Below are 72,089 nucleotides of genomic sequence, written 5' to 3'. Positions count from 1 at the left end.
TGAGGATGACACTCAACTCATTTTCAGGCTCCCTTCTGCCACCTCTTCTTCTCTCGTCTTTGACTGTCTGTCTGCTATCTGCCTTAATGCCAATAATACCGAGATTCTCCTCATCAGCACACCTGCTCCATCCTTTCCTGTCACTCTCTGGCCGGCCTCTCTTGGCCCTCTTCCTGCTCCCACTTGTAAGGCTAAAAACCTTGGTCATCTTCGGCTCCACACTCTCCTCACATCTCTGACATCTCTAAGAAGTCACACTACCAGCTGCACCTCCTCAGAGGTATTCTTCATTTCCTCTCCTTCCCCCAGAAGCTTACTGTATCCAGAGCTCTGGTTCTCTCTAGGCTGAACTACTGAAACAGCCTCTTTCTAAATCTGCCTGCCTCTACTCTCCACCCTCTGCAACTCATCCAAAACAGGACTACGATACCTGTCCTTGGCCTCAAGCCTGGGGGTTCAAAACCCTCTGCATTGTCCAAAAGTCCTTCTGGGGCCTGGTGCCTCAATACCTTCAACTCTCTCTTCCTAAATATCTACCTTCTCGAGCTCTTCGCTCATCCGCCTCCAACTCCCTCATAGTCAGTCACTTCTCCAAGCTACCAATTTGTGGTAGATCTTTCTTCTGCTGGGGCCTCCCTATGGAACAGCCTCTCTGAAACTTGAAGAGAACCATCTCCAGTTCCGGAACCAACTCAAGACCTTCTTCTTTGCTTCTGCTTTCTCTCCTCTGCTCCCCTGCTGATGATCTGGCTGAAACTGAATCTGTACTAGTTTACCTGGCTACCATTTGATCTTGGGCCCAGGTCCTCTCTCCGCCTGGCAACCCTTGCACTCTGACTGTTTCTGTATCCCCACAGCACCCTACCAGGAGTCTTGACACCCGGTGTCTGCCCTTAACCTTGCACTTGCCACACTTCTTATTTTTTTTCTTTATTTATCTTTATTTTTTACTTTTTTTAACAGTTATCTTATGTACTGCACAGCCGTCTCCCCTTCCCCCGCACTTCTCCCCTTGGCCCCTCCCCTGCACTTGCGTGATCTCAATGTCACCTGGCCTAGTAACCTCACTGGTTCTGTCTTTCTTCTGTTCCCCCTCCCTTGCCTCGTCGTGCCTTGAAACACTTGTGTATAGGCACCTTATAAATGCCATATGATATATCATATCATCAGACCAGGACACCCTGACATTTTGGCTGGAGTTTGTCACACCTAACGCCCCAGAAAGTCTTATTTCGGAGGTGTCCAGGTTAAAATATTTATGTGATCATCTTCAATCTGCTAGTGGTGTTGACACATCACCTGAACTTGGCAAGCCAGACCTGGCAGACCATGCAGATGCCTCTTATAGGCACTTTTTGACCATAGGTATAGATTTTCAGGGATGGTGCCGACCTGATCCACCATTCAAACAAGATGACCTGACAGACATTGTCGACAAAGGTCCACAGAAGCATCCCATTCTCCCATTTCATGTCGCACTTCAAAAAAGGGTTATGGCAAATTGGGAGGTTCTTGGATCAAGTGCAGCAGTGATAGGAATCTCACCAAAACGAAAAGTACTGGCCCTCAAGTAGTGACCCTAGCTATTTGTCAAAGCACCCAACACTAGAGAGCCTGGTAGTTCAGGCAGCAATGTCTACTTCCAAACAGGCTGCTTACCCAACCATCCCACCAGACAGGGATGATGAGCGTTTCGATGCTTGGGCTAGGTATTTTCTGCTGGGAGCATTGCTCCCAAGTCTGCAAAAGCCACTTGTGTCTTAGCAAAATTGACATTCACCATGTGGGACTGTGTACTTATGGCGGCTGACCATATTCCCGAAGGGGAAGAGAGAGACAGCTTCCTGAATATTGTAAGAGATGGTAAGGAGGCTATTTGTGAGTCTCTACAATCAGGAATGGACTTGGCTGATAGCATCAGCACAGCCATGGCGGCAAGCCCATAAATACGCAGGTTTGCATGGTTGAGGAAGTCTGTTTTTTCACTGGACGTGCAATCCAGATTCCTCAACATGCCCTTTGATGGCACTCAGCTGTTTGGCAGCAAGGCTGACAAAAGCCTAGAGAAGCTGCAGACCTCAAAGGCGGCAGCCAAATCCATTGGTGCTGCCATCAGACAGCCGCAACTATCTCACCCCAGTGGATCTTCTTGGAGGGGTAAGTCATTTCACTTCTACTGAGTTGGAAGAGCGAGAAGACTGGTTAGTCAAAGGGGCCAAAGAGAATTCCCTTATGGTAGACGAGGGAGAGTTGCAAAGTCTGCCCAAGCAGCGACTACTTTACCATCAGCCGCTGCTTCAGCTGCCTCAAAACCTCTCTGACGCCTTAACCCACAAGTTCCCGTGGGAGGCAGACTCTCACTGCATCTGCAAGAATGGCAGAGTATCACTTCAGGTACGTGGGCGTTGGAAACATTAGCCCTGGGTTACTGCCTCCCTGTTTTAAAAAAAGGCCTCAGGACCAACCACCGGGGAGCCACTAATTCAAAGTTCAGTTCCATATACGTTCCTTGCGAAGGAAATTTCTAGCCTAGAGAAAGGTGCTATAGAACCATTACCTGTAACGGAGAAGAACAAAGGGTAGTACTCTCCCTATTTCTTAATCCCCAAGAAGGACAGAGGATTGAGACCCGTGTTGGACTTGAGATGCTTCAACAAGGTCCTCAGGATGGGCAATTTCAAGATGGTCACACTTGCTCAGATCCTTCAGGCCCTCCAGCTCTAGGATTGGATGGTGTCATTGGACCTTCAGGATGCTTACTTTCATGTGTCTATCCATCACAAGCACAGAAAGTACCTGCAATTTGCTGTTGGTGGTTCTCATTATCAGTTTCAAGTTGTGCTATTTGGGCTGACCTACGCCCGAGGGTTTTCACTAAGCTGATTGTGGTGTGGCAGCGAGTCTCAGGAGAGGAGGAGATTTACATCTACCCCTACATGGACAATTGGCTGATCAGGGCACGTTCTCCTGAAAAGACCCTAGAAAATCTCAGCATAACCTGCCATTCTCTCTGCAGGCCGGACTTCTCCCTCAATTACAAGAAGTCCTGCATAATGCCATCTCAGACTCCAGTTCATCGGAGCGGCCTCGGGTGCATCCTTGGGAAAAGCCTCACCACCCGTGGTGAGGGCTCAGCACATTCTGCAGATGGTCACCAAATTCCAGAGTGCCCAACATCTTCCGACCTTTGACATTTTGAGGTTGCTTGGCCTTGTGGCATCCTGCATTTTCCTGGTGCCACAGGCTCACCTGAGATTGAGATCCCTCCAATGGGCTCTCAGGACACAGTGGTCTCAATTCTCGCACAGAATGATGGACCTCCTTCAGGTCCCAAACAGGGTTGCGCAAGATTTCTTGTGGTGGGCCTGTGAGGACAATATTCTGAAGGGAGAACATTTTTGGCACCCATGAACAGAGATAACGGTTGTTACGGACGCCTCACTCACGGGGTGGGCAGACCATGCTAACGATCTGACAGTCAGCGGTTTTTGGTCTCCATCGGAGTCCAAACTACACATCAACTTTTTGGAGCGGAAGGCGATCAGATTAGGGCTGAAGGCCTTTCTGCCCTCTGTACAGTGAAAGAATGTCCTAATAATGACGTACAACATGGTGGCCATGTACTACCTAAACAAAAGAGGTGATGTAGGGTCACTACCACTGTGTAAAAAGGCAATGCAGATCTGGTTCTGAGCAATTCAAGAAGGAATCTCCATATCAGCAGTTCACCTAGCCGTAGAGGAGAACACAGTGGCTCCCACGAGTGGGAACGAGCTTGGGAAGTGCTTCAAGAGATCGTCACACTTTGGGGAACCCCTCACACTGGTTCTGTTCGCGATCAATGTCAACCAGACGTGCAGACTTATCTGCTCCATGGAATTTCCCAGAAGAGGAGCTCTAGGAGACGTGTTCGTGGTGCACTGGAAGTTTCCACTGCTGTACGTGTTTTCTCCAGGCTCCATCATTCCTCACGTGACATGGAGGTTGACAAAGTTTGCGAAATCCATGATCCTAATTGCCCTGGATTGGGCCAGGAGGACGTGGTACCTGGACCTTCTGGACATGTCCATCTGCCCTCCAATGCGTCTTCCTCAAAGAGTACCTTCTCTCGTGATAGGAGGGTCAGGGTTCTCCATCCAGAGGTCATGACACTCAACTTTCACGCATGGTTTTTGAGAGGTTGAGATATAAAGATTGAGACCTCCCGGATGATTTAATGGAGATTTTGCTTTTGGCCAGAAGGCCAGCAACAAAATCCTTGTACCGCTGCTGTTGGAATACATTCTGCAGCTGGTGTAAGGAAAAGGAGGTGAACCCTTTTCAATCGAATACACCTATGGTGTTATCTTTTTTGTTACATTTAGAAAATTTGGGGCTCCGGATTGGAACAATAAAAGGTTATTTGGCAGCATTTTCAATTTTCAAGCGCACATCGGAAGAGGCATCTTCTTTCAAGATGATGTTAATCATTCAATTACTTAAAGGGCTCACTAACGTGTTTCCTCCTACACCTTTTCAAGTACCGATTTGGGATCTTAATCTTGTGATGACCTTTCTGATGTGTGCTCCCTTTCAGCCACTCCATTCATGTCCACTCAGACTAACTTTCAAAAGCATTCTGTTAGTTGTGTTGACATCAGTCCGCAGGGAGAATGAGTTGCAGGCGGTTTATGGGCATTGCATCAAATTCCTTACATCTAAATGCATTTGCATCACATTTTTTCCGTCTAAAAAAATTGCATTGGATACATTCTTTTCTTTTTTGGAGGGGTGGGGGGGACTCCCAAACCCCTGTTTTTTACCCTTTAAAATCCTCCCGAACAAAAATGAACCCTTTACCCCCCAAAAACATGCATTCGATGCACATTATTAGGTGTAACAAATTTGATGGAATGTCATTAGATGCAATGGCATTAGATGCAATGACCAGATACCGTTGCGGGCCTTATCTAGCAAGCCTTCATTTACTATTTATTACAAGGACAAGGTTGTCCGTTGGGTTAAACCTTATGTTTTTCCGATAATTGTATCCGATTTTCATTTATTCTAGAAAATCATGCTTCCTACATTCTATCCGCCTCCTCATTCTGGCAAGGAAAGGCTACATAGGCTTGATCCCAGAAGGGCTTTGAGCTTTTACAATTCATGAATGGTGAAAATACATCAACAGCTTTTCATTGGGTACACTGGACACAAACTAGGTTTTCCAGTTACAGAACTTTGTCCAGATGAATAATTCTTGCTATTACAGAATGCTACAGTTTGGCCGGGAAGGCCTGAGGGCTTGTTTCACAAGGGGCATGGCAACATCTTCTGCTCTGCATAGACTTATGCTTATAAAAGACGTGTGCAGCAGCCACTTGGTCTATCATGCACACATTTACTAAACATTACTGTCTGTCAGGATTCATCCTCTACCCAGGAAGGAGGATTTGGGAAAGCTGTCCTACATTCAATCCATGATAAATCAAGTTTTAAAATTCTTACTCCCTTTTCCAAAACCTAACACTGCTTTGGGGTCAATCAAAAGATGAGGAATACGTGGGAGGACACAATCCATTTGAAGTTACTTACCCCTGGTAACGATTAGATGTTCCTCCCCCGTACTTTTCCTCACCCCTCCAAACCTACCCCAGTGTAGAATTTCTAGGCATTACACTTTATGCTCTTCCAGAGCTTGGTTCTGTCTGTGATTCATTGATGCTAGTATTTCTGCAGGAGGAAGATGAAAAACCGAACAGAAGCTAATGGTGCTGTGCGTGCTATATATACCGGCAATGATGTTGATTATAAGATGTAAGCTCTTGAGGGACATCTAGTCGACTGCATCAATGCACAGCACCCTCTGATGAAATACTTTTGATGAAGCAGCTGAAGCTGGAAGGGAAGATATCAAAAGATGTGGAATACATGTGAGGAACATTCAACAGAAAGAACGTTACCAGGACTAAGCAGCTTGTTTTTCTCACACATGCATCCAGTTATATAGTCAATTATCTATTGAGTTCCGAATAACATTAGGGCTTCTAATTTCACTTTGGCAGCTTGTCGGTTTATATATCAACACTTATCCATCAGAACATTACCAAACTATACATGGAATTTGCACATGATATGTAGAGCTTTGACTCTATAAAACCCTGTTATTGGGGAAAGCAGTGATCTGTTACGTTGAAAAATGACATTTACATATTTATATCATTAGGTTTCTATTTGTTCCCCCACTAATGTAAGTGGGAGGGATTGGGGGGGTCGGGGGTGGGGGGGATTTCTAGTGCATATAATTGAAAGAGTGCCATTCTGATTTGCATCCGAATTTGTCAGGTTTGGGTTCGGAAATCAATGTTATCAATTTAAAATACACAGACTATTTCGACTCACCTACCTGTTGATTTCTAAAATCAGTCCTGGGTGGAAGATTTTAGGAGCCCACCCTGGTTATGGTAAACAGGTAGTTTATACAAATTTAGTCAAAACCCAATCAAGGTATCTTGGGAGAGCAGTCAAGGCTTAATCTTAGGAGTGAGTCAGTGGTGTAGGGTGATTTCATGCAGAATAACACAATAATTCAGCTGAAATGATATGTAAGAATAGTTATTAGGAACACACTAGCTGGTACTATTATCACGGAAAATCATATCAAACAAATATATACACTGACCCGTCGGTTCACTTACAATGCATCTGTCAAAGTCAGGTAAGTGTTCAAATGCAGTTAAAGTGAATAGAACCAACACAATTCCCTTTCCTTTAAGAGGTCAAACCTGAACATGTATGGGGCATAGTGCTCAAAAGTTACAGGTTTCGAGATGGGTTCCTCCAGGAAAGGTATTCTCTAAAATGGATTTGTAGTGGAGATTTTAAACAGTTAAAAACAATTTAAAAGTGGAATAAGTATTTGTCCAAAGACTGGCAAGTGCTCCTCTTTCAGTCACAAGGCTAGCATACTTGACCCGGATTCGACGACCAAAGGTAAATAAAGAGGGAGTTGGGAGAACATAGGTCACACTGAACTGCGGGTCGCTGGGGACAATATATGTGGGGTGCCCGGTTCGAGTGCTTCTTCTAGTCTAACTTCAAGATGCAACATCAAAGGAGGAACAATGCAGACTTTTTGAAGTGCAGACCTCTTCAGCCAGAAGTTCAGCAGGGGAGAAGATGGGAGAAAGCAGAGGCAAAGAGGAAGGTTTTGAGTTGCTTCCGGAACTGAGATGGTTCTCCTTGAGTTTCAGGGAGGTTGTTCCAGAAGGAGGCCCCAGCCGAATAAAGAGATCTACCACCAACTCATTGCTTGGAGAAGCGACTGACCCTGAGGGAGTTCGAGGAGGATGAATGAAGAGCTAGAGAAGGAAGATATTTAGTAAGAGGGAGTTGAAGGTATTGAGGCCCCAGGCCCCAGAAGGCCTTGTAGACAATGCAGAGTGTTTTGAACTTCTTCCTCGCAGCCAAGGGTCGTCTCACGATAGCCAGGTCCAAGGCGCAGGAGCGAGGCAATACCAACCACCCCCACTGTGGTCACAGATCCCGCAAGTCAAAGTTTACACAGACTTCCTTGACCAGAGCAGGGAAGGAGGGTTAGGGTCTCGATGTTTGGATCGGTAGGGGGAAGTTAGGAAAACGGGATTGAGGATGAGGTAGAGGATGTGGTTAGGACGGGGGAATTTAGGGAAGGGTTGTTTGTTGCATGCTTTTGTTCAGGTGTCCTTGGCACAAGTTAGCTGTTCTTTCACATAAGCACCATATTGCACATAAGTTTTCCCCTCACTAGCTAATCCTACGTCATTACATTTGTAAATAGATCAGACAATACAACATGGCATGCAGACTTAGCTCTGGTCTTTAGTGTCCTGTCTGTGGTAGGGCGGTCAAGTCCTATGGCACGTCCGTGGAGTTCACAGAGCTGGTCCAAGCTAAAATAAATGACAAATATTAGTGTTTACCCTCAGAGTTTGTAAGCATTCATACTCATGCCACACTCAGATACATACAACAAATTACACATGGCGTTCTTCCATCAGGGCGCGGTACCGCGCGTGGATGGTTGCGCCAGAAATAAGTAAACTTGCACCAGAGTCCACAGTGGGCTACAAGTGGTCTTTTCCTCAGACCCTTGCCGGCGTAACCGTTTTTTCCTCTAATTTCTCACGAGCGGTCTTTCCCCATACCCTCGCAGGCACACGCGTGCTAGGAAGTATGGTGCCACTAGTGTTTTTGCCTCATGAGCCTTTTTCCAGGTGGCAGAGACACCCCAAAGGCTATGCGGAGCTTTGAACATGTTAATTCCCCAGCCAAATGTTAGCCGTGCACTACAGCGCCAAAGATACACCCACTTAACATGGAGGTGCAGAGGCTGTGGTTGAGTGAGTGATGGCCCCCTGCACTTTCCCCAGGTTCCCCTTATGTACAGAAATAGGCAGGCACTTATCTTGCAAAGGCGAGGGGCCGAGCTGCTGCTCCAGTGGGGCTGGGCCCCTCGCGTGTGATTTTCCAGGAGCTCCGGTGCACACGTCCCCCTGCTGTGAAGTCTCAAGCGCAAGCCCCGTGCCTTGGGCTCTGCGCATGTGCGTTGGTGTGCCACGCCCGGCCTGGCTCCTGATTGGTCCGGATTGGCCAGGAGCATGCTGGGATTTGAAGTTACACAACGCTGTCTGCTTGGCAATGTAGTTTTTTAGTGCTGCTTTCCTGCACATAGGGCAAAGCAGTCTTTTATATGGCTGCAATCTCTTAAAGTGTTTGTACTGTAGGCCCAGACACAACAACCCCCACAACACCCTTATGGTGTCTTGTCTTTGTCCTTGCCTACCCTTATCCCTGACAGCACTCCCCCACCCCCTCCCCACGGAAGGCAGGTGCCCCAGGTTATTCGGGGTAATTCCTGTGAAAAGCGTGCAACAATCTTGGGGCATGAACATATTGTGAGGGCTCCCATGAGCGCTCTTCAGGGCCATACCCCACCCAGTCCACGAGGTAATATACTTGGCCATCTTTATTTTGTTTAGAATTCAAAATTGCTTTAACCTCGTACTCAGGTTCCCCACGAACTAACACGGGAGGTGGTTTTCTGGTAACTACTCCACGTGGGGCAGGTTTTAGAAGGGACATGTGGAAGGTGGGGTGAATTTTCATTTGGGATGGTAAAGTCAATTGGACTGCAACAGGGTTAATGATCTTCGCTATTGGAAATGGGCCCAAATAACGAGGTTGCATTTTTCTGGGTCCATCTAACTGAATATTACGGGTAGATAGCCATACCTTGTCACCCACACAGTAGAGTGGACTAGCTTGACGATGTTGGTCAGCATAGTGCTTATGTGTGTCTTTTGCTTTCATGGGATTACCTCGCACCTCCTTCCAAACTTGATCTACACCAATTCATTGCCCAGTTAATGTAGGCAATTCTGGTTCTGAGGATGGAATAGCCATGGGAAGAATTTGTGGGTGCAGCCCATAGAGGCAATACAAGGGAGACTTCTTTGTGGATGCGTGTATGACATTGTTGTATGCTAATTCAGCTAACTAAGTGTGTTGAACCCCAGTTGTTTCTCTGCTTGTAGCGAAACAACGTAGGTATTGCTCAAGGCTCTGGTTTACACGTTTGTTTGTTTGTTTGTTCGTTCGTTCGTTCGTTCGGTCTGGCTGTCAGTTTCGGGATGCTAGCCGGATGATAGGCGGACTTGCATTCCTAAGATTTTACAGAATTCACGCCAGAATGGTGAGATGAATTGTGGGCCTATATCTGTGACAACACGATAGGGGAGACCATGAAGGCGGATTGCATTCTGTAAAATCAATTCTGCGATTGGGCTGGCGGTCGGGACTCCCTTGCAGGGGATGAAGTGGGTCATTTTTGAGAAGGTATCCACAACTACTAGTATAGAGGTGTAACCTTGTATCTCGAGGAGGTCTACGATAAGATCCATGGTGATGGTATGCCATGGTACCACGGGGTTGGTAAAGGCCAGAGGAGCCCAGCAGGTTTTTGGTGACTAGCCTTAGTTCGAGCACAAACTCACATTCCAGAACATACTGCTGGACATCTTGTCGCCACTTTGGCCACCAAAAATGCCTGGCTACCAACTCCTGTGTTTTTGACCTTCCTGGGTGTCCCGCTAAAAATGAGTCATGACACCATGACATAGCCTTTTCCCGAAGTTGTCTCATGGGTAAATACAAATCTAGTCCATGGTAGGGGAGTCCTGCAATGATTGCATTCTGAGGGTCTTGCTTACACCATTGATGCATTTCCTGCATAGTAAAACCTTTCTGAATAGTTTAAAAAAAAATCAGAAGTAACGCCTATTATACGAGCTGAGGGAATTATTGGCTGGGGTATAACTCCAGCCTCTCGCACTGCTGACTCGGGATATTGTGACAAAATGTCAGCCTTTCGGTTATTGGCTCAAGGTCTATATGTAATAATAAAATCGAATTCCGCGAAATATGGGGCCATCGTAACTGGCGTGGACTTAGTGTCTTGGCGGTCTTTATAAATTGGAGGTTACGGTGGTCCATTATTACCGTTATGGTATGACGTGCCCCCATCAAGTAATGCCGCCCTTCGCCGAATGCTGCCTTTATTGCCAATAGTTCCCGATCGGCTATCATGTAGTTCATTTCATCTGGGAGTAGTTTCCTCGAATAATAGGGCACTGGGTGTAACAGGCCCGTTTGGGGGTCTCGTTGGGATAGGACGGCACCCAGAGCATAGCTAGACGCGTCTGTTTCCACCACAAATGCTTTGGACAAATCTGGTTGTTTTAGTACCGGCGCATCGTTGAAGGCTTTCTTGAGCCGTTGGAATCCCTGTTCGGCTGAGGAATCCCAAATAAATGGGCAGCCTTTGCGAAGAAGCTACGTGATTGGAGTGACCAATGCTGAGAAGTTCTTAACGAAGCGTCTGTAAAAATTTGCGAACCCCAGAAAAGATTGTATCTATTTTACGTTGGTGGGAGATACCCAATCCAGAATCGCCTGCACCTTTTTACGAGCCAGTCGGGGTTAAGAAGTATCTTAAAAATTCCACGTGGTACGGTGGAACTGGCACTTTTCCAGTTTTGCATAAAGATGGTGTTCCCGTAACTTTTGCTAAACTGCACGTACATGTTGGACGTGTTCCTGGAGATTGTGGGAATAAATGAGGATGTCGTCGATGTAAACATCGGCACACATGTCAAAATATTCTCAAATGACCTCATCCAGGAAGTGTTGGAAGGCAGCAGGGGCGTTACAAAGACCGAATGGCATAACCTGATATTCAAACAGTCTGAATTTAGTTCGGGAGGTGGTTTTCCATTCGTCTCTCTCACGCACCCGCACTAGGTGGTATGCGCCTCGAAGATCCAATTTAGTATAGATAGCCACATCCCTGACTTGGTCAAGGAGAACTGGGATTAGGGGAAGCGGATAACGTTTTTTTAATAGTTATCCGGTTCACCCCGTGGTAATCTATGCAAGTCCGGAGCTCCCCAGACTTCTTCGGTACGAAGAACAGATGTGACGACACTGGTGAATTGGAGTGTCGAATGAGGCCACTCTGCAAATTAGATATAATATAGTCTTGAAGGTGATTATTTTCAGCTTCCATCAAGGCATAAATGCGACTACATGGTAGAGTTGCCCCTGGCTCCAGATCTATTTGGCAATCAAAAGGCTGATGTGGAGGTAAAGATTCTGCAGCCTGTTTGTTAAAAATATCCACAAAGTCGGCATACTCTTGCGGTAGATCTTCAGGATGTACTTCTGGTTGGTTGTTAACACTAATAGAGCATGAGGCGGGTGAAACGCCTCGCAGACAATGATCTTGACATTGTGGTGAGTTTAGATTAACCAACCGTGTGGTCCATTGAATTTGAAGGTCATGCTTCTTTAACCATGGCAATCCCCGATTAGCCCAAATTGCGGGGCGGAAATTATGTCAAAGGCAATGTCCTCCTTATGCCAAGCTCCACACTGTAAGGTCACCAAACAGGTGCTATGTGTTATAGGTCCAGAGCAGAGGGGTATACCATCGACTGCACGTACTGGTTCTGACTTCGGTTTGCGTTGTATGGGAATTCTTAATGTAACCACATACTGGGCATCTATGAATTTTCCAGTTGCACCCGAGTCCACTAACATTGTAACCTGTTTTCGATGTTTCAAGAATTCTTAACCGTCTAGGCTGACGTGCATGGCAAAATTGGAATATCCTGCAATTGGGGCCCTGCTACTTGTTAGGCTCGACCAGATGACCCCCACTACCGACGAGCCGAGGCGTTTCCCTGGGTTTTAGGCTTCGTGGGGCATTCGCAGACAAAATGTCCAGCTTTTCCACAGTACATACAGACGCTGTCGTTCCTTCTCTGTTCCTTTCTTCCTTGATTAGGGGACCGCGAATTGAACCTATTTGCATTGGTTCGTCTCCCTCAGATTTGTCTGCCACCCCTTGAGATCCCTTGTACTGTTCTAGTCAGGGTACGGATCGTGAGTCCCCCCTTCTCGTATCACCCCGTCTTTCAGCCATGCGATGATCCAGCCATAAGGCCAAGTCAATCATATCTGAACTCTCACATGGCTGTGGGTCAACCTGGGCAATAAGATCCTTGATCTCATCTCGTAACCCCGGATAGAATAGGGACATTCTCATTTCTTGGGGCCAGTCGGCCTCAGCTACCAACCGATTGAACTGCGTGGCGTAAGTCACCAATTCCTTGTTGCCTTGTTTCAGGCTTAATAACTCCCGATCCTTACAAAGGGTGGCCGCTCGCCAATTAAACATTTTCTCGAATTCTCCCAAAAACCCATCCCAATTATATAGGATGGCATGATCCTTTTGGACTAAGGGGTTTGCCCATGCAGCCGCATCCCCCGTGAGGTACGATATGACAAAGGCCTTTGTAAGCGATATTCAATCAACACTACAGCTAAGTCAATGCTTAGTCTGGGATGCTGAGGAAAACCCTTATTGATGTATTTTTATATCCAGTTCAGTACTCTGGATGACAACCCTTGTATAACACCCCCTCTTAGAATCCCCCTGACCCCACTGAGCCGAGAAGTAGGCTTGTTTTGCAAATTAAAAGGTTTATTTGAAAATGTAAACAATATATATATATATATCACACTTCTATAAATAAATTGATAATGGATATTACACTTGTGAATATGAGCAGTAGTCAGCAAGAGGTAACTTATGAATAGGGACAGAAGAATAAAGTGGGAAAGAATGCTTTATATGGTTCAAGGAAACGCAAGGTGGAATAAAATGCAGTACAGAAATAGCTTGTTATGATTTTAGCAAAAGGTAATATGATCACTTTTTCTTTTGACAATTCACTCCCCCCCTATGCAATACAAGAAATGGAAGGAGAGCACACAGTCTTCAAGAATCCCAACAAATCACACTTTATAATGCCATACACAGTTCCAGTTCTCCCAGCAAGCTTAGGGAAACCAGGGATGAGTTTTAAACACAGGCAAATTACTTTAATGTGGTTTGCAAGGAAGTGAAAAGGTGCTAAAATTGCTTTTAATTCCCTCTAGAGGTTCAGGGTATGTGATGGCTACTTTATATTAGTTCAGGCTCACTTTAACAATACTCTATGAATGATTAGCAGATTGCAAACGAATTTTAGCAAAGAGAATCAAAAAGCTGCTGATTTCTACAGATGAAGAAATCGGGCCAAATCGCGGTAAATTTCGCGAGTGCGTGTCTCACGATTACGGAAAAAGTATAGGGAGTAGGAAGTCGATTCTAGCCTAGATTCTATGCTTTCAGATGAAAGTTAAATCTCGTTCCTAGCACAAACGGTTCCGGAGATACGGATGATTTAATAAAGGTAGATTTTCAGATTTAAAGTAAAACTCAAGATGACAGTTGACAGCTCGCAGCTTTAGAATGACAGATGACAGGATTACTAGGCGGCAGTTCTACTTAGGTTAAAATAGTTTGGATTAGATTATTTTTACTAAGAGATTGGGTTCTGCACAGTTCTGGCGGATACTCACTCCTAATTTTGAAATGAATGGGCCTCGTCACGGATCTGGTCAACTGGACTGGACTGGGCGGTTCTGCTCACAGCGTCTGGGTGAGCTCTGCTCTGCTGGTCTAGCCTCTCTGGATACGGCGGGTCAATCAGGCACCAGTTCTGCTCACAGCGATCTGGGTCTGGTCTGCGGTTCCGGCAACAGTTCTTGGCAAAGAATTCAAACAGCTCGCCCGGCTGTTGAATAGTTTGGTTAGGTTTGCTGGATTCTGAAGGCCTGCTGAGGATACTTCTGCTTGCAGTGGGCCTTCTAGGTTCAAAGTTCTGTAGTCTATGTTTAGCTTGGAAGTCTAAGTGTTGGATCTCTGGATGTGAAGTCGTCGGTCAGCATGCTCCGCAGCAAATGGAATTGACTGTCCCTACCTGTCCCAGCAGTCTCTTTTTATGTGTTTTGGAAGTGTGTGTGTGCGTGACATAACTGAGCCTGCCCCTCTCTTGATTTGATAGGTCAATAGATTCTTTGGTCCCTGATTTGGGAAGCGATGGTGTGTCAGAGTGATGTCATTTTTATGACCTGCAGAAATGACACTCCCCTGGTCAATGTGCACACAAATCTATTCCTGATCCAAATACATATTTCCCAGGTACACAGTTGTTTGACATCACATACACACATCATATATTACTAAAGATAGTCCGTGTCCCGACCCTGGCGTTTCTAGGAGCTTGCATTCAAAAATGGCAACTTATTTTCGATTTTAGTGGGTTGTGCCATATGGGATTTTCATCAAAAATTATACAAAGGTACATTTCCCTTCCACATATATCCCAGTAACTTTCCATGTCTCTAGCTTACATACATTGTCTACAATATTCATAATTAGCGGGGTTTTGCCCCAGAACATGGTACAAATTGGAGTTTGGACTCAAATCGTGAGGGCATTTTTCAAACTAAGACTCTCAAAGTTGTACATTCCTGTCATTTGGTTACAATAAATTATCACTGTTTCTATAAAGTATATATTTGTTGCAATTCAACTCCCCAAAGTGTTTGGGTCCGCCTCCAGGAGTCTGGGTGGGTCAGTGATCACGTCTCTCCTTGCTGGCAGAGGGCTGTTGACAGGAAACACTCAAAATTAGCATACCCCATTCAACAGAAAGAACCTTTTGTGTGGGCTCCAGCAGGCTGCCTGGAAGTCTCTCCTTAATCAATCAAAAGGGTCATGTGATATCCTGCCTCCGGGTGTGGGAATCTCTGAGGTGTTAAGGTTTCCCAGCCTCTTGGCCTCTGGGAATAGCAGGTGGCTAAGGTTTCCAATTAACCAACAAGCTCTGAAGTCCCTGCCCCTCTTGCAACTCCTAAATACAGTTTCCCTGTCAGAGTTTAGACCGCTAGCGCCACCTTGGGGAATTTGCCGGTACTGCATCCATTTTTGAGTTGTCTTGAATGACTGCATTTCAATAGAGTGGTCTTTTGCTTGATAGTACAGGACCCTTGCTTAACATTGTTTTGATGGCATCCTTACAGTAGAGTGGTGATGTGGAACCCCCCACAAGAAGGTTGTATCTTTGGAGTGGTCTCGTGCCAACTGCGCAGTTCTCCTATTCTGGCGTGATTGTGGGCGGCGATAGCTCATCCCCACATCCACCCAGTCTATTGATTTAGTTTGTTCTGGGATAGAATAATGGGCGGTGCCAGCTCATCCCCACATCTACCCAGTTTATTGATTCAACATGGGTCAAAACCCTTGACACCGTTCATGACTGAAAAGACCGAAAGGCTGTAGTCTTTGTTAGGAAATGGAGACTGCCCTGGGTTATGAACTTAGAAAACGTTTGTGGATCTCCTGCATACCGCTCTGGGGGTGCAAGAGGGATGATGGTTTCTGGACTCACATATACCTGTACCGGGGTGGATGTTTGGGCTGCTAAACTACGCATTTGTGCGGACAAGGTGGCGTAGTCCTGTCTGGATGCAGCCACTTCCCCTTGTAGGTCCTGCAGAGCTTTAGCAATCTCTTCCATGACTTCAATGGGGGTTGGTTACACCGCTCAGGCTCCTGAATAATTTGTGGGCTTATGCTTCTGTCACGATATCCAGGTCCAAGTGACGCAATACCAACCACCCCCACTGTGGTCACGGAGCCCGCAAGTCAAATCTTACATGGACTTCCTTGACCAGAGCAGGGAAGGAGGTTTAGGGTCTCGATGTTTGGATAGGTAGGGGAAAGATAGGAAAACCGGATTGAGGATGAGGTAGAGGTTGTGGTTAGGACGGGGGAATTTAGGGAAGGGTTGTTTGTTGCACGCTTTTGTTCAGGTGTCCTTGGCACAAGTTAGCTGTTCTTTCACATAAGCACCATATTGCACATAAGTTTTCCCCTCACTAGCTAATCATACGTCATTACATTTGTACATAGATCAGACAGTACAACATGGCATGCAGACTTAGCTCTGATCTTTAGTGTCCTGTCTGTGGTAGGGCGGTCAAGTCCTATGGCACGTCCGTGGAGTTCACACAGCTGGTCCAAGCTAAAAGAAAGGATAATATTAGTGTTTGCCCTCAGAGTTTGTAAGCATTCATACTCATGCCAACTCGCATACATTCAACACATTACACATGGCGTTCTTCCATCAGGGCGCGGTACCGCGCGTGGATGGTTGCGCCAGAAAAAAGTAAAAAATACACCAGAGTCCACAATGTGCTACAAGTGGTCTTTTCCTCAGACCCTTGCCGGTGTAACGGTTTTTTCCTCTAATTTCTCCCGAGCTGTCTTTCCCCCGACCCTCGCAGGCACACGTGTGCTTGGAAGTATGGTGCCACTAGTGTCTTGCCTCATGAGCCCTTTTCCAGGTTTCCAGGAGGCAGAGACACCCCAAAGGTTATGCAGAGCTTTGAACACGTTAATTCCCCAGCCAAATGTTAGCCGCGCACTACAGCGCCAAAGATACGCCCACTTATTTTAACTCGGAGGTGCAGGGGCTGGGGATGGGTGAGTGATGGCCCCCTGCACTTTCCCCAGGTTCCCCTTAGGTTCAGAAAAAGGCAGGCACTTATCTTGCCAAGGCGAGGGGCCGGGCTGCTGCTCCGGTGGGGCTGGGCAGGATAGCATGGTTGACCGTGTCAAAGGCAGAAGCGAGATCAAGTAAGATGAGGACACAGGGGGTGTTGGAATCGAGGTTGGAGAGCAGATCTTCACGGATATTCAGGAGAGCATTTTCCGTGCTTCTGGCAGCTCTGAAGCCAGATTGATTGTCATGGAGACAACCAACAGATTCAGTGTGAAGATTAAGCTGGGGGATGGCGAGCTTTTCCAGGAGTTTGCCCAGGAACAGAGTGATGGAGAATGGGTGATAGCCAGGCAGGACGGGTTGGCAGAGGGTTTCTTAAGAAGAGGCTCCAGAAGGGAGTGCTTCAGGGGGAAGGGAAGACTCCAGTTGCTAAGGAGTGGTTGCAGAAGTCAGCCAGAGCAGGGGCCAATGTGTCAATGTGGTCCTTGATGGTTTTGGAGGAACAGGGGTGAACCTGTTTTGACGACACTTTTACAGATCAGACTTGTCTAGAAACCTTGTCTGGGGAGAACAGGGGAAAGGCAGAGAAGGAGGGAGGAGAGGTGGCCGAAGAGGGGCCAGAGGAAGAGCAAGAGCAGGGAGTAGAGGGGGCAGGGGGAGAGGAAGAGAGAGAGGACAGGATGTCCTGAGTTTTAGAGATGAAATGAGAAGCCAGGGCCGTGCAGAGGACCTGGGAGGGGACAGGAGAGGTAGAGACTGCAGCAGGATATGCCAGCTCCTTGCAGATTTTAAAGAGTTTAAGGGTGGCGAGGTCTGAGTCATACCAGGAGCTGCACTTGGCTTTGGGCTTCAAGCGGATCCTCATGACCAGGGGCAAGAACATCAGATATAGCAGAGTGGAGCATGGAGAGGGCTGTGTCAGGGTGAGAGTCAGCCAAAGGGGGAGAGGGGTGAGAAAGTGGTGGCAAAAGCCTCGCTTCATGAGTCGGACAACCAAGAAGGGTAAGTGGCAGTGCTGGAGTTGGCTTGGCCTGAGGGGTGGAGAGAAATGAGAAAGTGATCACTCCAAGAGCGAGGAGTGGTGAGAGGGATGGAAAGGGGAAGGTCTGTAGAGATCAGAGTGTGCCCTGCAGAGTGAGTCAGGCCAGAGGGGAGGATAGAGAGTGAGAGTTGCAGAGTACGGGAAAGAGTCCAGAGGAAGGACAAGAAGCATTCAGGTAGATGTTAAAGTCTCCAAGAAGGAGGAGTTGAGTGGTCGAGACAGGTGGGAAAGATGTCATCTTTCATGTCCTGGGTGCTCGTCTTAGCAGTGCACGGTTGTGGCGCGAGTTATGGTTGCTTGGCTTTACATAACTGGCGAACATGTAACCATAACGTTCCTGTAACAAATTTTTCACTGAACATATATCTATATATTCACTGACAAAAAACCTTGTTAAAGGGACGTTATGGTTAAGTTGCGCTAGTAAAAACCTATGCAATTCACTTACAAAAAATGTTAACGGGATGTTATGGGTAAGTTGCACTACTAAAAAGCTATGAAATTCACTGACAAAAAACGTTGTTAAAGGGATGATATGCTTCAGTTTCCTAAGAAAAACCTATCAAATTCAGTGCAACAAGTACTTGAAAGGAACATTACACTTACTTCGCACTAATAACAACCTATCCATATTATGGTTACAAGTTAAAACCAAAAAAACCCAGAAATTTGCCAGTTATGGTAACCTAAGCAACCACAACTCACGCCACCACTGTGCACTGCTAAGACCAACACCCATGACATCACAAATGCCATTGATGACATCACTGATTTACTGTCACTGAATTAAGTGTGGGAGCGGACACATGTGTATCTGTTCCTCTGTGTCCTGGTAACACTGCCACTGTGTAGCATATGCAAACAAACTTTAGTTAGTTCGAGCCGCCCACCCACATCTTACAGGTATGTATACACATAAACATCCCACCTGCTATACCCTATAAACACCCAGCGTGTCCCAAAATGGTCAGCGCACGTGTGTCACACTATTAGTACAGAAGTGGCAACGGTGAGCATAGGACAGCTATGCACATGCGCACAACGTATGCCGCCCAAAACGTGTCCTGCGGACAGCTGTCCCAACGGAGAACAGTGGCGACATCACCATGCGACCACACCCACGCGCATGGGCCCTTATTTTGGGGACATGATCCGGACCCTCAGACGGTGGAAAAGTACAGTGTTGTGCAATGTACAGAGTGTTTTTCCAGGAAGTACACGCTTACAAACATACCACAATGTGCCATTGCACATGTATGTATGTTTTTGAACAATGTAGGCCTGTTTTCCGGGTGCAGTTCTCCACAGCAGCCCTACAAAAGGCCACACCCCAGAGCTGCTCTGCAATCTGTTTGTAGCTTTTCAGAACAGAGTAGCAGGCCACATAGGTTTGACCTGTAATTGATGTTGGACCGAATCTGCTTTGCTACATTGCCTTTGAAAGTAATGGAAACCATGTCAGCCCGGCTCACTACGCACAGTAATGGAGAAAAGTATTAGCGGCCCTTCCTGTAAACCACACCCTCAGTTGCGATAGTCCCCACTGTCCCATTTCATGGGTAGCATGCTGAAAACGGTAGTTTGTGGCGTGTGCGTTTCCCAAAGTACGGCGAGGGCCTTGCCCCAATAAAGCAGAAACATTCCTTCTTCCCTTTCCACTTTCTTCTTTCCAGCATGCCGTCATTGGGTACTGTTAAATACTTCCACACACATCCACCAATCACATTGAAGAGGTCTCCATGTAACAGTATCAGTTCTGAACAACAGTCCTCTGCATACACACCACAGCCAGAAATGTTATTGCACAATCCCTCAGCCTCCACAGTCCCATTTCCATGGCTGCCATCCTCAAAATCCCCGAGTGTGGCTTTCGAGCTGCGTGCGGACATGGGGGAATGAATTGCAACCAGGGTAGGGGAGCCTTTTTTCTTTTTTTTAGGCACTTCTAGAGAAACAACTTTTTTCAGTTTGATTTTGTGTTTTCTTGTACTCACATTGTTACAGTAAACTCTTCAACGCATCCTGTAGATAGGCAAACAAAACAGCATTACCAATGGGCGACAACAAAATGTCATTTGCATGGAAAAACTCAGCATTTCCACAACTAATGAGGTCATTGTTGCAGAAGAACATCCCACCAGCGGACAAAAAAATAGACCTGCTTCTGTTGATGAGACACCTTCCACCCTCTGGCTGGGAACAACATACATTAGCAATGTCCCATACTCTACTTGGAGATATGGATGAGAAAAGCACCTGGGCAGTGGGAAAAAGCCTCTTCACTAGATTCCGCAACCTCTTGAGTCGACCGAACAAACCTAAATAAGCCATGTAACCCAAATGCATGCCGCCGGAGTGCTTACGACAACATCAACAGTAGCAAAAGTTGCCAGCTCTCTGCAAAGTGCAAGCATATTGGCAAAAATGCCTTCCAAACCAAAATTGCCATCAAAATGTCTTTCCTGGGCATACTTGTGCAGATCTATCACAAAATCACAAAGTGTTATGAGGGTACAAACCAGGCAGGACACAGGAGAACTATATGAGTCCAGTTTATTAAGAGATAGAGCCCCGGCCAGGGAAGCAGCCACCAACCACCTCTAGTAGAATCTCTGCAGTTGTGATTATACATTCCACACCTGAACCTTATGATGTAAACACCTGTCAACAGTAACCTTAATAACAAAGCTGACAACAATGAACAGCATAACATAATAAACTTCATGGTAAATGATAACCTTAGGAAGATACACAGTGAGCAGAGACACACAAGCTTCCACCTTAACACCTCCCTTCCTTAACATTCAAACAGCCAACATCACCCCTTCTACCATTCCTACCAAGTACAGCCACCCTCTCTTTGTTCCAGACTCCTCCACCCCTAACCTTCACAGAAGAGCCCAAATCCTTCACAACTTCTTTGGGTTCCGAATAAAATGAAGAACCTTTATGCACCCTGGTGGGTAGTTTCACCTTTATCCACTCCCCCCTCTGTCACAATGAAATCCCTGAACAATTCTTTTGATCATAGCAGGATTTAGCTTTGAGACCAGACAAAGATCTTCTTTTTCAAACTTTACAAGTCCACCCGACACTTCGATTTTTCCATCCACCCTGGACATAAGTGTGAATTAGGTCTCCTCCCACGCAAGACCTCAAATGGCGACACACCCGTGACACCTGTATTGGAAAGTCATTTCCATCACCGTTGTAATCCAGTCACTGCCAGTTGCGACAGCGATTCTGATCGCCTCCATGAGAGTCCTGTTGAATCTTTCCACACAGGAGTGCATGCGTGGGGCAGACAAGAGCGCGCGGGACGGACTGGAATGCATGATTGCGTGGAGCGGACCGGAGTGTGTGGAGCAGACTGGGGTGCATGGAGAGGATATATATAGTATGGCTTGGAATGCAGAGAACGTTTGAAAGAGCATATAACCCATCATATCATACCACCATGCTTACTCTCTCCTTTACATCACCACTCAACTAGAACACAGAGATACTATGACACCATTCGGGATAACTGTTCTCATACCAACATCCGCCGCTCACTCCACATCATTCTAAGTAAACACTGCTGGTTACACCCCCCCCCAGCCAGGCGTTCTCCTCGGGCCTAACGCAGCCACACTCGGTCTGGATAAATCCTGCCAGAACGAACAGACTCCTGATCTCTCAACCACCACACCTACCGCTAAGAAGCAGCTATTACACGAATACCCACCAGCTGCACACATACCCTTTGCTCACACGCACCTTTTGACTCTCCCTACTGATCTGAACTTCGGTTCCCAAGGGCGTTCAACCTACCAGCGCCTTCAGACAATACCAATGGTATATAAGGCGCTATATAAATGCAAAATAACATAACACACCCATTAGTCTGGGGATGATGCAACAAGGTGGTGACTTGCTCCACACCATACTTACACAAAAATTCTTTAAATTCCTTAGAGACCAATTGAGAGCCATTATCAGATAAACATTTCTTTGGAAAACCCTCCCTCCAAAACAATTGCTCCAGAAATCTGATAATGGCGCCACTTGAAATGTCCTTAAGAACACAAACTTCAGGCCATTTTGATAATAAATCAATCACTACCAACAAATAATTATCTCTTCCTCCCCCAATGTTTACCGGGACCAATAGATCCAAAGCAACCTCATCCCAGGGCACCATGGACTTTTGCTCTCCACCATGGGCACCTTCTGTACCGAGACCCTTATCTCCTTCTACACACTCAGAGTATCCTGTTACTTGCTCCTCAATATCCTTATCCATGCCAGGCCACCAAAACTCAGCTCTTACTAATCCCTTTGTCCTAGCTACAGCCAAGTGGGCCAACTCCACAACTAACTTCCTTATGTTGAATGGCACAACCAATTGGTGTCCTCTATGCAAATAATTCCTCTGAACCCACAATTCATCCTTAACCTTGCCAAAGCCTTTCATGATTCTATCCCATCTTCTGATGTCACCTCTAATGACCATAGCCAAGATTCTTTGATACACCACATCCTCTAAACACGCCACATCCCACTCATCTTTCTTTAAAGTGGTGTAAACTTGAAATATCTTACCCACCACATCCGGTTCTACCAACCGTTGTGCCGAATCTTGTGCCTCAGGTTCCATCGATCTGGACAAAGCATCAGCTACTACATTACTCTCTACTTACATGCATCATGGAAAATTGTAGCCCCTGCAATGCACTCACCCATTTCATTATGCGTCTAGAAAGTCCTTTTAAACCACCACTAGTGAAGATACCAACCAACGGTTTATGGTCCGTACAAATGGTGAATTCTCTTCCCCAAAAGTATCTCTTAAATTTTTCAACACTCCACACACAAGCTAGTGCCTCCTTTTCAACCACAGAATATCTGCTTCCCGGACCTTTCAAAGCTCTGGATGCAAACGCCACAGTATGTAGACCAACTTGATCCTCTTGCATCAATACCGCCCAACTCCATAATCACTTGCATCCACAAACAACAACGTATGTCTATTCTCCTAAAAAATATTCAATATTTGAGCATCTACTATGGCCTTCTTAATATCCTCAAACTCTCTCTTGCAGTTATCATTCCAATTGAAAACCACAACCTTGCGGGTGAGAGTTCCCAAGTTCCTGCTTTAGTCTGAAAGTCTCTTAATGAACTTTCCGTAAAATTCCACTAAACTCAGGATGGAAAGTACATCATCCTGGCAACGAGGTACTGTCCTATGTTTTATCACCTCAATGGCATCTTCCTTGGGCTTCACACCCTCCCCGGAAATTTTATGGCCTAAATATACCACACTGTTGGCCTTAAATGTGCATTTTTCCATAGATATGGTTGGTCCCGCTTCTCTCAAAATCATCAGCACCCTCTTGAGCCATTCATCATGCTCCTCCTCATTGCGTCCACACATAAGTACATCCTCTTGGTAGCACATGACTCCACTCTCACCTCATAGCAATTTGTACATTAAGCTTTGGAACACACTCGTCGCAGACACTAAGCCGAATGGCATGCATATGCATCTGAACAGTCCCACCGGTGTAATGAAAGCCGTGAGGTCCCTAGATTCCTCATGTAATTCCACCTGATGGTATGCCGATTTGAGATCAAGGATCAAAAACACCTTTCCACCAGACACCCCCACCAACAAGTCATCTGTTCTCGGCAAGGGAAATCTGTCAGCCACTACCATGCTATTCAAATGCCTGAGATCAATACACAACCTTATCGACCCATTGGGCTTCCTAACCACTACTATGGGGCTGACCCATTCGGATGCTTCTACCCTCTCAATAACTCCATCCTTTTCCATTCTCTCCAATTCAGTTTCAACCTCCTTTCGTAAAGCCAAAGATATGGTATGTAATTTTGCTACCTTGGGCACAACATCCTTCTTTAGTCTCATTTTGTGTACAAATCCTTTCATTCATCCTAGTTTTTTGGTCTCATGTTCCACACTACCATTCCTGGAGACAGCTCCACCCTGACCGATACTCACACTGTTCACTGATAATACCTGTTCTGGGTGACACGCATCGAGTCTAAATTTTAACTCTGCTTGGTCACTCCACGAAAGCAATTCTCCACCTGTGTTTGCACCATAAATAGTGCCCACGGACTTCCTTTCCTTAAATTGTATCTCTCCTTCAAAAAGTCCTTTTATGCCTATAGGCACATCCCCATATGCATTCGCTCTCACACCATCCTCCCAAAGTGTGCAACAGTTACATTTCTCTTTCCATACCTGTACACTGATCAGGGTGTAATCTGCACCACTGTCAATGAGCATATAAACTGGTACCCCATGAATCAGTATAATGGAATAGGTTTATTTTCTTACCCTTCCAACAACAGCTTTCACCGAATAGACTACCTCCCTACCAGCTTCACAGTGAGCATCGATATCAGCATGCAGTCTGACCTCATGCACTTGACCAGGACCAAAGCTAAAATTCTTACAACAACGGGCAAGATGTCCTTTCCTACCACACTCATGACACACTTTGTGAATTGCAAGACATTCTTTGTCAAACGCAAGATGTGAGATGCTCCCACATCTATAACATCTCCTCCCTGTTGAAGCTCTAAGGTCTCTGAATGGCACAGTGTCTCTAATAAATCCTCTTCAGTCTTTCGAAGGCACTCCTTGCCTCCCCCCGAGCTTGGGCCAGCATTGAACTTATTCTTTTGGCGATCCTCAACTCTCTTGGCCATAGAGTCTGGTCGTCGCACAGCTCCACTTGCAAAATGCCTTTGGGAAGCCTTGGATACTTTTTGGACCATACCCTCTTCAGAGTTTGACTTATCAGGCAGTGGTCAGAGCTCCTTTCCGCCTGTAGTGTCTGAATGCATTTCTCAGTGTGTTCTACAGTTTTCGCTATTTCTAGAAAAGAGAAGGATTTTGTTCTTTCCACAACTCCTTTCTGATATTATCATTGGAACACTGATCAACTGGTCCCTCAAGTGTTCATCCTGACAGTGATCAAATCTGCACTTCACTGCCAGACACCCCTGAGCGCCGTGAAGAATTCCTCTATACTTTCACCACTCTAGTGGCAAACTTGTATCTTTCCAAGATAATGTTTTCCTCAACTCGATAGTGATTTTCTAATTTGGCTAAACTTCTCTCATAAGGCCCTGCATCTGCTAGATCCGCCGGCTCTGGCAACTTTCTTAGCACTTCCTGTCCCGCAGGACCCAAACAATGAGATAGCAGAGCTTCTTTGCGTTCATTTGAGTAGTTTGCCCTAAACATGGCCAAAGCATATTTGTTGAATCCCTCCCTCCAGTCATTCCAGCGCACTCTGGGTTCCCCAGGATTGGGAAGAAAAAACACACAAGCTGGTAAGTTTGCCATGCCTATAATTGTCACCACACAGTTACTCCAAAAGCACAGGAAAACTATTAATATGTGTGCTCATATGTGAGAAACACCAACGTGTCGGGAGTAGAATATGCACACAAGTGCAGCCAGTCACTCACCATATGCTCTATTGAAGCAATGTATTAAATTCTCCAGGATCGATCTGTTAACAAGTACAATCCAAACCAAAAGACGCGGTCGAAAGGCAACTTGAAACCAAAACACACAAACCCCCCCCAAAAAAACGAGTCTAAGATGGCCGCTTCCATACGCGTAGCCCCACGTCATTGAGTGCCCTTCTCTAATGTATCTTGGGTATCCTGGGCAATGCCGACACTTGCCATGTGTACATGTCACAATGGTTCTTCCAAAATGTCTGCCTCCATGTACGTATCCCCACGTCGTCAGGTGCCCTTCTCTTAAGTATGTCGGGTATCCACGGCAACGTTGACACTTGCTGTAAGCAGACGTCACAATGTTCTTCGCGTCACCACTCGTGCAACACAGATGCTGCAGTACTCCGCGAATACTGGCAGACGGAATATCCTCTAGTCATGGATGAACGGGTCACCATGGCAACCCCTTGCCACCAATTTTTAAAGTAAGCGAAGCTGGCAGCGCTCAAATCAAATCCAATTGTGAAGTGTTCAGATGTAATGAATTCACCTCAAACGACACCCACAAACAAATGTTCTCCCATGTCGCCAGCATTGTTCACTTTGCACTGGTTCATTACAGAGGTCCTCCTGAGAAATCAGGCCTTTGCGTCACTGAAAACACTCTGTAGCTATGTTTTCAATCCCCTGGGATCTTGACTTGCAGCTTAGTTCCAAATCGCTTCGAAACGGCAGTGATGGTGCACACTCCAATCCAGACTGCTGGGCTGTATGCCTCTTTCTCTCATTTCAAGTCTAATCTGCAATCAACCCTTTTACATGGTGCGCCAGAGGTCGTTTCTCTGGCTGGCCCGAATCCTCGTCGTCAATGTTATGAGGATACAAATCAGCAAGGACACAGGAGAACTATATGAGTCCAGTTTTTTAAGAGATGAAAGTATATGACCCCCGTCCAGGGAAGCAGCCACCAACCACCTCTAGTGGAATCTCTGCAGTTGTGATTATATATTCCACACCTGACCCTTATGATGTAAAGACCTGACAACAGTAACCATAACAACAATGAACAGCATAACATAAACTTCATGTAAATGATAACCTTAGGAAGGTACACAATGAGCAGAGACACACAAGCATCCACCTTAACACAAAGGCATCACCCAAACACAATGCATTTCTGCATATCAGCCAGCCTCACTAAGCAGAGTAATGTAAAACAGTATGACCGCCCCTTCCTGTGAACCACACCCTCAGTACCTGATTCTATAATCCCCACAGTCCCATTTCCATTGGCCAGCATGGTAAGAAGCGCAGAATGTGGCACGTGCGCTTCCAAAAGTACTGCGTGGGCCGCGCCCCAGTAAAGCAGGAGCAGTCTTTCTTCCCTTTCCACTATTTTCTGTCCACCACTACCTTATTGGGTACTGTTAAATAGTAACACACACATCCACCAATGCCATCCAAGACATTAGCATCTAACACTGTCGGTTCTGTACAACACTTCATATGTACCATTACACATTCTGCCTGCAAGTGCCGTGTCATTCGAAAGCACATCCAGTAGAAAGTTCAGTAAAAGAATGCAAGATTTGTGCATCCACATTCATCCACATGAGCACCCATCACCACAAAATAGAGGTATGAATACTTTTTCTGTAGTATGTTTACAACTCTGTTATAAGTGCCTCTGCGCACCGTATCTGCCAATGAGCGTCCATTACGTTCTTAAAAAGCATACTGTTGTTCCTACCATCAAGTGCCACTTCAATGGTATATGCTTGCAACATTTTCCTCTACCCATATCATCTATTGTAATAGCGAAACAGGAACTCTTCTTTCCTTCCGACAATGCTATGAATTTTTTTTCTCCACTACCCCATCTCCTACCTAAATTGTAAAAATATGGCACCACAACCAGCACTGAATGTATCTTACCAACCTAAAGCAAGTTCCCAAAAGGTCACTGTCTGCACAGCTTCGGTTCTCTCTAGGCTGGACTATTACAACAGCCTCCTTTTAAATCTTCCTGCTTCTACTCCCCGCCCTCTGCAACTCATCCAGAAGAGGACTGCGCGACTTGTCTTTGGCCTCAAGCCCAGGGATCTTATCTCTCCTGGACTGAAATGTCTGCACTAGCTCCCAGTGGCTGTGAGAAATAAGGTGAAAACTCTGCATTATGCACAAGGACTTCTGGGCCCTGGGACCACAATACCTTCAACTCTCACTTCCTAAATATCTCCCTGCTCAAGCTCTTCCCTCATCCGCCTTCCACTCCCTCAAAGTCAGTCGCTTCTGCAAGCAACCAGTTGGTGGTAGATCTCTTTCTTCGGCTGGGGCCTCCCTCAGCAACAGCCTCCCTACCTCCCTGAAACTTGAGGAGAACCATTGCCGGTTCCAGAAGCACCTCAAAGCCTTTCTCTTTGCTTCTGCTTTTTCTCCTCCTCTCCCCTGCTGACTTCCTAGCTGAAACTGATTCTGCACTGGTTACCTGGCCACTCTATGATGTCGTGCCCAGGCCACCTCCCCGCGCCAGTCACACCCCTGCACTGCCTTTCTGGCAAACCCCACACTTGGGGATTGTTTTCTGTATCCCTAACAGTTCCACCATCACCTAATGTCTGCACTTAACCTTGCACTTGCCACCATCGGGCTGTATTTTTCTTATTGTAATTTGTTCTTCTTCCCATGTACTGCACTTTCCCCTCCTCCTACCCATGCACTTGGGCGATCTGAGTGACACCTGGCCTAGTAGGTTTATTGTCTCCGTCTCCCCTCTGTTCCCCCTCCCTTGCCCCGTCGCGCCTTGAAAAACTTGTGTAAAGGGGCATTATAAATGCCATATCATACAATTTCACATCATATCATACACACATTGCATTCATGATAACAGGATGCCTGCCACTTACCTTGTACACTTCACAGATTTTATTTCCCGCAGTACCCCACTTACTACAAACTTTTCAAAAATGATCGCACAAAAGCAGCATTGAATACATGTTAGCAACTTCAAACAAGTACATATAGTTGTCATGATCTCTGCTTCCAAAAGGTCAGGGTTTTCCCAACTCCCTTGGAAGCAGATCCATAACCCAGGTTCCGAGTGCCAACCAGTCCCAATTGGGACCTTTTGGACCTAGTCCTGGCGCCAGCGGCATCAGGCTCATAAATATGCCCAGTCCCAGCGCTGGAAGCGCCAGGCTCATAATGCTTGGGTGGACTTACCTGCAGCAGACAATGCTGCTTACTTGCCTGCCAGTTGAGCCTCTGATCCTCTTCTGTTTGGAACTACTTTTCCTGTTGGGTGGGGCAGGAGCCACTCCCTAGATTCAGAACACTGGAACTCTTCTGGAAAGCAGGAACTCTTTTCTTACCTAGGCGTGGCTGTGGAAGGAGACACCTAAGCACTACAGGAGGCTATTTAAACCACACCTGATGGATGAATCTTGCTTTGCGTTATTCTGCATCCTCTGCAGCAGAACGCTCATCGTGTCTTCTGCATCTGATCCTGGGCCTAAGGAAAAAGGCTTACCATCCTGAATCCAGTCTTCAGCAACACCTATAAAGACAAGAAAGAACAGGTTAGCATTACGGTCTTCAGTGACAGCTCTTCACTTACCTGGTCTATCGGCTGTCACCAACGCCTCGCGCTGCATTCCGGCATCTGAAAGACAAAGGCTTACCTACTCTTCGTGCGCTCCGGAGGTCTTCACACTGCATTCCGGCATCTGAAAGACAAAAGCTTACCAACTCTTCGCACGCTCCGGAGGCCTTCAGCGCTGCATCCCGCATCTGAAAGACAAAACAAGGTGCGTTTAAAGACATTGGGGAACTTTAATACTCACGTGCCATTACTCCTTTCCACATCTAACCCAGTGGGTATTCCGGCACCCTGCAGCCGCGGCGAACTTGTACCTGCAAAATAAAAAGACAGTTAGAGCGCATCGTGAAGCAGGCAACAAGCGCTTACTTACGTGCTTCCAGGCGCTTCTATTGATCACACGGGCTCCATCTTCAACTCACTTCAGCCCGTCATCCGCCATCGCCGGAACCCTGCAAAACAAGAAACATCATTACTAAAGACTTTAAAGACATTAGAATTACTCGAAACTTACCGTTCGTGCAGTAAACGACGGACAGCAGTCCTCTGAAGTCAAGAGGCCTGCTCCCCTTATCCAGTGAAGGAACTGGTTACAGCACCCTGCCCCGAGGCAGATGGAGAGCACGGCGTTCACTTACCTAAGACATCTTACCCTTCGAGCCAAACATACAGTGCACAGAGGTCCAGCCCAAAGAGCCAGCCGTGTGTTACACATCACCTTTGAAGATACGGTATCCGCCCAGTCAAGACCGGCGCCTCTACGGGAATCAGGTGAGCGTTACAGAACGCAAAGCCTACCACAAAACTCCCGTCCAGGCGCTATGGAAACCTCGGATACCGACCAGCTAGCCCAGTTACTTGGGGAACTAAGGGCAGAAGTGCATGCAGCCCGTCAGGAAACGAACTCTCTAAGAAGGGAACTGATTATTTCCAAGGAGCGAACAGATGATCTCGCTAGACAATTGCTACAGTCACAAGCCGGACAGACCCTGTTACCCGCATCTGGGGGAAATCTTCCTTCTACATCCTCTATGAATCCAGTGCAGATCAACCTACCTGGGAATGTACCTCTGGCTCCGCCCGAACGATTTTCTGGTGACCCTAAGAGATTTGCAGTATTTATCAATCAGTGCCGGTTGCATTTCTTATGCCGGCCAGCAGCCTTTCCAACTGATCAAGCTAAAGTAGCTTTCGTGCTTTCGTACCTTAGTGGCAATGCGGCAGACTGGTCGATCTCTCTAGTAAATCAAGATGATCCGGTCCTCCATGATTTTCAAGCTTTTCAGCTCAGTATGGAAAAACTGTTCGCAAGACATTCACAGGGGCAGGCCTTGGACAATGAGCTTCTTTCGTTGCGACAAGGTAATCAAGACCTTTTGGCTTATATTGCGTCTTTCAACAGACTGATAGTGGAAACTCAATGGCCTGAGGACAAAAGGATTACGCTGTTTTATAGAGGTCTACGTGGAGAGCTCAAAGATGTGTTAGCCCAAGTAGTGAATCTCCCACAAGATTGTTCGGACTATATAGACTTAGTCGTTCAAATAGATCACAGACTGCAGAACAGGAAGGCTGATCGTTCCAAGTTTGATGCTCGAGTATTTTCCAAACCGCCAACTCCTTCCAAAGGAGTAGACTCCGGGGAACCCATGCAAATAGGGGGTCTGAAAGGTCCTCTAACACAAAAGGAGCGGGAAAGGAGAAAACAGTTGCAATTATGCCTCTATTGCGGAAACTCAGGGCACTTTCTTCGAGACTGTCCGGTGAAACCTGCCAAGAAGGCAGTAGGAGCTGCAGTTACCAAAGTTACAAACTCTGAGCAGGGAAACAACCTCGCCCGACAAGAATAGAGGTCCTCTTGCCGAGCGTGAAAACCAGTTCCGTGACCTCGCATTTCGTGATACCTATGGTCCTCATTAGCCCTGATAATCCGGATCGATTACACGCAATTGAAGCTTAAGTCGACAGCGGTGCCATCGGCAATTATGTGGATCATGAAATGGTTTTGAGGATGAATCTAACTCTTTGTCCCAAGGCTGTAAAGGACGTCATTACTACGGTGGATGGTACGGAGATAGCCTCCGGGCCAGTAACGCATACCACTCAAGAGGTGACGCTAGTAAGTCAAGATGGACACCATGAGAAGATCGTGTTCGATGTGATCAAGGCCCCTCAGTTTCAGATTATTCTAGGAATACCTTGGTTAGAGAAACACAATCCTCTGATCGATTGGCGAGGAAGAACGGTCCAGTTTCCAGAATGTGTCTCTACTTGTCACCCTCCACCTGGTGTTGCACTGGCAGCAATTTCTTCAGAGACTCCCCAGTTACCTCCTGAATACCTAGAATACCAAGAAGTTTTCCGGAAGGATCAGGCTAACTCTCTACCTCCTCATAGGTCTTATGACTGCCAGATAGACCTGATACCTGGATCTACTCCTCCTTGTAGTAGAATTTATGCCCTCACCGAGCCTGAGAACCTTCACCTTCGACAATACCTGGATCAATACCTGGCAAATGGGTTTATTCGTCCTTCCAACTCCCCTGCTTCTTCAGCTTTGTTCTTCGTTCCAAAAAAGGAAGGAGACCTTAGAACTTGTATAGATTATCGCTCCCTGAACCAGATCACCGTTAAGAATAGATATCCGTTACCTTTGATCCCTGAACTCCTGGACCAAGTCAGAAAAGCATGCATATATACAAAGCTGGATCTTAGAGGAGCTTACCACTTGGTACGAGTAAAAGAGGGCGATGAATGGAAGACGGCCTTCCGCACCAAGTATGGGCTATTTGAATATCAGGTCATGCCCTTCGGACTTTGCAATACCCCGGCCACCTTTCAATATTTTATGAACGATGTCCTCAGAGAGCTCATAGATGTGTGTGTTGTTGTTTACATTGACGACATCCTCGTTTATTCTTCATCGGAATCTGAACATCGGAAACACGTGAAAATGGTCCTCGAAAGATTGCGTCAACACAAACTTTTCGCTAAGTTGGAAAAATGTGTTTTCAACGTGACTGACGTTGAATTCTTGGGATTCATATTATCACCTGGCGGAGTGCGTATGGATTCAAAGAAGGTTGATGCAGTTCTCAAATGGCCATCACCATCCTCCGTAAAAGGTGTGCAAAGCATGTTAGGCTTCGCTAACTTTTACCGCAGGTTTATCCCCGAATTCTCTCGAATAGACCAGCCCATCACTGCCTTGTTAAAGAAAAACAAACGTTTTGAATGGTCTACCGAGGCGGAACAAGCTTTCCAGGATTTGAAGACTAAATTTATCTCTGCACCAATCTTAAAACACCCTCGCCCCGAACTCCCCTACATCGTGGAAACTGATGCTTCAAGCCTTGCCATGGGGGCAGTTCTATCACAAAAGGACCCGGTAACCAATCAGTTGCATCCCGTGGCATTTTGGTCCCGCAAATTCTCGCCTCCTGAAATCAATTACACGATTACTGACAAGGAACTTCTGGCTATCAAGTCTGCCTTTAAGGCTTGGCGGCATTATCTGCTGGGGGCCCGACACACCGTTACTGTGATTACGGATCACCGAAACCTGCAATATTTGAAAACCGCAAAAGCCCAATCCTCTAGACAACTCCGTTGGGCATTATTCTTTGCCGAGTTTGACTTCATAATTACCTATCGACCTGGTACAAAGAACGGTAAAGCTGATGCCCTTTCTCGGATGGGAGTGGAAGAACACTTGATCAACCCTAAACCTGTACCAATCATTCCCGAACAAAGAATTCTGGGTGTAATCGCCACAGAATCCATAGAGGAAGTTAAGGATAAAGCCAGGCAACTTGTAACTCCAGCAGACATACAGAATTGGCATCTGCAGGGAAAGGACTTTGCAGTAAAGGACAACTTATTGTATTTCCAAGAACGATTATACCTACCCAGCACAGATTTACAGAAAAAAGTAATCTCTTGTTATCACGATTCTTTAATGGAAGGACATCCCGGTATGGCCAAGACCTCTGAAAAGATCAAGCGCTACTTCTGGTGGCCGTCTTGGAAAAAAGATATCAGAGACTTTATAATGTCCTGTGAAGTATGCGCCCAAAACAAGAGTCAAAAGGAAAGACCAGCAGGCCTCTTACGCCCTATTGACATCCCACCTCGCCCTTGGCATACGCTTTCTATGGACTTCATCACCGATCTACCTCCATGCTCCGGATACAATACGATTCTAGTAATCGTGGACTTATTCTCCAAGATGGCGCATTTCATTCCGCTCAAAGGCTTGCCAACAGCAGCAACTCTGGCCCGAGAATTTCTCGAAAACATCATCCGACTGCACGGTTTTCCTTCGGTTCTAATTTCGGATCGAGGTAGTCAATTTATTTCTCATTTTTGGCGAAGTTGCTGTCGGTCGGCTCAAATTGATGTGAGACTATCGACCAGTCACCACCCTCAGACCGACGGACAAACCAAGAGGACCAATCAAACTCTGGAACAGTATTTACGCTGCATGCTGCAACAAACTGAAAAAACTTGGAAAGACATCCTTTGGATAGCCGAATATGCCTACAATAACTCTGTCCATTCGGGAACTGGGAAAACCCCGTTTTTTCTTTTGTACGGCAGTCACCCTCGAACCTCGGAGTTGGATCCCCTCCAAGATCTTGAAACACCAGCAGTAGACTACCTGCATTCTACAATCACCCAAGCCTTTAAGGAAGCTGTTTCTCACCTTCAAAGGGCTAAAGAACAATACAAGAAAGGAGCAGATCAACATCGGAAGGAAGCCCCTCAATATCAAGTAGGGGATCAAGTCTGGTTATCCACCAAATATCTACCTCTAAAAGGGCCACGCACATTCAACCCAAGATACCTTGGTCCCTATTCCATCACTACCATAGTAAACCCAGTAGCGGTCAAGTTGGACTTGCCCCCGCACATGAAGATACATCCGGTCTTCCACGTCTCTCTATTAAAACCCGTGCAACCTCAAACCCGACTAACTAAATCTCCAAAACCTATCCTAGTTGATGGAGAACTTGAGTTTGAAGTCAAAAGCATTCTGGACTCCAAGATCTCCAAATCTAAACTATTTTACCTAATTGACTGGAAAGGCTACGGCCCCCAAGAGAGATCCTGGGAACCTGCTGAATATGTCCACGCTCCTCGCCTAATCAAAAGATTTCACCGAACATTTCCTGACAAGCCAAAACCCCCGGAGAAGCCCGGTTTGGGAGGGGCCTTGAGGGGGGGGTACTGTCATGATCTCTGCTTCCAAAAGGTCATGGTTTTCCCAACTCCCTTGGAAGCAGATCCATAACCCATGTTCCGAGTGCCAACCAGTCCCAATTGGGACCTTTTGGACCCAGTCCTGGCGCCAGTGGCATCAGGCTCATAAATATGCCCAGTCCCAGCGCTGGAAGCGCCGGGCTCATAATGCTTGGGTGGACTTACCTGCAGCAGACCATGCTGCTTACTTGCCTGCCAGTTGAGCCTCTGATCCTCTTCTGTTTGGAACTACTTTTCCTGTTGGATGGGGCAGGAGCCACTCCCTAGATTCAGAACACTGGAACTCTTCTGGAAAGCAGGAACTCTTTTCTTACCTAGGCGTGGCTGTGGAAGGAGACACCTAAGCACTACAGGAGGCTATTTAAACCACACCCGATGGATGAATCTTGCTTTGCGTTATTCTGCATCCTCTGCAGCAGAACGCTCATCGTGTCTTCTGCATCTGATCCTGGGCCTAAGGAAAAAGGCTTACCATCCTGAATCCAGTCTTCAGCAACACCTATAAAGACAAGAAAGAACAGGTTAGCATTACGGTCTTCAGTGACAGCTCTTCACTTACCTGGTCCATCGGCTGTCGCCAACGCCTCGCGCTGCATTCCGCCATCTGAAAGACAAAGGCTTACCTACTCTTCGTGCGCTCCGGAGGTCTTCACACTGCATTCCGGCATCTGAAAGACAAAAGCTTACCAACTCTTTGCACGTTCCGGAGGCCTTCGGCGCTGCATCCCGCATCTGAAAGACAAAACAAGGTGCGTTTAAAGACATTGGGGAACTTTAATACTCACGTGCCATTACTCCTTTCCACATCTAACCCAGTGGGTATTCCGGCACCCTGCAGCCGCGCCGAACTTGTACCTGCAAAATAAAAAGACAGTTAGAGCGCATCGTGAAGCAGGCAACAAGCGCTTACTTACGTGCTTCCAGGTGCTTCTATTCATCACACGGGCTCCAACTTCAACTCACTTCAGCCCGTCATCCGCCATCGCCGGAACCCTGCAAAACAAGAAACATCATTACTAAAGACTTTAAAGACATTAGAATTACTCGAAACTTACCGTTCGTGCAGTAAATGACGGACAGCAGTCCTCTGAAGTCAAGAGGCCTGCTCCCCTTATCCAGTGAAGGAACTGGTTACAGCACCCTGCCCCGAGGCAGATGGAGAGCACGGCGTTCACTTACCTAAGACATCTTACCCTTCGAGCCAAACATACAGTGCACAGAGGTCCAGCCCAAAGAGCCAGCCGTGTGTTACACATCACCTTTGAAGATACGGTATCCGCCCAGTCAAGACCGGCACCTCTACGGGAATCAGGTGAGCGTTACAATAGTGCATGCATGCAAACGGGATGTCTGCCCCTTGCACACTTCCACCATAGCCTTGTGCACTTCTCTGTACATAGAGACCTTCTGCCACAGTTTTGTGCGTACACACCACAACCAGAAACCTTATTGAGCAATGCCTTAGCCTCCACAGTCCCATTTCCATGGCTGCCATCCTGAAAATGGGCAGATGTGGCACGTGTAATCCTGAAACTACAGTGGAATCCGCTGAGTTTTTATGTTAGGAAGGGGGTGGGGGAGTGTGAAACAGGGTAGGGGATTGGGTCTTTAGTGGTCCATCTGAAAAGATGTTTTTTTCTTTTTCTTGTTTTTTTTACGTGCTTGCAAACAACCTTTTTTTATTGTTTCTCTTTGTATGAGTTTCTGTTTGCTATTCCTCCTTCAATTCCTACCGAATTATGGTCAATGCTTCTTGCACAGTGTAAAAGAAAATGGTATTACCAATGATGTTCAAAGAAATGCCATTTGCATGGAAGCAGTGTATATTTTGCAACTTCATGCTCTCACAGTGGGTGGAGAACATTCCATCAGTTCACATAAATGCAGACATGCTTCTGTTTATAAGCCACCATGGGAGCTCTGGCTGGGGACAAATTACACCGGCATGGTCCCATATCCTCTTGGTGGAATGGTTGAGGAAACGACCTTGGCAGTGGGAAAATCCTCATCACTGCATTCATCAACTTCTTCAGGTAACGGAGCAAACGTCCACACGACATGCAACCCAAATGTAGACCTCCATAATGCAACACAACTTGAACAGTAGCAACAGAGGCCACATATCTGCAAAGACGAACCATTCCACCGAAACTGCATGCATAGAGACTGGCCCACAAAGCGTCCATGCCATCCAACCCGAAATTAGCAGCAACGCCTCTTTGCACGTCATACCTGTGCAGATCTTGTACAAAGGTATCATCCACGATCAGCACTGTGCATCTCTACCAACCTCATTGCACAGAGAGTATTGGGAACAAGTAGTACCACCCCTTCCTATGAACCACACCCTTGACACATGATTCCATAATCCCCACAGTTCCATTTGCATGCCCACCATGCTCAGACTGTGGCACGTGCGCTTTCCGAGCTACAGCGAGGGCTACACCCCAGTAAAGCAGGGACAGTCCTTCTCTTCTCTCTACTGTTCTTTTTCCAGCACTCCCTCATTTAGTACTGTGAAATATTCACGCACTTATGCAGCAATCACATTCAAGACCTCTGCATCCAACACTATAATTTCTGTACAGCACTCCATATTTACTGTTGAACACTCAGAGTACACGCCCCATGTACTTCCAAAGCACCTCCAGTACAAAGGTCTGGAAAAGAGTCCATGATTTCAGCATCCAAAATCATCCAGAGTGGCACCCATCACACCTTTGACCATGTACACAAGAGTCTACTGCTTGCTCACACCCAGCACAACATAATGGAGCCATGCATGCGAACATGTGGGCAGAAACTACAATCCACAAACCTAACACATAGCCAACGGCACTTCTACCCAACCCCAGCACCATAACTCAGCGATGCATGGAAACATGTAACAGTTAGCAGATTCCACAAACATACCACTGACTCCACCACCCCTACCCACTTCCATTCACAAAGTATTGTGTCACTGCCAACCAAACCACACAATCTTCACAACATTGGGCCTACTCCCAGGAAGCTGCACAAACCAGAGCATCCAAGCACATAGAAGATTCACTTCAACCCTACCCTCTTCTATACTGACAGTGCTCCAACGCTGCACCCAGTGGGCACACTGCAGGACTTTTTACTGCACAATCTCCAGCCATACACTGAAAACCCATCACCACAAAATAGAGGTATGAATACTTTTTCTGCAGTATGTTTACAACTCTGTTATAAGTGCCTCTGCGCACGGTATCTGCCACTGAGCGTCCATTACGTTCTTAAAAAGCATACTGTTTTTTCTCCCATCCCCTACCATCAAGTGCCACTTCATTGGTATATTCTTGCAACGTTTTCATCTACCCATATCATCTATTTTAATATCGAAACAGGAACTCTCTTCTTTCCTTCCGACAATGCTACACATTTATTTTTCTCCACTAACCCATCTCCTACCTAAATTGTAAAAATATGGCACCAAAACTAGCACTGAATGTATCTTACCAACCTAAAGCAAGTTCCCAAAAGGTCACTGTCTGCACAGCTGTGGTTCTCTCTAGGCTGGACTATTTCAACAGCTTCCTTTTAAATCTTCCTGCTTCTACTCCCCGCCCTCTGCAACTCATCCAGAAGAGGACTGCGCGACTTGTCTTTGGCCTCAAGCCCAGGGATCTTATCTCTCCTGGACTGAAATGTCTGCACTAGCTCCCAGTGGCTGTGAGAAATAAGTTGAACACTCTCTGCATTATGCACAAGGCTTTCTGGGCCCTGGGACCACAATACCTTAAACTCTCACTTCCTAAATATCTCCCTGCTCAAGCTCTTCCCTCATCCGCCTCCCACAAGCTATTGTGCCGTAACGAAGGCTGCCTGCATTCACCACACATGGTAGTCACCTGCGCAGGGTCTGGTGAATTGGCGCAATACGCACGGATACTGCAGGCACACCACCGTCTTGGTCCACCTAGTAATCACATATCTCAGACGAACCACTTCTCACTTCCCAACCCTTTCCATCCTTTCTTCCCACCACCACTTGGCATAAAGTATGTTTGTCAATCCCTTTCGGCGCTGCCCTGTCCTCCGATACACCATGGTAGCATTTCCCAAAAACGTTGACGCACAGCAGGCTTTCCTCCAGCCAATCACCGACCGCGTCCAATGTTTGCCGACATCACGGCGTACTGCAAGCCAATGAGACTATTGTCCGCGGAGCGAACAGGGAAATGGGTCTGCGGAGCAGAGCCAGATATCACATTTTTGGAGAAGTACTTTTCAGTTCTTTGCAACAAAAGTACTGGTCGGATTTCCAGCAAAAACACAAAAGCACGCTTTCGGAACCAAGTCCCGGCTCCTGCCACAAATTTGGTTAGAATCCATCTAGCCGTTTGGGCTGTAGCCGTGCACAAAGTTTTTGCCCATTCAGTCGATGGAGAAAAAAAATGTGGGACCCCCCTATAGCTTTGCCCGCCCTGCACGAAACCTCACCAAACGTGCCGAAAAAATTCAGAGTGGGCCATTTTTGCAAAGTTTGGTGAGGGTTCCTCCAGGGGGAGCGAAGTTATAAGCCACCCAAAAAGTGGTCTTCCTATGGGTTTAACAACTTAACCATAACTACACGGCAGCTTCCACGGGCTGTGTCATATATATCTCTCTATATAAAAATATAGAGAGATATATATGATACATTACTCACCGTAATCATATTTCTGATGCTTGTATCTGCTTAGATTCACATGGTATGCATAGGCCAACATCTAGTGGAAGCTGCAGAGTATTAGTAGTTGTTTTCGAAACTCGAAAAGGGACGTAAACAGGGCGGGCCAGTAATACTCTTCCTAGTGTAACGTCCACTGTACCCATGGTCCTTCACGCGTCGAGGTCCCTCTGATTGTTTTGTTTCTGACATGAGGTAGCATGAAGTGTAGTATGAGCACAGGTGTATCAAAGCAGATATGTATCAGATAAAGCTCAGTTAAAACATCTATGCACCTTCTTTCGAAGGGGAGGAAGAGTGGGCGCATGTGAATCTAAGCAGATACAAGCATCAGAAATACGATTACGATGAGTAATGTATCCCTTCTGAGGCTTGTAGAATCTGCTTAGATCACATGCTATGCTTAGATTAGCGAGCAGTGTTAGGAGAAGGTTGTGGGTTGTGAGTAGGTCCGGTGGCAACTAGATGTTTTAGAAGCGCTTTTCCCATCTGTGTATCTGCTTTAGAATGAGTGTCAATGCAGTAGTGCTGGGTGAAAGTGTGTATTGAGCTCCATGTAGCTGCTTTGCAAATGGTGTCCAACTGGACTTTTGCGATAAAAGCCAAAGTAGCACCCGTATCGCTTGTGGACTGGGCTCTTTGTGTGAAAGGCAGTGTTTTGCTTGATAAAGATTAACAGAGCTGTATCTCTGGAGATGGCATTCTTGGAAATGCAGTCTCCTCTGCCTGGTGCTACAGAGACAAACAGTTGGTCTGTTTTCCTCAGTGGTCTGGTCTTGTTTACATAGTAAAGGACCGCCCTCCTTACATCTAGCATATGGAGTTTTCTCTCAGCTGAGCTTGTTGGGTTCTAAAAGAAGGGCGGTAGCTCAATGGATTGGTTTATGTGAAAACGTGTATGTGCTTAGTGTGTGCTGATTTGTGTGTGCTACTGCCACCAGGTGTTCCTGTAACAGTGCCCTGGCCTGTCTGATGGGGTCGGGGGCTAGCACATGGAAATCGATCGGTTCTCTATCGACTTTGTCATCCAAAAAGATGCGATCATGACCTTGAGTGCCCAGAGGACAGGGAACTAGTAGACCTACCCCTCGATGCTGTGTGCGGGCGTGCAGAAAATGTTGTCGTCCACTCTCAGCCCTTGTGTATGTGCTTAATGTGGGCTGATGTGTGTGCTACTGCCACCGGGTGTCATCCCTGTAACAGCGCCAGTGGCCTGTTTGATGGGGTCAGGGGCTAGCACATGGGAATCGATCGGTTCCCTATCACCTTTGTCGTCCCAAAAGATGCCGATGCTGCCGTCGCTGGATGCACCCTCCACGTCCATGGCGGCCTTGGCCTGCATGGCGTGGTGGGCCCATGTTTCGTCTTTCGGTTCTTTAGTGTTTTTGGCTTGAAGGGCTGACAAACTCTACAGTGGCCCTCGTCGTGGTCCCCCTGGAGACAGAGGTTGCACACCAGGTGCTTGTCTTTCCAGAGGAACTTCTTGTTCTAACTGGGGCAAAATTTAAATGGTGTTTTTTCCATAATTGGTTGGAAAGGCAGTTAGGCGAAAATAAAGAGGGAAAAGGGTGAATATGCATTCTCTTAGTGGCCTACGAAATGTCCACCCCCCACTCTCCCTACTGTCTGGGCTGCAGGGGTGTCGTTGAGTCCGCTCTTTATCCGACGATGTTTGTCCTTTTGGAAGATGTTCGTCGAAGGTCGGTAAATAAAGGATAGAAAGAGTACTAGCTCTAATAACACTAATAATTAATGACGTTAGCCAAAACGGAACTCTGTGTTAAAGCGTCCGACGATGATGGCAGAAAAAAAACAATCTGAGGGACCGCGACGCGTGAAGGACCATGGGTACGGTGAATGTCACACTAGGAATAGAATTACTGGCACGCCCTGTTGACGTCCCTTTTCGAGTCTCGAGAAGAACGATTGAAATACTCTGCAACTTACACTAGATGTCGGCCTATGCATAGAATGTGATCTAAGCAGATTCCACAAGTCTCAGAAATATATATATATTTCTGAGCCTTGTGGCGGAGCAGGACGTATTGGCATGGCCTGTTTTGTGTGGGGCGATTTGCTGCGACCGCTTTGGCGCAGCAGACATTTTGGCGCAGCAGACATTTTGGCGCACCCATTTTGGCACGCCCTGTTCAGCGTTGGAACGTTTTACCGCCAGATCTTTTGGCACAAGGGATGCATAAAATACATTAATGGGAATTTCCGATTCGGATGCCGGCTGGAATGTTGTTTGATGTCTTCACAACTGTGGGATGGTGTGCCTCTGTTGGAAAGCATCCCCATGGGGTAAACACAGGCCGCTGGATTTCTTGCAAAGCGGGTGAGTGACTAATGAACAGAAGGCTTGTCTGGCTGCATGGCTACGCTTTCAGCATGCCATCCCCGAAGTGCCATCCCCAAACGCATTGTCATCATAACAGCAGTCACCAGCTCTTCCCACAGGTGTCATGCCCTAACCTAGCTCTGCATGTTAAGTGACAGCTTACAAACACAGCTAGCATGCCACCAGCGTGCAATGCAAATCCTTCCCACAAAAGGCCTTGTTACAAAAACTAAATAACTCGGTGGAAACACAATCGCACACTAATTCCATAACAATTTATGTCTGTAGTTGGGCCATGCACACAGAAAGTAAGGGGCGCCAATCCACCTTTCCACATTCCAACAGGTACTATAGAAGTACAACAAATTGACAGGTTGAGTCCCAGGACAAGTACCCACTATATGCAAATAAGAGCCTCCTTAACGCATGTGCTGCCAGCATCTCTCCCCACTCACCAATCCAGGGTGCAATGCGAAAAGAGACATCTCACTGCACCTCAGGGCCACATATTAGAACCATCTGTCAATCTCAGTGTTACAGTAGGCGTAGGACTATTGCCCCATAGAAACATAGCATTTACAGACCAGACAGCAGGGCATTTGGGCTGTGACGCCCCCAAGAAAGAATCCAGGTCAATACACTGTAACATGAGGGCCTCACTATGAGTGTGGCAGAATTAATACCCATAATACTCAATTGCCCAACTCTAACTCAAACAGAGCAGTAAACCAGGTAGTATTTTCAATTCCTGTTTTACCATTGAGCCAGACTCTCCTTGAGATCCTCAGAGCGCACAGTATTGAAGCTTATTGTATGGCTGACGAACCCTCAGAGCACACGGTCTTGAACCCTGCTGTGTGGCTGGCGACCCTCAGAGCGTACGGTCTTGAAGCCTGCTGTGTGGCTGGCGACCCTCAGAGCAAAACAGTCTTGAAGCCTGCTGTGTGGCTGGTGACCCTCAGAGCCAACGGTCTTGAAGCCTGATGTGTGGCTGGCGACCCTCAGACCGCACAGTCATGAATCCTGCAATGCTGAGCCATTTTAGCCGCATTACATTTCCTCCTCTGTTTAGATCTTGATTTTCCTCTGTCACTTTTAGAGTGAGTAGAGGCATGATCACCACACAGCAACTTCGAGGGGGTCTGGGCCACTTTCTTGAATATTTTAAGCATCGAAGCCCTGAATGCCTCCCATTTTTCTGGGGAATCGTGCTTAGATGGATAAGTTACTCTCCTCTCAGAGGAGGACGAGGAGGAAGAAGACCTGTGACATCGCTTTTTTTAACTTTTCTGTCGAAGACGAGGAAGATTTCCTTGAGCGACTCTTCGATCTCGACCTCCTCGACTCATGACGAGATTTTCGACTGGATTCATCCGAATCCTTTTGTCTTTTAGAAGACTTATACATTTCCTCCCCCAGCGCCAGCTTACCTCGACGTTCCCTAAGAGCCTTATTGGACATGGCCTGACAGGAACCGCACTCGTCAACCCGATGGTCTGGGCTGAAGCACCAGAGGCACTTCCGATGGGGGTCGGTTATCGACATTTTCCTACCACACTTCTGACATTTTTTTAACCCTGTCTTGGGTGTGGTGGGAGTAGATGAAGACATCGTCGAGGAAAAATCTGATGCGCCGTTCGTAACACGTAGCAGTTGCGTCAGAAAAAAATGGAACTGAGGTAACGGGCGCTGCTCGAGCCCTTTATACAGCAGATGACGTCGACACTCGATGGCGGCTCTCGAGGGACTTCGACTCTGCGGCCTCGAACACAGCGGCCTCTGGTTAAAAAAAAATTCTGAAGCAGAAGAGCTGGGATACAAATATCTAAAGATGAGGAATACTTGGGAGGACACAATCCATTCGAAACCATTTTCTGTTCTCTTCCCCCAAACCAGAATTTTCAATGTGCTGCTCATTTAGTGCCAAGGTCAAGTATGTGCATTTCGTACACAGATTGGCATTTCCATTTCCAATCCATTTGTATTTGGTGTGAGGGCATTTAGACGTGGCTGCAGTCAGCCACGTCCAAATGTCCCTCGCGCCAAATCAACAGTGGCAGAAAGGCTTCTGTGCCAAAATAGACACACCGAACTGGTCACTGCGCCGAAGCGGTCGCGCCAAACCAGCCCGCACCGAAACGGCGCCACCAAAAAGGGGTGTACCAGGCTTGTGGGTCGGCTTAGGTGACATGCTATGCATAGGCCAACATCTAGTGGCAGGCGCAGAGTATTACATCATTCGTTTTCGAGACACAAGCCACACTCCTTAACATGCCCATCAAACCTAATGCTTTGTTTGGCAAAGCAGTTGAGGATGAACTAAAAAGTGCCATAGAGTATGACACATTAAAATTGTTAGGGCAACTGTCTAATAAGCCTTTTGTCCAAAGAGGGGCGTTTTATACCAGAATATTTTTTCGTTGCCTGTTAGGGAGATTTCTCTGTTAAGGCTAATTTCCCCAAACCTAGTGAGTCCCCCAGCAGCTTTGCTGGACTTTTGGGGTTTATTATTTTCTCCTGCTAAGAGTGAGACTCTCTTTCTCCCACTCTTAGACATGATTTGAGATATCCTTTGACTTTGTAATGTGTTTTATGGGCTATGGGGTCTTTTACTCCATAGGGCTTCATGTGTTTTTGGTATGTGTGTTACACAGCACCCACCGTGCAGTAACACAGGGGTGTCATAGTGCCCCCAAACATAGACTGCGTACCCTGGGACTGACTACTGTCTCCCATGGCATGTAAAGTCACCATTGGCTTTACTAGTCCTAAATTGTGAACAGAGCCAGTACAAACCATCATATTTTGGCCGTACTGGTAGGGGCAATTCGATTGCCCCTGGGTCTGTTGTTCGAGGGGGCACTGTCTAGACCCCCTGAGTGAGTTTTGGCAGTGGATACTACTTTTTATATTCGACCGCGAATATATTCGTATGGGATTTTCCCATTGTTCGAGGCTAATACTTTTTAACATAGCCTCAACCATACCGCCGGTTTATTTATTTAATATTAATTCACCGGTTGGTATTTTTTGCCAGAACTCAGTTCCAAAATGGCGTTTATGTTCGCTTTCGTGACTCCAACCTGAAGTTGAGCCCTTTGTTCCACTTTTGGTGGGCTTCTGCACAAAAGCCCACCAAAGTGGTGCCACTCTGTCTGGGTACCACAGGGGGTGTTGGAGGGGGTTTAGGCACCCTGGACTGAGTTGCCTCTGCAACTCAAGTCGCACTCTTGTGTGATTGGCCCAGTGGTGAGCCGCCCGGCACACCACTTAGCATGTTTGAGTGACAGCTAGGACTGATGAATGGGGGTTTTCTGCATAAAAGCAGGGCTTTGGGGACTGGGACTTCAGACGTCGCCACAGAACCAAAGAATCCGAAGAGGGAGAAGCTGAGCCAACCTGCAATGATGACACCACCGGTGGAGCCCTGCTGAACCGACTCCCCACTTTTTCCAACGACAGAGGAGATCTTCATCCCAAAGAGTCTTCTTCCTTTGACTGGTGGGGATAACCAGTTTGCCCGCCTTTTTGCCTTCCTGGTTCATCTTGTGGCCGCCTTGCCTGTGCCAAGCACCCGGCAACCGGGATACCACGTTTTACCACTACCGCGAATAAAAGGGTAGTACCTTTTTTTACCGGAGAACTCCGCGGCTGGTTTCTTCCCTGGCAGTGCAACGACCTTCAGCTTTCCTCCACGTCGAGATCTTCTCTTTCTCTGGACGACGCCGCGACTTGCATCGACTGCAAGGAACAACTGCCCCCGCTGGAGGATTCTCTCCACTTTCAAGGTACTGTGTCCGCCTGGCCTCCCTCGCAACGGTCTGTCTGGGGTGTCTTGTAAAGCCTCAACTTACCACTTGGGTTGGCCCTAGGCTGGCTAAATGAACTTTTCTGAGCTGACCTGATTCCTTTTTAAACTCTCTGCAAGACTCTCCAAGCCTTTTAAACTGTGTGATCTTGGGCGTATTGGTGTACTACTCTCTCCAAGAGAGTCGGGCCTCTAAACTTTTGGCTCACCAGTAGACTGACTTTCCTGCCTTGCTGAGTGCTTCTAAAGTATCGTGTTGTGTGCTGTTCCTGATTTCTGTCTTTTCCCTCCCTTTTTCTTAACTTATTGGAGTGCCATCTTTAGTTAAGCGCTCACCTCTGTCTGGAAATAAGTGGTGTTAACTAAGACTTGTCTAATAAGGAATAAGGGATGTATATATAGTAATAGTGACTGTGTTTTTGAACTTGCTTACAATAATAGTGCTAGAGTGTTTCTAAGTGTGTCTTTAAATAAATAATTATATACTTGATACCAAAGCTCTGGTCAGTGTTTGCTTGTGCTACTGTATTTTTGTACCTATCTTGCATACTCTATATACTGTCTAACTCTTCTTGAGAGAAGTCTGGCTGCTCGGCCACAGCTACCAGGTTGATCTGGGTGGTACAGACTTCTACCAATTGGGTTTACTGCCAGCCAACACCTGTAGTCTTAAGCCTTTTGCAGTGCTCCCTAAGGAAACTGCACAGGTTTCTGCCTAACATTGCCAAAGTCCACAACATTCCTCAAGTTATAATCAGGGAGACCAGTCACCATCATGAGGTAACTCACAGGGACAGTGCTCTGGCGGTTTTCAAAGAGGATAAAAAAGATCCAGAAGTAGCGGTAGGGCCTCCATCACCAGAGGCTTCACTACCTCTAAACAATGACACCCCGGTTCAGGACCCTCCCATGCTACTCCAGTCGGAGGTCGCATCTCTCAATTCACACACACATGGGAAGGGATCACATCAGAAAACTGGGTGTTGTCCACTGTGGCAGTAGGGTACTGCATAGAACTTCTGCAGAAACCACTCAACCATTAGCCAAGACACAGGGAATTGACGCCAAAAGAAACACTCTTACTACTAGAATGAGTAAAGACTCTGCTGCAAAAAGACACCATAGAAATAGTACCAGAAAACCAGGTAAACGAGGGTATCTATTCAATGTACTTCCTTGTGCCAAAGAAAGATGTAACTATGCGCCCTGTACTAGACTTTCCCCCAGTGAACACATATGTCAAACCATAGAAATTTTAAATGACAACACTGAAGGAGGTAATCCCGCTCTTAAAACAGGGGGATTTCACGGCAACATTAGATATGAAAGATGCAAATTTTCATATTTCATTGTTCCCAGCGCACAGAAAGTATCTGCGCTTCCAAATAGCGGGCGAACATCACCATTTGAAGGTACTCACCTTGGGCATAGCCTCAGCTCCAAGAGTGTTCACAACGGTACTAGCAGCAGTGGTGGCACACCTACACAGAGAATCAATCCCAGTGTACCCTTAGCTGGACGACTGGCTAATAACAGGGGAGACACCACAAACAGGGTTGACACCAACGAGAAAAAGTCAAGTCTCGTCCCCAGTCAAGTGAAACAATTTCTGGGAGCAATCAAACACTCAAGAAGAGCTAGTCTTCCCCTCAAATGAAAAAGTACAAAACATGTTGTTTCTAGTACCTCATTTTCTAGCCAGTCACCAGATAATAGTGCACGAGACAATGCGCCTGCTTGGAATGCATCTATCTCATTCCCCACGTGCGGCTGTGCCCACACCCAGTGCAGGAATGGTTAGCAAAACAATGGTCTCGGGCAAGCGGTCAGTGGGACGGTCTAGTGGTTGTTTCTCAAACCTTAGTACAAGCTCTACCTGGTAGTCCAAAGATAACTTGCTAAAAGGAAAACGCTTTTGCAATTCACCAGTACAAGCCATTCTAACAACGGACGACTCACTCTCAGGGTGAGGAGCCTATTAGCTTCATCACACAGCACATGGCAAGTGGACATGAGCTACAGCCCAAAACCACATAAACCTTCTAGAGCTCCTAGTAGGACCCACGGCACTGCAAGCTTTTCAACAACATCTAGTAGGTCAAATAGTGCAAGTCCTCACAGACCGCACCACTGCTATGTTTTATCTAAACAAACAGGGAGGGACACACTCTCTAAGTCAGTCCAGGTTATCCCAAATGATTTGGAAATGGGCACGCAAGCAGAAACATGTTCCTAGTCTCACAACACGTTCCAGGGGAACTCAATGCTCTAGCAGGCATTCTAAGCAGAAGTTCTCTACTGCCTCAGGAACATGAGTGACAAATACACAGATATTCTAAAGGATATCCTCACACTATAGGGGCATCCACCTCTAAATTTGTTTGTAACAAACCTGAATGCACAATGCCTAGACTTCGCATCCAGGAATTACCCAACCAGGGTCCAAGGGGAACACCTTGTGGATGAGTTGGTCAGGGGAATTTGCCAATGCTTTTCCACTGACACCACTCCTCAACAAGATGGTGCACAAGAAGCACCAGGAATAAGTCACTCTAACCCTAATCACTCCAATGTGGGCACAACAGCCATGGTTTCCACATCTACTCAAACTAGCAATGTGCAAACCAATCAAACATGTGCGCTCCTTCAACATGCTGTCGCAGCACGAGGGGACAACACTCCATCCATACCCTCAAACTATGAACTTGGCAGCTTGTCTCCTGAAGTGATAGAGTTTGGGCACTTAAAATCTTCCTCAAAGGTGTATGGATATCCTCAAAAAACCGCAGAAACCCACCACTAGACACTGTTACTTTAACAAGTGGAAAATATTTATTTGGGCAGATCACAAAACATACATCCAATTCAATGTTCCCCATCTAACATTCTTCACTATATGCTTTACCTACTAGATTCTGGTTTGGTATTTCATTCCAAAGTGCCATGGTGGAAGATACCATTTATCAAGGCTTTCATGGAAGGAGTAAAGAGACTATATCCTCCAATTTCAAATCTTCCACCAGGTTGAGACCTTAACGTTGTCCTCAGTCCTCCCTTTGAGCCAATGCACAAAGCCAGCCTAAAACATTTAACTTACAAGACTGCCTTTCTAGTAGCTATCACTTCTATAAGACGAGTCAGTGAACTACAGCCACTCTCAGTACAAGACCTTTTCATTATCATCCACAAGCACAAGATGGTTCTTAGAACACATCAGAGGGTCTCACCTAAAATCATATTTAAGTTCCATGTTAACCAGTCCATTGAACTACCTACTCTTTTCCAAAAATCATCAAACTCAGCTGAAATAAGCCTCCATACCTTAGATGTAAGGAGGGCGGTCTTGTACTACATTAACAAAACTAAACCTCTAAGGAAAACGGACCAACTGTTTGTTTCCATAGTACATGGTAGGCAAGGAGATCATATTTCAAAGAACGCTATCTTTAGATGTATACTCCAGTGCATACAGCTTTGCTACTCACTATAAAAAAAGACTGCCTTTTACACCAAGAGCTCACTCTACAAGAGGTACAGGAGCTACTTTAGCATTTATTGCAAATGTTCCCTTAGACGCAATTTGTGAGGCAGCTACTTGGTGCTCCATACATATATTTACTCAGAATTACTGCAATGGCACACTCTAAAGCATATTCACAGGTGGAACAAGTGGTGCTAAAACATCTATTTGCTGCTGTACCTTCTCACAACCCACCTACAAGTACTGCTTGCTAATCTTTGCATAGCATGTGATTTAAGCAGATCCACAAGCCTCACAAGGCATACATTACTCACCGTAATTCTATTTCTGATGCTTGTATATGCTTAGATTCACATGCAGATCCTTCCTCCCCTCCTGGAGTGGAAGGTGCATAGATGTTTCTCCATCTACCTTTCTGCTTACCTATTTCTGTACTCACGCTACACTTTATGCAAACTGTCAGAAACAAAACAATCTGAGGAACCTCGACGCATGAAGGACCATGTGTACAGTAGACGTCACACTAGGAATAGTATTACGAACAGGCCCAGTCCACGTCCCTTTTTGAGTTTCAAAAACAAATCATGTAATAATCTGTGACTACCACTAGATGTCGGCCTATAGATAGCATGTGAATCTAAGTAGATACAAGCATCAGAAATATACGATTACTGTGAGTAATGTATGCTATATATATATATATTTACGAGGCTTGTGGATCTCTTAGAATCTCATGCTATGCATAGGCTGACATCTAATGGTAGTTGCAGAGTAAAGCATGACTTTTTTTTCGAAGTTCAAAAAGGGATGTCGACTGGGCCTGTTTGTAATATTATCTCTTGTGTGACGTTTATTTGTACCCATGGTCCTTCACGCGCTGAGGTAGCTCAGACTGGGGTTTTTTTTCCGCCATTATAGTTGGTCTCGTGTTGCAGAGATTCTTGGCTAACACCATTATTATTACAAAGTTATACTATCATATTAGCCATTTCCTATATTTGTTCACCTATCTCTTCTCGAATAACCTTTGGCGACGCTTGATGCATGACTCCAGCTACCACCTTCGGCGGGAGATCCTAGACTCAATGGGCCTCATCACGACTTTGGCGGTAACCCTTAAATCTGGCGGTAGCGCTATTACCGCCGGATTTAAGGGTCTGCCAAAGCAGGACTTCGGTGGATTTCTTAGCTGGGGGGAAATCCGCCGAAAATTCGCGCTATTACCGCTGGCGGGAAATCCGCCGGCGGTATTAGCGCGAAATTTCCCCATTGAGCCCAATGGGGAAAGGGGCATTCCCGAATGGGCTCAATGGGGAATGGGGATTGACATTACCAACGAACTCGTGATCCGGCGCTAATAGCGCCGGGGAGTTCGGCGGTAGGGCTAATACCGCCCGCGCTAATAGCGTTACCGTTACCGCCCAAGTCGTGATGAGGCCCAATGAATGCTGACTTCAGCCTACACAAGGCCCTCACCAGGCTCCGGCCTATCACAGTAGGGAGAGTGGGGGTACGCCTCTTGTACCATTATTTTTCGTGCTGTCTTTAATTTACAACATGGAAAATACACCATTCAACTTTTGCCCAGCATGCTATTGCAAATACCCTTGGAAGGACACGCACCAGGTGTGCAATCACTATCTTCCTCGAGACCACACAGAAAAGCACTGCAAGTCTTGCAAACTCTTTAAACCTATAACTTTAAAAGAACGCTGCACGAAGCGTTGGGCCGCACAAGCCTTGCAGGCCGAAGCATCCTTCGACGTAGCAGGCATGGAAGAGTCTGGCGAAGGTAGCTACGACACACACACAGTCACGCCGAAGACGATTGGGGTTCCACGGGTTCCCATGTGCTAGCCCGTGGCACCGATATGCAGGCCAGCCCTCCTGTGATGGAGACTAGACCTGGTGGCAAAAGCACTGATAGCCATCACCACACTAAGCACACTACCCCGAGCTGTATGCCGACCACATCGTCCGAGAAACACGGCCAAGCAGTGTAAAAAGAAAAGTCCAAGTGTCCATTGTCCTTTGGGTCCTCGCACTTGGGATCACTGCAAGACAAAATTTCCAAGCGGTGCCAAGTAGGGCAGTTACTGACACCGGTCCTAAAAAGGCCCAATTATCTTTCACACGCTGAAGAACAAATGTCGAAACCTAATCCATCAATGCAGGATTCAGGTGCGTCGAAAATGCAGCAATTGAGAGTAAAACATGTGCGGGAAACACTTCTTAAAAGCAAAAGGTCAAAATCTTTGATTATTTCAAGATCTGAAGAGGACAAGTCACAGGAGAAATATTAAACACCCTCCAGAGACACATTAACAGAAGCTTTACATCAAGGGAAACATGCCTCTCATACAGAGCCCTCTCCCTAAGGGTCACACCCATTTCCAGAAACCAGTGAGTGGACCACAGAAAAGTTTGAAATAGTCATCAAACAAATTTCATGTTTTGTGGATTTCATGGATAGGCATCCAGAGGAATTCCTACACCCAAAGGGTAGTGGAGCACCACATAGTAGTGGAGAACTTAGTGAGGAACAATCTACTAAAGTGCAGAGGCTAGACAACTCACAACCAAGTACTTCCACAGGTCAACCTTTAGTTACTCACAGTTAAGACACTTCAAAGGACCTATACATCATCGACTCCACAGAACAGGGTGATCAGTACTCGCATGATGACCAATGCACACAAGACCAATTTTATGACGACGAGGATCCATATATGCTACCATCCCCAGATTGCTGATCCCCCGATAATCATCAGAGACCGTACAATGAACTGCTAATTAAAGCAGCCCAACACTTCAACATTGATACATAAGATGCCCTTCAAGAAACGGACATCGTAGATGACATTTCGGGAGATTGAAAAAGCGATAATGCAGTTTATTCCCTTACTCCAATGGGTGCAGACAAATCTAACCGTCTCTAATTATACCCATTTTTACCATGGCAGTTAACCCTCTACATCCGGGGTCATTAGTGGTAAATACCGCGAGAAAAAAGGCCAGGTACCCTGTTAGCTTTCGTTGAGGCGCCCCCAGACAAGGAAAGTAAAATGTTATACATTCGGCAGGAAAGTGGCAACATCGGCAGCATACCAAACTCACATGTCCAATAACACATCCCTAGTAGCCAGTTACAACTGTCGTATATGGGACACTGTGGAGCAACAGCTTGACACTTTCCTCAAGTCTTAAAGTTGCAAATATTTAAAAACATCTCAGAGGGTAAACAGGTTGCCAACTGCATCCTAAAGAATAACTTAGATGCAGCAGATAATGCTGGACACATTATAGGAGAAGGTAAATGTATATACTCCTACGTCCCGTCCCCTTTCCTCCACACTTATGGGACATCTCTCTGTCCTGTGGGACGGGACCAGAGCACTTTTGTAAAAAGCATCCACATTTTTTTCAAAATTTTGTCCCTCCTCTCTTTCCTGCGCGGGGCCCGGCACACGGCCATAACCCCACCCACCTTGGCTCTGCCCCGCGCATCGCCCATCAGTCCTTTTCTCCGCACAATCGGGGCCGGACGCACTTGCATCCTCGGAAGATTTTCTTCCCTTTTTTTTTCCCTCTCTGGCTCTCGTTAGCGTTCGTTTACTAGTCTGTCTATGTCTTTTAAACTAGATTTTCCAGACTGTTCATCGTGTCACCGTCGCTTTGCGGGGGCGGATCCCCATTCTCTTTGTTTAGAGTGTTTGGGTCCGGAACACCGCTGGGACTCCTGTTTTTACTGTGACTCCCTTTCAGTCCGGGCACTTCAACGTCAGTTGTAGCGGTGGGAGGAGGTGTTCGGACTGACTCCTCCTTCGCATTTTCAGGCGTTCATCGAGGAGAAGAAAAAACGCCCAGTAAGTTCTTTAATTTTCAGAGCACCCCAGCCGGGGGATACCTTACCTGGTTCTTCTCGAGCCGGGAGGGGCGTTGATCGCTCTGTTACCGGGGTTCGCCCTGAGGTGCCTGTCGGGCCTAATAATTCTACCAGAGTTTTCTCTGAGGGTCTCCGTAAGGGGCCTGTGAACACCGGAGTACGCTCCGAGGCCTCTCCTGTGGGGGCTGTTTGTAGGCCCAGTTCTACTGAGTCGTGGGGTACCGGAGCTTGCTCTGAGGCCGCTCTTTCGGCTTCCCTCAAAAACAAAACCAGGGTACGCCCCGAGGTATTGGCTGGGCTTGAGGTTACCTAACGGATGTTCGAGGCCCGTGCCGATAAGGCTTCTACCGGGCCTAGGTCCGAGGTCCCTCGTACAGAGGCTAAGGAAACCAACAGTTCTGAGGGGCCGGGCAAGGCCCTGTCGGTGACAGCGCACCGTTTCTGCTCTTGTGGTGACACCAGATCTGTTGAGGGGGCAAATAAGAAAGTTTCTTCTTTTACCGGCAGTGCCGAGGCTCTTCCTTCGAAGGCTCAGTTGGTGGTTGGTATGTCGCAGAAACATTCCAGATCTAATAGTCTGCCGAGGTTCCTTACGTTAAGGCTAAAATTAAGACCCCTGATCCATCGACGGGGACCCCTGCCTCACTTCCTCACGTGCCGCAGTTCCCCTCAGATGAGGACAAAATCGTGGCCGTTCCCGCCACGACCACGGCGGCCATTTTAGGTACTACCCCTACAACTATGCCATCGGCCCCTGGTGTAGGGTTCGGTCCTTCGGGTGAACCTAAGGTCCCTTGTGCGCATCCTTACCGGCCAGTTTATGATTGGAACGCCCGGATGCCTCTTCCGCACAATGTTTCATTGCCCGCGGGGGCGGCTCCCTTGATTTATGTGGATACGTCGGCGGAGGGGCCGGTGTGGCACCCTTCCCCGTTACGTCTCTGGATTTGTCCACCTCATGAAAGGCCTCCTCAGGTTCCGAAACAATCTCCTGAGGACGCTTTTTTTGGTAAATGTCAAGCGCTTATGCGCACCGACCCCATGAGGGAATATTTCAAAGGGCTTTTCAAGGAGATACGTCCACCCGTGCCTCCGGCTCTGCCCGTTCCGACGGTGGTTCCGCCGGCGACTCCCTTGCCCGTGGTGCCTCCCCCTGCGCTTCCGCCTGTGCCACCATTGTCCCCAGTGGACAAGGCAGTGCCTGACATGGTTCAGCAGGATCCTGACCTGTCAGTTGACCCTCAAGGCGATCAGGACAACGAGGATCTGCCCCGCTCTAGCAGAGCTTTCCATGACCGGGTACTGGACATGATGAGCTTCTTAGATGTTCCGGTGTCCGAGGCACCTGCTCCGCAGGAGGGAGTGCTTTCTGGGGCGTTCACCTTCTCTCCTTTGGAGCGTACCGGCCTGTTCTTGCAGAAGGACGTCCTGGCCGAGGTCCGAAGAGTTTGGGAAAAGCCACACTCTGGACTTTTTGTCAATAAAAAGATTGACCCGAGGTACAGGCTACATTCCTCGGAAGAAGTGGCCTTGCCTCCCTCCTCCACAGTGGTGGCTGTGGCCACGTTGCAATCCAGACCTGCAGCATCCTCCTCCGCGACTGCTACTCAGGTCTTGGGAAAGGAGGACAAGCTCCTGGACTCCCTAGGGAGGAACATCTTTGCCAATTCGGCCTTGCAACTCAGGCAGGCCAATGCAGAATTGATTTTGGCGGGAGCTAACATGCGGATGTGGAGAGGCCTTTCCGATGCCAGGGTCTTGGCCCAGGATCTCCTGGAGGCTCCGGCTCATCACGTAGACACCTCGGCTCGGGGTCTGATGCTTGGGGTTGATACCTCGCGGCAAGCATGGCTACATGCCACTAAGTTCTCGAAGGAGGTCAAGACAAGATTCTGGACCTTCCATTTGATGGTAAGGAGCTTTTTCACTCTTCTACTGATGTAGGACTCACCAAAACCAAAGACAGCACTCAGACGGTCAAATCATTGTCTGTTCTGGTCAAAGCTCCCTTCAAGGCTCAAAGGCTGTTGTCGCAAGGTCGACCTTCCTCTGGTTTTAGGGGCTTCCTGGACCGCAAAAATCGCAGAGTGGATACTCCTGCAGGGAATAACCGCCGTAGACAACAGTGTATGCGGTATTTCTCCCGCTCCTCAGCCTCCTCATCAGGTTCAGGTGGCACCGCCACCGATAAACCTGCCAAATGAGGGTTTTCCGCGCTCGCACGAGACCCCGGTGGGAGGACGCATTGCGTCTCATTGGGGGGCGTGGTAAGGCATCACAGAAGACAGATGGGTCTTGTCAGTCGCTCGAGTGGGCTTCCGCTTACCTTTACCCCCTACCCCACCCCGCAACCCTCCTTTTCAGCTGTCGGGGTCACCCTCCCTCAAGGACGGGGTTCAGAAACTTCTGCTCCTGAGAGCTGTGGAACCCGTTCCCCTTGGGGAGCGAGGGGAGGGCTTCTATTCCCGGCTGTTTACGGTGCCCAAACCCAACCAGGCTGGCCTGCGCACCATCCTAGACCTTTCCCAGTGCAATCTTTCCCTACCCCAAGAGAAATTCAAGATGATCACGCCCGGCCAGATTCGCTCCTCGTTGCAGGCGGGCGATTGGCTCAGCGTGGTGGATCTTCAGGATGCGTACATGCATATCCTGATTTGGAACCCACACAGGTGATACCTCCGTTTCTCTTTGGGAGAGGAGCACTTCCAGTTTCGGGTGCTTCCTTTTGGCCTCAGTTCGGCACCGCGTGTCTTCACGAAGATGATGTCGGTGACTGCGGCCTATCTTCGTCTCCAGGGTATCCATGTGTATCCCTATTTGGACGACTGGCTCCTACGCAGCCCTTGTCCGTTGGCAGCAGCGGGCAACCTCCAGTCTCTCCTTCAGCTCCTGTTCCATCTTGGGCTGTCGGTGAACTGGCGGAAATCCTCCATGACGGTCTCACAGGACCTGACTTTCCTGGGTTTTCGTTGGAACACGATAGACTGCCGAGTGTATCTGACCGGGGACAGAATGGCGGATCTGTTGGCCACGTGTCAGATGTTTACGCAGTCGGAGAGCATGTCGGCCTGGTGGTTCCAGAGGCTTCTGGGCCTCATGGCCTCGTGTGTACTGGCTCTCCCTCTTGCTAGTTTCAAAATGAGACGGACCCAGATGGCTCTTCGGAGTTCCTGGCGTCAGGCTGTGGACCCGGATTCCAAACGGATAATGATTCCGGATTCCATGGGAGTGGACCTGGACTGGTGGTCATCTCTCAGCAACCTGTCAGTGGGCGTGGGGTTCCCGGACCCAGCCCCCATGGTGACGATCACGACAGACTCCTCCCTTTTCGCGTGGGGCGCGACGTTAGATCTTCTTCAGGTCTCAGACCTCTGGTCACCTCAGGACAAGCTCCTGCACATAAATCAATTGGAGCTTCTGGCGATTTTTCTGGCGCTCAAGGTGGTCCGCATAAGAACGGACAATGTGGTGTCAATGTACTACATAAAAAAGCAAGGGGGAACAAAGTCTCCCCCTCTCGTGGATCTGTCCATCCAGATTTGGGAGTGGACCGTGCTTCATGGGGTCTGGCTGCTTGCAGTGCACATCCCGGGCTGGCTGAATGTCACCGCGGATGCCCTCAGCCGGCGGACAGTGGTCAGTTACGAGTGGGAGTTGAAGACGGAGATCCTCTCATGGATTTTCTCGCGTTGGGGCACACCGGAGGTGGACCTCTTCGCCACGACGGTAAACAAGAAGCTTCCTCAGTACGCCTCCAGAGGGGGGCTGGGAGCCTCCTCTCTGGGGGAGGCACTCGAGATCCCATGGCACAACATGAGAGCTTTCGCCTTCCCGCCTCTTCCTCTGGTTCATTGAGCAATTTGGAAGTTGAAGAGCTCTGCCAACTGTTCTTTTCTACTGATAGCTCCATGGTGGCCAGCCAGGTTTTGGTTCTCAGAACTTCAACACCTGTCGGTGTGTCCGCCGATCAGGTTACCAGTAACTCCCGATCTTCTTCACCAAGGGGAACAGCAGATGTGGCACCCCTCCCCACAATCGCTCAGCTTGGCGGCATGGTGCCAGAGTTCACGGCTCTAGAGCATTTGGGTATGTCTGCGGATAACATGCGCATTATCAAGGCAGCCAGGAAACCCTCGACCAGATCTCAATACAAGTGTAAATGGCTCAGGTTCTGTCGTTGGTGTTTGGAGAAAGAATTGGGCCCGAGGGTGGCGACGATTGACACAGTGCTGTCCTTCGTCTCCTCCCTAGCAGAGTCAGGGGTTCATGTCTTGTCCTGCAGGACTTATCTCTCAGCGATTTCCGCCTACCTCTCTACAGACCGGTGTTCTTATTCGTTAACTAACCCAGTGGTGAAGAGACATTTTGCTGATTTGACACGCATCTCCCCTCCGGTTCGTAGTCTGCACCCGCCCTGGGACCTAAATGTAGTCCTGACGGCGCTGTGCCATAAACCTTTTGAGCCAATGGCTACGGTTGACCTCAAGTACGTGTCCTGGAAAGTGTCCTTTCTGGTAGCCGTTACGTCAGTGAGGAGAGTGAGTGAGCTCCAGGCATTGTCGGTGGAGCATCCTTTCTTGGTCTTTCACAAGGACAAGGTAGTCCTTCGGACGAACCCAGCTTTCCAATGAAAGGTAGTGACCGAATTCCATCTGAACCAGTTGATTTCCCTTCCGGTCTTTTTTCCGAACCCTGCCTCGGAGGCGGAAAGGGTTCTACACTGACTGGATGTCCAAAGAGCTCTCAAGTTCTACCTGGACAGGACTGCCGAGCTTCGGAGCTCTTCCCAAATGTTTGTGACCTTCGGAAAACCCCAGGGCAGGCCGGCGTCTAAGGCATCTATTTCCAGATGGATTGCTGCCTGTATCACGGAATCTTTCACCGTCCAAAAGCTGAAACCTCCTTAGGGTATCTATGCACATCAGGTGCGAGGCAAGACAGCTGCGGTTTCTTTTCAGAAGTATGTTCCCTGGGAGTCCATCGCTAGAGCGGCTACTTGGGCCTCCCCATCTGCTTTCTGTAAGCATTACTGCCTCGATGTGAGCTCTAGGGCTGACACTCAGTTCGGCCAGGCTGTGCTGAAGAACCTGTTTCAGTAAGGGATATTTCCATCCACCCATAGTTCCTGTAAGGAGTGCTTGGGAATATCTCCCATAAGTATGGAGGAAAGGGGACGGGACGTAGGAGTATTACCAGGTTACTCACCGTAGTGACCACCTTACTCCTAGTCCATAGTCCCCTTTCCTCCATACGCCCGCCCGCCATCCCCTCTAATAAGGTTCCTCTGTTATTGCTAATGGGTCTTGGACCCTGCGATAGAAAAGGACTGATGGGCCCCGCGCAGGAAAGAGAGGAGGGACAACATTTTGAAAAAAATGTGGATGCTTTTTACAAAAGTGCTCCGGTCCCGTCCCACAGGACGGAGAGATGTCCCATAAGTATGGAGGAAAGGGGACTATGGACTAGGAGTAAGGTGGTCACTACAGTGAGTAACCTGGTAAAAATGGCACGCATGGCTGCATCAGTCAGGCTTTAAATTAGAAACCCAGGTTACCCTGTTGAACATGCCAATCAAACCCAATTTTCTGATTGTCCAGATGGTCGATGATGCACTAAAGAAAGCGAAAGAAGAACATGAGACATTGAAATCATTGGGCCAGATCACCAAAACTGCTTATACAAGGGGGTGGGGGGTGTTCAATACCCGCTGCTCCTTTTTCGCGGGCAAGGTTACCTACGTTCAATGGGATACACTGGGTCAGTCCAATCCAGTTTTTAAAGAGCAAAAAACTGTGTTACTTTAGCTAGTATCATGCGTCCTTATCATGTAGGAGAAAAAGAAAGACAACCACTGCCTCTTATTCTCCAAGTTGTAAGCTTTGAGCTTTCAATTGTGCATTGATTCGAAAGGTTGCCCTTTAAGATTACACGTGTTTCGACGTCTGCGTCTTTTTCAAATCAGGGCTGATCAAATTCCATTAGCAGAAATATCATATTCATTACAGATGTAAAAAGAAAAAGGAATAAACATTGTATACATGTTGTAAATCAAACACAAACAGTTTTATGCGCATATGTTAAAAGATGGCCATTGAGGGAGGGGGTAGGGTGGGATTGTTAAGGGTGGTTGACAAAAGAAAGAATGCAACAAGTAATAAAAACGAAACGGAAAAAAGAGAAAAACATACATGAGAAATTTGGTTAGTTGACGATATCTTATTCCACTTTGCAAGACATATATAATATAAATTTTGTATTTGAAACCAGAAAAATTGGGGTTTCTATTTCTTCTTACCTAGTCAGTTCGGTTTACAATTCATAAGTTGAATACTTAGTTTGGATAGTCATGGGTTAAATCCCTAAAACAAAAACATGTGTCCCATTAGTAAGCTTTCCCGCGTACGGTTAATGAAGTACCTTTGGTCAATGGGACTATACATTGTTTAAAGTGCACATGAATTCGTGGGCGATTTTAAGTTTGCCGTTGTGAAATGTCACAAATGGCTAATCCGTTAATGGTTGAAGCTAAATAGAAAGGCAAGGGACCAGGTTCTCATTTTATCACCATGGTCTTCCAAACTGTATTTACACTCCAAGTGAGCGGGTGTATTGATTTTCCTAATGTTAACAATCGTGCTTCACGGTCTAAAGTTTCAAACAGTAGCAATCGTGTCACCACGTGTAGTCCACGTGTCATTCCATTGTGTGAGTGAGCCCCCCTGCGAAAGCCCATTCAGCACGCTTACCTGTTTGTCAGCGTATGCCGTTTCAAAGAGTCCCCGTTCGTTCTGAAGGCGGGTTACTATTGATATTGTAGCCATAGTAACTAGACGGCTTAGTCCTACTACTATTTTTACCAGATTCGTCCAATTCCTTTTCCTGATTTGTAGCGGATTTCAGATTCCGAATGTAATTAAAGACTTGCTCGCGTATTAAATGTATTTTAGGTCTTGAATTCCCAAATGTGATGAGTTTTTGAAACGAGTCTCAATTTGCTGGCGTATCGCAGGTAAATACCATTACCATGTGCTACATTGTCATAATGCAAGTGTATAATTTGTGTTGTTTGTAATCCCGGTACAGGTTCCCTCCCATGCAACTCCAGTCTGAAGTTGCATTTGCCAATACACCCAAGCATGGGAGGAGATTGCATCCAATCAGTGGGTGTTATCTACAGTGGCAGGGGGATACTCCATCGATTTTATTTTTAAAGACCCCCCCCCACCACCACCATCTTTCAAAACACCAGAAGATGTTGCCACAACACAAGAAGATTCTACTAGAAGAGATCAAGTTTCTGCTCCAAAAAGGTGCAATCAAACTGGTCCCGTCACACCAGGTAAACAAGGGTATCTATTTAGTGCACTTCCTTGTGCCAAAGAAAGACTTGACTATTTACCCTGTACTAGCCCCGTGTCCAGCCAACACATATGTGAAACCACAAATGTTTCGCATGACAATGCTACAGGAGGTAATTCCACAGTTAAAACAAGGGGGTTGCATCGCAACACTGGACATGAAAGATGGATACTTTCATATTTCAATGTTGTCAGCCCACAGAAAATACCTGCGCTTCCAAATATCAAACAAACACCACCAATTCAAAGTCCTCCCCTTTGGAATTTCATCAGCGCCACAATCTATTGTTTGAATTGGGGTTCTTCATCAACGAGAAAAAGTCAAGTCTCGTCCCCAAGTAAAACAATTCATGGGAACAATTCTAAAAACACAAGAAGAGTTGGTTTTCCCCTCAAACCAGAGAGTACAAAACATGTTATTCCAGGTACCTCACTACATAGCCGGTCATCAGATAACCATGCGCAAGGCAATGTGCCTGCTTGTGATGATGGCTACATGCATTCATCTTGTTCCACACATGCGGCTGCACATGCGCCCGATGCAAGAGTGGCTAGTGAAACAATGGTCTCAGGCAAGCAGTCAGTGGAACTATCTACTGGTTGTTTTGCAGACTTTAGTACAAGCTCTACACTGGTGGACAAAAGAGAACAGGTTAAAAAAACCTTTTTGCAACCCACCATTAAAGGCCACCCTCACAACAGACACCTCACTCTCAGGATGGGGAGCCCATTACCTTCATCGTACTGCACATGGTGTGTGGATGCAAAAAGCAAAAAAACCACATCAACCCACTATACAGACTAGCAGGCCTCAAAGCCCTACAAGCATTCCAGCAACACTTAGTAGGGCAAACAGTCCTTATACTCAAAGACAATACCACAGCCATGTTCTATTCAACAAGCAGGGGGCGGGGACACACTCTCTAAGTCTGGCCAAGTTAGCCCAACAGATTTGGAAATGGTCTCTCAAGCTAAACATTTACCTAGTGTCACTACACATTCTAGGGGAACACCATTCACTAGCAGACACTAAGCAGAAGTCTACACTACACACAGAACACAAGTGGCAAATTCGCAAAGATATTTTAAACAATATCTTCACCCTTTGGGGACATCCACCTCTAGACTTATTCGCAAAAAAGCAAAACACACAATACCCAGACTTTGCATCCAGGTTTCCCCAACCAGGATCCACCACCCTGTGGATGAGTTGGTCTGGGAAATGTGTTTACGTTTTCCAACGACACCACTCCTAAACAAAATAGTGCACAATGTGCACCAGGAACAAGTCACTCTAATGCTGATAGCTCCAATGTGGTCTCGACAACCATGGTTTCCACGCCTACTCAAACTAGCAATGTGTAAACCAATCAAGCTTCTGTGCCCATTCAACATGCTTCACCACCACAAGGGTATGACATTCCATCCCTACCCCCAAACTCTGAAATTGGCAGCTTGGCTCCTGAAGTCATAGAGTTTGTAAACCTAATACAAGACACTGTTATTTTAACAAGTGGAAGATATTTGTCATCTCATGTAAATCACGCAGCATCAATCCAATTGACAGTTCTGCATTGCACATAGTTCACTATATGCTTTTTCTCCTAGACTCATTTCTAGTCTTCGATTCTATCAAAGTACACTTGGCAGCTCATGGTGCTTACACTACATCTCAAAGCAAAATATTGTGGTGGAAAGTACCAGTTATCAAATCGTTCATGGAAGGAGTTAAGACTATATCCTCCCATTTCAAATCCACCACCTGGTTGCGACCTCAGTGTTGTACTAACACACCTCATGGATTCACCCTTTGAGCCAATGCACAAAGCCAATCTCAAACATTCAACTTGCAAGACTGTGTTTTTAGTGACTATCACTTCTATAAGACGAGTTAATGAACTTCAAGCACTCAGTCCAAGATCTCTTCATCATCATTCACAAGGACAAGGTAGTTCTTACTACACATCCTAGGTTCTCACCAAAGTTCATATCTAAGTTCAATGTAAATCAATCCATTGAACTTTCAGCTTTTTTTAACATCGTACAAATTCTGCATAAAAAAAGCCTCCATACCCTAGATGTAAGGAGGGTAGTAGTGTACTACATAAACAAGACTACAGTACTAAGGAAAACAGATCAGCTCTTTGTTTGCATAGCAATTGGCAGAGAATGAGATCATGTCTCTGAGAACTTAGTCTCATGTCAAATGTCAAATGCATCCAGCTGTGCTACTCACTGTCAAAAAGGATGTTATCTTTTACACCAAGAGCCCACTCTACTATGGGCACAGGGGCTCCTTTAGCATTCATTACAGATGCTACTTGGAGTTCCAGTCATACCTTTACTCAGCATTAATACCTAGACACACGCAGATTCACAGGTGGGACAAGCTGTACTAAACATCTATTTGCAGCTGTACCTTCACACAACCCACCTCCTTCTCCAGGTACTGCTCGCTAATCTATGCATAGCATGTGATTCTAAGTGGATCCGTAAGCCTTAGAGGGCATACATTACTCACTGTAATCATATTTCTAATGCTTGTATCTACTTAGATTCACATGCACCCAGCCTTCCTCCCCTCTTGGAGTGTAAGGTGCATTGATGTTTTTCTCTTTATCTTTATTGAACTCATGTAAACACTTTATGCAGCATCATGTCAGAACCAAAACAATCTGAGGGATCTCAACGTGTGAAGGACCATGGGCACAATAGACGTCACACAAGGGATAGTATTACAAACACGCCCAGTCGATGTCCCTTTTCAAAATTCAAAAACAAGTCATGCAATAGTCTGCAAACCACCACTAGATGTCGGCCTGTGCCTAGCTGGTGATTATAAGCAAATACAAGCATCAGAAATACGATTACAGTGAGTAATGTATGCTATATATATATATTTATATTGATATATTTCTGAGGCTTATGTGTCTGCTTAGAATCACATGCTTTGCATAGGCCTACATCTAGTGGTAGCTGCAGGGTATTGCATGTGAAGTTTTCGATGTTTGAAAGGGGATGTCAGGCCGCGTTTGTCATTTTATCCCTAGTGGGACGTTGACTGTACCCATGATCTCGCATGCATCGAGGTCCCTGAGATTATTTTTTTCCACCATGGTGGTTGGTTGTTTCTCGCAGAGTCCTGTAGCAAAGCTACTTTGGAGTTATTATCTCTTAATTATTACTTAACCGGTTACTGCTCGATGCTACATCTCAACGGAAGACCCTTCAAGAACCAAAACAGACGATCGTTCCGGCAAAGGGCTCCGGCCTAGCAGTATGGGTTTTGGGGGGGGGGGACTGATCCTTTCATATAGAGAATTCCCTGCTTCTACTGATCTTGTCTTGCTGCCCTTTATTTAATTTTTGAACATAGAGCGTACTCCATTTAAATTCTGTCCAAAGTGTACCAGAAAGTTCCCGTGGAAAAACACCCATAGTGTGTGCAACCACTGCCTTCCCTGTGATTACCAGGAGACCTGTTGCGCATCCTGTAAACTTTTCACCACAGGTCTATTCAAGTCAGATCAGGAAGGCCAGGGACACGAAGGCTCCTGTTCGGACCCCGAAGACACCTTGAGGGAACCATCAGGCTCCCACACGTCAGTCCCCATCCTCTAAAGGCAGTCTCATCATGCTGAAATAGGGGAAGGCCTCTGGTGACAGTGACACTCACACACGCCTACATCCAAGCACATACCCCAATGCTGCTCCTCCACGGAACCATCGAAGGAAGTCTGCATGCTGGTGGCAAGCGCATTGCGGGCTACCGAGCAACCGAAAGAGCGCGCTGCTTTTCCGCCTCAGCATTTACCACAAGGCGACAAAGACAAAATACCGGCAATGGGCGTACGCAAATCCCATTCGACGAATCAATCAGAAATGCTGAAACATCCATGGTAAAAAAACACAAAACACACTTTTTGACCAAAAAGCACCATTAAAAGGGCCATAGCTATAAGACACACACTCATACTGCCACGGAAGGATACAAGGAGGCCCATTCCCCTCTTTCTTTATCTCTACAAAAGAAAAGGGCAGGGGAAGAACCAGACCCTAATAGAGACCCAGAGGCAATTGTATTCCCTTTGGCTGACACTACAAAAACAGGCACCTGGACAAAGGAAATGTTTGTAGAAACTATGGACAAGTTTTCCTCCTTTGTCGACTTCATGAATTAGTACCCTATTTGAAAAAAGACTTTAGTCCTCAAGGAGAGACAGGCCTCGAGACACATCAACCACAGCGTATACCATCCCCCACGCCCAGTCCCATTCTTACATCTATAGGGGCTTCCGAGGGCTCTCAACATGAAGACATTCAGCCTGACCAGGCAAACCAGGACATCTGGTATGTTAACCACGATGACCCCCCCCCCCCCCAGTCAAGACCCTGATGAATTATACTTTGATGATCAGTATGACCCAGATGTCACCATCATTGATGCTGCAGATATTACAGCAGCCGATACTGGTCATACTTCCCTGATTGATTACCAATTACTGTACAATAGCCTTCTTAAAAAAGCTGCACACCATTTTATTTTACACCAGGCTATTCCCTTTCTCAACTTCATTATAAAGAGGATTTCTCCATCTCTTTTACACCTTCTCTCTCACAAGGGGATTGAATCCAAGAGTCAAAGAAATCTTCAAACCATCGCCATCTGACCCCCTTTACATCAGGAGACATGTGAAACCAGACTCCCCTGTAGTCACTACCACCCGAAAGAGAGCTGGTGTTCCACTCTCTACATCGGAGGCACCACCTAACAAGTAGTACAAGCACCTATATACTCTAGGAAAGCGCATCGCCACCTAAGGCGCATATATCACCAGAATTGTGAACAACACTACCCTGCTCGCAAACTACAATAACACCCAATGGGATGAGGTACTCAAGACGCTAGACTCTGTACCAGAACCAGCAAGGTCGCATTTGCTTAAACCTCAACAGAGGGCAAGCAAGTTGCACAAAACATCCTGATAAATGTTCTGGACTCAGCAGACACCTCAAGGAGAGTCGTCGCTGATGGTATGCTTCTCAAACGACACTCATGGCTGCGTGACTCGGGATTTAAGCCCGAGAGTCAGGCGGCACTAATAAATATGCCTATTGAGGAGGCAGTCCTGTTCGGGACATGTGGCTTCTCTTTTTATAGTCCCTTTGCCCATTGTACCTCTTATCCTACCAGCAAAGGGGGTTTCACAGAGGAAAAGGGTGAGGCAGGGTTGCAGCCTCTAGAGGCACGGCAAACCCTGCCAACAAATGACAGACCAGTTCACATTTCCTTCCATGCAACCCCAGTCGGGGGTTGCATAACATTTTTTACCCAGCAATGGGAGTAAATAACCACAGATCATCCTGCTGGGTCCTCGCAATTGTGGAAAAAGGATACTCCATAGAGTTCCTCGAATCACCATGCCACCACCCACCACGTGCAAGGAAAATATCTCCAGAACAGTTTCAGATCCTACAACAAGAAATTTAAACACTACTAGAAAAAGGAGCAATATAGCTGGTGCCATCGCCAGAGGAAATTCAAGTTATGTATTCAGTGTACTTCCTGGGTCCAAAGAAAGAACTAACAATGCGGCCACTTCTGGGTCTGCGCCCTGCAAACATGTATGTCAAGCCTATAAAATTCAGGATTACTACATTACAGGAGGTAATTCCCCTGCTAAAACCAGCATACTTTCATCTTTCAATGTTGCCAGCGCACACACAAAAAAGACCTCGGATTCAAAGTGGGGGACAAGCTCTACCAATTCAAAGAGCTACCATTCGACATAGCCTCAGCCCTCAAGGTGTTTGCAAACGTCCTAGCAGTATTAGCTGCCCACTTACGAAGGGATTCCATTCCAGCGTACCCTTACTTGGACGGCTGCCTAATAACAGGAGACGCATCTCAAAGGTGCCTACAAAACACCCAATGAATAGTCCATTTGCTGTTCCAACTCGGCTTCTTCATAAACGAGGAGAAGTCAAGTCTAGTCCCCAGCCAAGAAAACAATTCCTTGGGGGCAATAATCAAAACAAACGATGGACTAGTCTTCCCTCCAACGAGACAGTCCAAAACATGCTGTTCCTAACACACCAGTTTGTAGCCGGTCGGCAAGTAACAGTGCCAAAGGCAATGCACCTTTTAAGAATGATGGCTTCCTGCATTTATCTGGTGCCACACGCCAGACTGCGCATGCGTCCATGCAAGAGTGGTTAGCGAAATGATGGTCGCAAGCAAGCGGGATGTGTGACGATCTAGTGGTGGTTTCGGAACATCTAGTTCAATCACTGCAATGGTGGTCCACGGACAACCTGTTAAAGGGAAAGCCTTTCAACACACCAGCAATCAAAGCCACTCTTACAACAGACCAACCCCTAACAGGGTGGGAAGCTCATTTTCTTCATCAGACTGCACATGGGGTGTGGACACAGGCATTAACCAAGAAGCATATCAATTTTCTAGAACTGTTAGCAGTCTTCAAAGCACTTCAAGAATTCAAGACTCAGTACACAAGACAGTACTGATCCTAACCGATAGTATGACATCCATGTTTTACATAAACAAACAGGGTGGGGGGCTCATTCTCCAGGGCTGTCCAAACTAGCCCAGAACTTTTGGCTGTGGGTAATAAAACACATGTTCCTCCTAGCACAACATGTTCCAGGGGAACTCAATTCACTGGCAGACATACTAAACAGAAGTGTCTTCTCAAACTGGGGGTTCCCAGAAGTAGACCTATTCGCTACTCAAGTGAGAGCACAATGTCTAGATTACGCATCCAGGTTTCCCCAGAAAGCTTCCAAAGGAAATGCACTACTAATGAATTTGTCAGGGAGATTTGTGTAGCGTCTCCCCCGCCCCCCGCCAACACCTCTTCTCAACAAGATAGTCCACAGCTACACTTATTCTGATAGCTCCTATGTAGGCACGACAGACATGGTTCTCACACCTACAGATGATGTCCCTGTGTCCTCACATGAAACTACCTTGTCCACACAACATGTTAACACAGAATCAAGAGATGATACTCCACCCGTGCCCTCAGACACTGAACATAGCAGCTTGGCTACTGAGGTTATAGAATTTGGCCACTTGAACCTGGACCAAAGATGCATGGAAATCCTTAGAGATCCATAAACCAAACACACAACATTGGTATTTAAACAATTGGAAGCGCTTTGTGTTAAGGTGCAAAACACGTTCACTCAACCCCATTGAATGCTCACGATCAGATATAGTTCAATAGCTTCGATATCTACTAGACTCTGGCTTAGTCTTTAACTCACTGAAAGTACACCTAGCTGCTCTATCAGCATACACCACATCAGAAAGCAAAGTTTCATGGTGGAGAGTGGCAGTAGTTAAAGCCTTCATGGAAGGTGTTAAGAAATAATACCCACCGATTTCTAATCCTCCTAATCCCGGCGGGGTTTTAAACATTGTACTAACAAGGCTCATGGGTGCCTCCTTCAAGCCTATGCAAAAATCCAGTCTTAAATATCTTACCTTTAAGACGGCTTTCCTCATAGTATTACATCTATCAGAAGAATCAGTGAACTGCAAGCTCTATCAGTACAAGACCCCTTTCTTGTTATCCACAAAGACAAGGTAGTGCTACACACATTCCCAGGGTTTTCACCCAAATGTATATCTACATTTCCTTTTCATGTAAACCAATTCATAGAGCTTCCTGCGTTTTTCCAACACTCCACAAATGCAGCAGAAAAAAGCCTTCATACACTAGATCTACAAAGGACTGTCATGTACTACCTGCAAAGAATAATAACATGTCCACATGGGGGAAAATGTATTGCATAAAGATGAATCTGGCCCCTCGTGTGAACTACCTTGTATCAATGTTACCAATCAGGATATCAGGCCATATTTTCAGTGAAATAGACAAACTTATGCAAAAGTTTGTTTAGGGCGGTAAGCCCGCAAGGCTTGCAATCTGGAAGCTACAACTCCCATTGAAAAAAGGTGGGATGAATTTACCAAACTTCATTGATTACCATCTATCATTTTCCACCTGGTCTCTTTGTAAATTCATTAATTTGGATAATGAATGTTCGCAATGTGTTAGATGGGAGTGTGGGGCTGTGTCCCATTTAGACCCTGCAGCTTTGTTAACTACTAAGAAAAATAAATCAAGAGAGGCAAACCCTTTGACCAGTTTTTTACAAGATTGCTGGTGTGATATTTCCAAACGCATGAATGCAGATCCTTACTTGCACTTGGATACCTCCATTTGGCTAAATCCGGTCTTGAAATGTCAAGGTAAAGTTTCTTTCTGGTCAGGTATAAAATATCTCTGATCTGATGGATGGAGGAATCTGGATCTCTTACACACAACTAAGTCAGACTCATGACATGGCTGATTGTACATTTGCTGAGTACAGGAAATTGAAGCCGATTGTTGCTACTTGCCTTGGTGTACCTCAATTGCTGAATCAGAATGTCGCCTGGTCTGCGCTTCAGACATGTGGGAGTGCCTGCCACCCTGCTGCCACGATGTACGGATTATTAAAAGCTTGTAGAAAAGCTGATCCAAGGCTGCCAGTCATCTGGGCAGAAGAACTGGGAGAAGATATTGATCAAAGATGTTGGCAGCATTGCTGTGAGAATACTCGACTGGTGAGTGTTGACTGGGGCCTTAGGGCATCACAAACAGAAATGCTCTTCAGAGCCTATTGGACACTTGTGGATAATGATCTCTGTTGGAAATGTAAAGGTGCACGAGGATCCCTCAGTCACCTAATTTGGTTTGTCCAAAGACAAAGAAGTTCTGGGAGAGTGTATGTGAGAGGCTAGGGCTGGTCTTGAACTGTACAATCCCTCTCTCAGCCACCTTACTAATTCTTGGAGACGTATCCGTAATGGATGACATCACCTTTGGGCAGATGACTTGGCTAATCCGTGCCAGTATGACTCAAAGAGGATGATATTGAGATCTTGGAAGTCAAGCAGCTCCTTCAATGTGGATGAATGGGTGGAGGAGCTTCTCACTATTTCATTCTATGAGAAAGCCAACTACACGAATACAGGAGATATTGGGAAATTCTATGACATTTGGGTAGTTTTCTTGAGGTCTACAGATGATTTACATCTGTAATTTAGATAGCAGTGTCTCTGGAGGTGTTAGATATTATTGATAAGACGCTTTTATTCTACTTTTCAGGGTTATTGTTTGATGATAAGATAATTGTTGGATAAGTTAATTGATAGAATTGTTCTATGGTCTCTGTCTATTTCCTATTTCTATTTTCTTTCTATTTCTTCCTTCTATTCTGTTTTCTCTCTTCTTGAATTAATTTAATTATAGTTAGGTAGTTCATTTTTTAATGTTGATTAGACGCTACATACATTTAGGTTTGTATTATTGTAATGATTTGAAAGATTGTTAATGTTTACCGCTTCTGTATGCTTTATTTCAAAAATAAAATGTTTAAATAGTACTACCTACAAAGGACTAAATCTATCAGAAAAACAGACTATTTTTAGTATCAATAGCCACAGAAAGAGAAGGGGACCCTATCTCTAAATCGGCAATTTCAAAATGGATTGTCAACTACATCCAACTTTGCTATTCTCTTGCTAACGGAACATTGACATTTAAGCCTAGAGCACACTCAACTCGAGGCATAGGGGCCACTGTAGCTTGCATAGCAAATGTGCCCTTAGATGCCATTTGCAAAGCTGCCACTTGGAGATGAGTTCACACTTTCACCCAGCAATACTGTCTAGACACACATTCCAAGGGTTATACACAGGTGGGACAAGCGGTGCAAATGCATCCACTTGCAGTGCTACCTTCAAACAATCCACCTCCTCCAAGTACTGCTTGCTAATCTATGCACAGCATGTGATTCTAAGAAGATTCATGTTGTAATGTAGTCTTGGCATGTTATGTCACTGGCCAGGAGTGCATGCTTGTAGAATGTTGATGTATGAATGCTGCAGCTCAGGAGAATGTTGAGTGGGTCTGAGAGTGAATGTTCTGTGAGTGCCAGTTGGGGGCCTGAGCTGGAGTGTGAAGGATGGCCGGTGGGTCTGCTCTGTAACTATGTCCTGTCTTCTGTCTACTGTGCCACTGTATATACCTACAAGAGAAAGTGGATTGATGTACATTTGTACCTATGTAAATAAAGCTACCTAGAACAAACCTGCTGTGTCCCAGCTTTATTACCATCAAATATACTTTATAACAATTCACAAGCCTCAGAAGGCATACATTACTCACTATAATCGTATTTATGGTGCTTGTATCTGCTTAGATCCACATGCGCCCACCTTTCCTCCCCTCTTGGAGTTGAAGGTTCTTGGTAAAACAGATCTTTTATACCTCATGATCTCTAATCTACACTCCACGCTCATACCTTACACTCCCTCATGTCAGAAACAAGTAATCTGAGGGACCTCGACGTGTGTGGGATCATGGGCACTGTTGACATCACACTAGGGAAAGAATTACAAACGTGTCTTGTCAACGTCCCTTGTCAAACATTGAAAACTTCAAATGCAATACTCTACAGCTATTACAAGGTGTCAACCTATGCAAAGCATGTGAATCTAAGCAGATACACGCATCAGAAATACGATTTCTGTGAGAAATATACTAATTTATAATCTATTCATACAGCATGTGAATCAAGGAAAGATCCAATGCTAGAGCAGGAATACGTTAGAAGAGAAGAAATATGTTTCATAAATTCATATGGGACCCTTCTGCCTACACTGCATGTAGCTCTTGTTGGCTCATCTTGGCACTTTTTGAGTGGGTTATGCTAATCTGAAGATGGCCTCTACGGGTAGAGCCGAGGGAGACACTGCCTATTGGCAACTAGGCATTGACACAGCCTATTGGCTATAGTTGTTTTGGGTAGCATAGCTCAAACCGACTGTAAGAGACCACTACAATGACTGCAATTTGTCAAATTCAAATGAAAACTGCTCTGTTATTGAGGATTACCAGCCTGATTACGGGGAATATTCATGCAGCCTTTGAACCTATGAAAGATACCAATGCTGAAGAACAGGAGTTACAGGTAAGTAGCATATCCCTCCTCTATTAAGCAGGAGCACTGTACATAGGGGGCTCACCCAGAGTGTTACAAGTAGTGCAAAAGTAGCAAGAATTGGTAAGTGGAACAGGGGGAGGGGTATGGTTGAAGGGCACAATCTGCAATTGCTTAGCTGTTCTTTGAGGAGTATGGACTTCGGGTCCTTCCTGAAGTGTAAGATGAAGGAGGCACATTGTATCTGCATTTTTAACTTGTTCCACAGACCGGGCACAGCACAGGAAAAGGTCTGTTTCTAGTTTCTTTACCCTTGCTGTTATTTTCCTCTGATGTTGTGGCTTCTGGTGGTGTGCTGGCCTACACACGGGTTTCTCTGGCAGTTGTTTTGGGTGACTGCTTTGAACATACTCGCTTGAAGGTGTAGCCTGTGCAGCTCTTTGAGGATTGGGTAGATGTGTGGTTAATGCGATTGAATTGTTTGTAAAGTGGGCAAGATGGCATCTGGGACCCCTATGCGTATGTAGGTTTTCTCCGTCGGGGTAGGAGATGATAGTCTGAATCTTGTGTCGTGGATTACGGGCTTGACTTTATAGACGAGCATGAGCTGACTCCATACTGCTTGGGTGGTTTTTAGCAATGTGTGTTTTGAACAGGCGCTCAGTTGATGGTAGTAAAATAGATATTGCACTGGGTAGTGTTTAGAGGGATGAATCGGTTGAGCTTCAGTTAAGGTTACGACCTTAACATCCAGACTGTGCTTGATTCAATGGATATTATTTATGCAATTGCCCTTTAGGTAAAACTGCGTGTGATCTGTGTATTGATGTAGCTTGAAGTTCTATGTTAGAGGCTGGAGATGACTGGAAACCATGAAGCCTCTAGAAACACTGCAGTTTACTAAGCGTCTTTGGGACCCTTTGGTTGCTGGTGGAAAGGTAGGTGGGAACCACTGCAGGACTTCTTGCTATGCCCATGCAGGTCACAGGAATGTTGAGGCCTTTGTGGTCAACAGTATCGAAGGTGGCAGAGAGGTAGAGTAGGGTGAGTAATGTTGGGTCCCTTTTGTCTAGGATTTGGAGTGGGTTGTGTCAACCTTGTTAGGAAAGATTGTCCGAATTAGCCCTGTGGGAT

This window comes from Ambystoma mexicanum, chromosome 1q (assembly GCF_040938575.1).
Source record: "Ambystoma mexicanum isolate Mex_15411 chromosome 1q, UKY_AmexF1_1, whole genome shotgun sequence".
Lineage (NCBI taxonomy): Eukaryota > Metazoa > Chordata > Amphibia > Caudata > Ambystomatidae > Ambystoma > Ambystoma mexicanum.
This window is presented reverse-complemented; position numbering follows the sequence as displayed.